Raw genomic sequence first — 72,089 nt, 5'->3', positions numbered from 1 at the left:
TTATTTATTTATTTATTATACTTTGGTTTGGTTTGCTCTTGTGGTACTAAAAGTTGGAAGCCAGGCTGCATTCATGCTTAGTCATTGCAGTACCACTGAGCTACAGCCAAATCCCTTTGTCTTATATATTTTTAAAAAATATTTTATTTTTACTTACTTATTTAACAGAGAAAGAGAGAGGGTGAGAGAATGGGCGTGCCAGGGCCTCCAGCCACTGCAGACAAACTCCAGGCATGTGTGCCCCCTTGTGCATCAGGCTAACATGGGTCCTGGGGAATTGAACCTGGGTCCTTTGGCTTTGCAGGCAAATGCCTTAACTATGAAGCCATCCCTCCAGCCCTTTCTTATATTTGTTTTAATGATTCCAAGGGGGGTTAATGCAGTTCATAAGCAGTTGGCTTTATGGTTGTCAGTTACAAACTGTCTTAGCTCATTCATGTTTTTCAGTCAATGTATATAGTGATATTTCCATTGTTGATCTATTGTGACACCTGTTCTTTTTTTTTTTTTTTTTTAATTTAAATATCCAGGCATCCAGCCTAGTGCCTCATCACATGCAATGCAAGCTCTCTGCTACTGAGCTACACTCCTGGCCCTATTATGGGAACTCCTCATACACCATATAGTACTTGTTTTTCTTTCTATTTTAACATTCTTTAAGAATGTTATATTTGCTGTTGGATAATTTTCTGTTCCAGTATGTAAAGAAAGGAGATCAGAGCTAGTCACATACAGGTATACATAAAGTCTACATAACATCCTGTCTCAAAACACCACCAACAAAAAATAGGGAAGCCCTCAGAAATGGAGCTTGGTAAGAAGATTAGCGTTGTGTGCTTCTTCAAGGCTAGTTTTTCCAGGTCATGCCTCCTTCTTGTTCTTAGAAGGCCAAAATGATATCCCTCAAGTAATATATCCAGTATTATTCCCTCTCTCCATAACAATAAAATTAAAAAGACAATAAAATTAAAAAGACATCCAAAGACATTTGTATAGCTGCATCTCAAATATGTGGGATCACTTGTGCTTGCCTTTAGTCCATGATTCAGAATCCTTGGTATTATCCTAATATAGATATCCCATAATTCTGCCACATAGATAGGCTATTCTCCTAAGAGTGATAACAGAGAGTTGTAGCCATGCATGTGTGTTTCATGGTGTTACTTAGTGACATTCATTTAATCATTTTCTGAATGCCTGCAAGTGCAGTGGCTTAGAATACAGCAAATCTCTTCATCAGGAAGCTTGTAGTCTCAGGCCAGGTGGGAGAGCCTATATCTACAATCCTAGCACTTGGGATGTGGAAAAGATGGAGGCACATTGATCAGAAATCCTTGGCTACATAACAGGTTCAAGGTCAGCCTGGCTACATGAAACTCCTGTTTTAAACAAAGACAAAAAACTGAAACACAGAAACAACAAAGATGAAGCTTGTTATATCACAATACTGTGTTAAGTTGGGTATGATGGTACATGCCATTAGTTCTAGCACTGGGGAGGCTCAGGTAAGAGGGTTGACATGAATTCAAGGCCAGCCTGGGCTGCAGAGTGAGCTCCAGGTCAACCTGAGGATCCTCCTACCTCAGCCTCCCCAGTGCTGGGACTAAAGGCATATGCCTACTATACCTGTTATTCTAGATTCTGATTCCTGACTTAAATCAAAGTGACTATCATCTTTGCAAAAAAAAATGGGATATAAACACATGGAAAACTTTTCAAATGTTTTTTGAAAATATTATAAGCTCAGGTTAAAATTTGCATAAGTCTAAATTTGTCTGGAGACAAAGGATTCTTTGAGCAAAAGAGGGTAGAATCTTCTATTCTACTTCCCATTATGCTTTTCATGTTTGTTGATTTATTTATTTTTGTTCATCTATTTATTTATTTGAGAGCAACAGACACAGAGAGAAAGAGGCAGATAGAGAGAGAGAGAGAGAGACAGAGAATGGGCACGCCAGGGCCTCCAGGCACTGCAAACGAACTACAGACACATGCAGCCCCTTGTGCATCTGGCTAACATGGGTCCTGGGGAATCGAGCCTTGAACCCAGGTCCTTAGGCTTCACAAGCAAGCGCTTAACCACTAAGCCATCTCTCCAGCCCTGTTGATTTATTTTTTTTTAAATTTACTTCAGAGACAGAGAATGGCATCCTGCCACTGCAAATGAACTCTAGACCATGTTCCACTTTGTGTATTTGGCTTCACATGAGTACTGGGGAATCAAACTAAGGCCATCAGGCTTTGCAAGCACTTTGCAACCACTGAGCCATCTCTCCAGCCTGATTTGTTGTTGTTTCAAGGCAGTGTCTCCCTAGCCCAGTCTGACCTGGACTTCAGTCTGTAATCCCAGGCTGGCCTCAAACTCAGCGATCCTCCTCCTTCTGTCTCCCAAGTGCTGGGGTTAAAGGCCATTTCTGCTATCCCATTTGATTTTTTTTGGTATGGCCATAAAAATAAACAGAGTCATAACACTACAGACTGCATTGGATATCATCTAGGGCTAAAAACCCTCTCTGCTTCCTTGGGCTTTTTTTCTTAAATGGCTCTTTCCGTTTAACGATGTCCCTATCATTTCCCTTTGATTCACGCATTTTAATATGTCCTTCCTGTTTTTCTGTTTATTGTCTTTCTCCAGGGGAAGAAAGTAGATGGCTCTGTAAATGCCTATGCCATAAACGTGTCACAGAAGAGGAAATATAGGTATGCTCAACCCCAGCCCCATGATTATGGTTGAACTCAGATCAGCTTTCATACATGGAAAAAAATTTGATTACACAAAAGTCATATATATTTAGGACAGGAAATGTAGCAGGTTTTTTGTTTGTTTGTTTTGGTTTTCAAGGTAGGCTAACCTGGAATTCATTATGTAGTCTCAGGTGGCCTTAAACTCACGGCAGTCCTCCTACCTCTGCCTCCTGAGTGCTGGGATTAAAGGCGTGTGCCACCATGTCCAACTAGCAGTTTTATGTAATGCCCATGTGCTGTGTATCTCAAACAGGGCTTAAATTTGCTATTCTCCTGATTCAGCTTCTGCAGTGCTGAGATTACACGCACATACCACCATACCCATCTTAGATCTACTTTGCCTTCATTTATTTATTTATTTATTGAGGGATTGCATAGAAAGAGAATAGGCATGCCAGGGCCTCTAGCTGCTGCAAACGAACTCCAGATACATGTGCCACCTGTTTATTTAGGTTCTGGGGTATTAAACCTGAGTTTTTAAACTTCACAGGCAAACGCCTTATCTGCTAATCCATCTCTCCAGCTCCACTTTGCCATTTTAAAGTTGGTTTCAGTTTTAACTCCTTTTTTAAAAAACAATTTATTTATTAGAGAGAGTAGATGCACCAGGGCTTCCAGCTAGTGCAGAGAGAGAGTGAGTGTGTGAGTGTGTGTGTGTGTGTGTGTGTATTTTTTTTCAAGGTAGGGTCTCACTCTAGCTCAGGCTGACCTGGAATTCACTATGTAGTCTCAGGTTTTAGGGTGGCCTCGAACTCATGGCGATCCTCCTACCTCTGCCTCCTGGGTGCCAACTTGGTCTCTTATTTAAAAACATCCACAAAAATATATACTTTGAGCCAGGCATGGTGGCGCACACCTTTAATCCCGGCACTCGAAAACCAAAAATAAATAAATAAGAGACCAGGTTTGGGCTGGAAAGATGCCTTAGTAGTTAAGGTGTTTGCCTGCAAAGCCTAAGGACCCAGGTTTGATACCCCAGTACCCATGTAAGCCAGATGCACAAGGAGTGCCCCGTCTTTCTCTCTCTCTCAAATAAAAAATAAATTTAAAAGAGAGAGAGACAGAGAGATCACAGGATAGAGAGATGACTTAGCTGTTAAGGCACTTGCTAGCAAAGCCTAAGGACCTATGTTCAATTCCCCAGAATCCCAACCAGATGTAAGTAGTGGAGTATGCATCTGGAGTTTGTTTGTGGTGGCTGGAGGCCCTGGTGTCCCCATTCTATTTCTCTCTGTCTATCTCTTTCTAAATGAATAAAAAATAAATAATGATCAGGTTTTTTAAAAAATAATCTCTTCTTCTTATCACAGACAGTACATGAATCGAAAGGGTGGATTCAACAGACCTTTGGATTTTATTGCGTGAGAAGTGAAATGTTTAAAAAATGGTTTTCCTTCATCTGGATCAGAGAACACATTTTACATTTTGTATTTAATATGCATCAAAAGCAGGATCTCAGTTCTTTCTTCTTATAAAGTAAGAAAACTGTATTTATGCCATGCACTTACCTTTCTCTGTAGAAGGTAGGCAAAGTACCACAGTTTTATAAATCAGTGTCACTGACTCCATGCTGTTTGTCCTCATTCCTGTGGAAGCTGTGGTGCATTCTTTGATACTTGGTAAGAGATTTTTTTTTAAACATGTGAAAGTAATTTGAATGTCTTTCACCAATAAAAAACATTTATACACACTTTCGGTTGATAAATATTTTTATTATTAAAGTATCTCTGTAGACATTTCACTTTTTCTTACATAGATTTAGATGTCTTTGGGTGGTTTTGTTTTGTTTTGTGACATTTTAGCCCTGGCTGGCCTGGAACTCTATATAAACCAGGCTGATCTTGAGCTTGGTAGCAATTCTCCCACTGTAGCCTCCCTAGTGCTGGAATTACAGGTGTGTGTCACTACACCCAGCTAAGATCTAGGTATCTTGATTTTTGGTAGTTTAGAAATTGGAAGAATGAATGTATATTTTAATGATGAGGGGGTAAGCTTGCATCCTCAGTAGCTAATGGCTAATTTGGAAGAGAGGACTGAATTTGAAAGATTGCCTAAAAATAGAGGAGCTCCGATTTTGTCAGTTCTGAGTATTGGTGCATAATTTTTTATACTTATAAAACTGTTTTTCTTTCAGTTCATCTCTTCTGAAACTAATCACAAATCAATCCCAAGTTACGGAGCACTCAATCCCATCTGCTACTTAAGTGCGAATTTGCCCCAGAAACAAATCTTCTTGTAGGAGTATTGTGATATTTTTAGAGATGTGTAATTTCAAGATTACTGTCATTAATTTTGTATGTGCATGAAGCTCAAAAAAATTGGAAGAAAAGAAAAAGTATAGCTTTGTGGAGTTTTTGTTTTGTTTTTGTTTGTTTTGGGGGGCGGGTAGGGTCTTGCTGTAGCCCAAGTTTGGTATGCCCAATGCCTGGGGTTTCAATCCCCAGCACTGAGAAGAAAAACAAACATGCTCTTTTCCCCCTTTTCTCTCTCATCTCCCCTTTTCCTCTCTTTTTCCCTTTCTCCTTTTTCTCTATTGCCCTCTCTTTGCTTTCTCTCTGCTCTTTCTGCTTCTCTCTCTTCCTTTCCCTCTCCCTCTCTCTGCTTTTTCATCCTATCCCCCCTCTCTCTTTGCTTTTTCTCTTTTCTTCTCCCTCCCCCACCTCCTGTGTCTGTCTGTCTCTTTCAGAATTTGATTGAGAAACATTTAGTCTCAGAAGTAGAAATGTGAATGAGATTATAAGATTGAACTTTGAGAACTAGACTAAGGAAGGGATAAAGAGGGGAGGGTACTGTGCCCTGTAAAAAGTAGTTGGGTCCCTAAAGGAACTCTTTATATTTTGCCCAGAAAAAGACCAAAAGTTGAGGGTGCTAAGGATAAAGGTGCTGACACCCACAGAGAGAGCACTGGGTAGGAAGATTTCTTCTACGGTGCTGGGATGCAGGTGGCTTAGAGGGTAGGCTGGACTATATCTGGTTTGCACAGTCTTGAGTCTGTGGTTTGCCATGATGCCCTCAGATGAGACTGTCATAGAGCATAGAAAGATGGTGGCTCAGCTTCCCAGATATGATGTAAAAATTGTGGTGCAAAAGAGGCCACCAGCGACAAGGGCAAGGCACTTCCTCAGTGGCTGAGTCATAGACAGCTTCTGGTCTCCATTGCTCAATGGGCTGTGCCGAGATTAGGGCCTTGCTGGAGAGCAAAACAAGCATGACTAAAGCAATGACAGGGACTTGGAGTATCCACAAAAAGTTACAATCTCCCTGGTGTCATCTTTTTCTTTGCTTTTTTTGTTGTTGTTGTTTGTTTGTTTTGTTTTTCTAGGAAAGGTCTTACTCTAGTCCAGGCTGACCTGGAATTCACTATGTATTCTCAGGCTGGCCTCAAACTCAGTGATTCTCCTACCTCTGCCTCCTAAGAGCTGGAATTAAAGGCATGTGCCACCACCCCCTGCTATGGTGTTTTTTTTTGTTTTTTTTTTTTGCGAGGGGGGAGCTGGTTTGATTTGTTTCATTTGTGAGGGAGAGAAATAGAAACAAGCAGGCCAGGCAGAGAGATAGAATGGGTGTGCCAGGGCCTCCTGTCATTGCAAATGAACCCCAGATATATGCACCACTTCTTGTGCTTGGCTTTAAGTGGGTACGGAGATCAAACACAGGCAATCAGGCTTTGCAAGTAAGTGCCTTGAACCACTGAGCCTTTTCTCCAGCCCAAGCTTTGGATTTTTATCTTTTGTTTTGTTTTGTTTTGTTTTGTTTTTCGAGGTAGGGTCTCACTCTAGCTCAGGCTGACCTGGAATTCATGATGTAGTCTCAGGGTGGGCTTGAACTCACGGCAATCCTCCTGCCTCTGCCTCCCCAAGTGCTGGGATTAAAAGCGTGTGCCACCATGCTTGGCTTTGGATTTTTTTGGGGGGGGTTAGAGGTAGGGTCTCACTAGCTCAGGCTGACCTGGAATTCACTATGTAGCCTCAGGATGGCCTTGAACTCATGGCAATCCTCCTACCTCTACCTCCACAGTGCTGGGATTAAAGGCATGTGCCACCACGCCTGGCTTGGCTTTGAATTTTTTTTATTTATTTATTTTTTTTTTTGGTTTTTCGAGGTAGGGTCTCACTCTGGTCCAGGCTGACCTGGAAGTAACTCTGTAGTCTCAGGGTGGCCTTGAACTCACGGTGATCCTCCTACCTCTGCCTCCCGAGTGCTGGGATTAAAGGCGTGCGCCACCACGCCCGGCTTTTGGCTTTGAATTTTTATCTTCTGCATTTTCCCCAAATACCATTTATTGTGTTTCCCTAATAATAAAAGCAATGTGTTTATTATTAAAGAATAGATACTTGGGGGCTGGAGAGATGGCATAGCGGTTAAGCGCTTGCCTGTGAAGCTTAAGGACCCTGGTTTGAGGCTCGGTTCCCCAGGTCCCACGTTAGCCAGATGCACAAGGGGGCGCATGCGTCCGGAGTTCGTTTGCAGAGGCTGGAAGCCCTGGCGTGCCCATTCTCTCTCTCTCTCTCTATCTGTCTTTCTCTCTGTGTCTGTCGTTCTCAAATAAATAAATAAAAAATTAAAAAAAAAAAAAGAATAGATACTTGGGCGAGACCAGGACAGTAGAAGAAAAAATTCATCTCTAATCTACTCTTAGAAATAATATTAACTTTTCAGGCATCTGTGGGTGTGTGTTTCTTGTTCTTATCCATGAAATCAGAGTGCATATACAGGTCTCAGTAACCCTTTTTCTCTTATGTACTGTGGACTTAAAAATTTTTTTTTAATTTTTATTTATTTGTGAGCAGAGAGAGAAGAGAGGCAGAGAAAATAAGCATGTCATGGCCTCTAACCACTGCAAACAAACTCCAGATGCATGTGCAACTTTGTGCATCTGGTTTTACATGGGTACTAATGATTTTTTAAGTTGCCTATTTGATGTGTAAAATAATGGTCTTTTTATTTTTTTCTTTTTTTAATATATCTTTTTTATTTTTTTATTTATTTTTATTTATCTGAGAGCGACAGAGAGAGAAAGAGGCAGAGAGAAAGAGAATGGGTGCGCCAGGGCTTCCAGCCACTGCAAATGAACTCCAGACGCGTGTGCCCCCTTGTGCATCTGGCTAACGTGGGTCTGGGGAATTGAGCCTTGAACCAGGGTCCTTAGGCTTCACAGGCAAATGCTTAACCACTAAGCCATCTCTCCATCCCTGTTTTTTATTTTTTGTGTGATCTAGGGAAGATAAATATTTTTAGATGTATGAGTCATGTGTAATTCTGTTGTGAAATGATTACAAATCTTGCATCTATTGTCTCTTGACAGATTTCCTTTTCTCAGTTGAAGTAATGTGTGTGTGCGCGTGCACACGTGCACGCGCGCACACACACACAAGAGGTCAGAGGACAACTTTTATCAATCCTTACCTTCCACCTTTTTTTTGTTTGTTTTTGGAGGTAGGGTCTCTAGCTCAGGCTGAACTGGAGTTCACTATGTAGTCACAGGGTGGCCTCGAACTCACAACAATCCTCCTCCCTCTGTCTCCCAAGAGCTGGAATTAAAGGCATGCACCACCATGCCCAGCTTTTACCTTCCACCTTTTTTTGAGGCAGGTGCTGTCTTACTTGTAGCTGCATTCTCCTGGGTAGCTTATCATGAGCTTCATATTTACCTGTCTCTGCTTCCCTTTTCTAAGTAGGAGCCGTGGGATTACATACTACTTACTGGCTTTATGTGAGTTCTGGGAATCTGAACTCAGGCTTGCACAGCAAGCACTTTACCACTGAGCCATCTTCCCAGCTGAAAAGCTCTCTTTGTTGAAGATAGGAATTGAAACCTATTCTGTTTCATATTTTGCTGGCATTTCTGGCTCTGTGGCTAGATTTTGTTTTATTACTTTGAGTATCTAGTACAATACATGCACAATTCAGATGCTGCAAAGGGTATCATCTGATCTAAGATAGTGATAGGTTGTGTATCCATTCATAGGTGTTACATACCTATGCAAACATCTTTATATATATCCTTTTTTTTTCTTTTTCTTTTTTAATTAAAGAGAAAGAGGCAGATAGAGAATGGGCAAGCCAGGGCCTTCAACCTGTGCAAAGAAACTCCAGATGCATGTGCTACCCTGTGCATTTGGCTTACATGGGTTCTGGGGAATCGAGCCTGGATCCTTAGGCTTCGCAAACATGTGCCTTAACCACTAAGCCATCTCTCCAGCCCCATATATGTCTTACTATTCAAGTGGAAGTTGCATACTGTTCTCACTTAGCTTTTGTTCACTTACATCTCTGAAATATTTATTACTACATGTAAAACTGCCTCCTTTATTGTGTGGTAGACCATAATTTAATCTGCTACTAATGGATAAATTGTACCTTAAACAGTTCTATAATAATTACTTTGTATGTAATATACATGTACAGGTAGAGTCTTGGTCTAGCCCAGGCTGTAGTCTCAGGTTGGCCTTGAACCCACAGCATTCCTCCTACCTCAGCTTCCTGAGTACTAAGATTAAAGGCGTACACCATCACACGAGGCTAAATATTTTTATTTATCTGCAGGCAGAGAGAGAAGAGAGACAGGCAAAGAGAATGGATATGCCTGGGCCTCCAGTCAGTGCAAACAAACTCCAGATGCATGTACCATTTTGTGCATCTGCTTTTACATGGATACTGGGGAATCAAACCTGCGTGGTTAGGCTTTATAGGCAAGTCCCTTAACTGCTAAGCCAGGCCCAAGATGTCTTTTTAAGTTAGCATTCACAGTAATGAGTTTCATTATGACATTTTTCATACATATATGTTGTTATACTTTGTTTTTTTTTAATATTTTTTGCTCATATTTATTTATTTATGTGAGAGTGGCAAAGAGAGAGAAAGAATGGGTACGGCAGGCTTCCAGCCACTGCAAACGAACTCCAGATGCGTGCGCCCCCTTGGGCATCTGGCTAACGTGGGTCCTGGGGAATCAAGCCTCTAACCGAGGTCCTTAGACTTCACAGGAAAGTACTTAACCACTAAGCCGTCTCTCCAGCCCTATACTTTGTTTTTATTCATGCCCTTTCATCTTCCCTTCTCCCATCTTGCTGGTTCCCTCCCCCCTCATGTAATCTCTCCTACTTACATGTAACATGTATTCCATTACCCTTTCTCCCCCCCATTAAGATTTCTTCTTCCTCTCTTTTCATGGTCCCCTGTCTACTTTCATGAATCCCTCCCCCATATACTCATATGTAAACACATGTATAGAAATTTAAATCTACACTCCACAGATGAGAGAAAGCATATTACATGTGTCTTTCTTAGTCTGGTTTATTTCACTTAACATAATTTTCCCATTGGCTAGATTTTTAAATCCTTACTGCATCTGAAATTTGACCATTTATTGTAGTTCTTTATCAGGTTTCCTGGCAAGTTAAGTTCCATATGAAGAAAATACTATTAGTAAAACTGCACTGCACTCTAGCACCTTGGTCTGCATAATGAATCCTTGTTAGCTGTCTACAGAAGTACTATCATGTTTCCCAGAGGAACAGGCTCAGCTTTAAACCACAAAGGCAGAAACTCCTATGTACAATGCTTTAGTACTTGAATGTGCTATGATAGTTACAGAAATTGAAATACCCATTACACAGTTGTTGTCACCACTGGCATTTGGGTTATTTATTTTAATTTTTTTGAGGTAGGGTCTTGGTCTAGTCCAGGCTAACCTGAAATTCACTCAGTAGTCTCAGGGTGGCCTTGAGCTCACGGCGATCCTCCTACATCTGCCTCCAGAGTGCTAGGATTAAAGGTGTGTGCCACTACACCCTTATTTTAACTTTTTGCCTCCACTACCGAGATAGCATGTGCCTGTAACTTATTGATGATGGAACTGTTTCTGACATATTTATACATACCTCAGGAAAGCAGACCTAGTTTAAATAGGAAAGCAAAGAGCTGGGGAGATGGTTCAGTGGATTAAGTGCTTGATATCAAAGCATTGAGTACCTGAGTTCACATCCCCAAAACCCATGTCCAAGCAGATAGATTGCAAGACACTGACAGGCACCTTATCTTTTCATTTTCTTTTCCTATCTTATGGAATGTTCTTTCATCTCCTAGATTTGCATGGGTGTGTTGTTTACATTGTTCAAGTTTGTGCTCAAACTAATCATTCTTTTTTCGAGGTAAGGTCTCACTCTAGCTCAGGCTCACCTGGATTTCACTGTACACTCTCAGGGTGGCCTTGAACTCATGGTGATCCTCCTACCTGTGCCTACCGAGTGCTGGGGTTCAAGGCATGTGCCACCACACCTGGCTCACTTTTTTTTTTAACTTTTTTATTGACAACTTCCATCATTATAGACAATAAATCATAGTTCCCGCCCCCTGCCACTTTTCCCTTCATGAATCCACTCTCCATCATATCCCTTCCCCCTTTCAATTAGTCTTTTATTTTAATATCATCTTTTCCTCCTATTATGAGGGCCTTGTGTAGGTAGTATTAGGTACTGTAAGGTTATGGATATTAAGGTCAATTTCTGTCTAAATGATTGCATTGTAAGCAATCCTACCCTTCCTTCCTTTGGCTCTTACATTCTTTCAGACTAATCATGCGTTGTTGTTGTTTTTTTTTTTTAATTTTTATTCATTTGACAGAGAAAGAGGGAGAGAGAGAGAGAGAGAGAATGAATGGGCATGCCAGGGCTTCCAGCCACTGCAAACGAACTTCAGACGCGTGAGCCCCCTTGTACATCTGGCTAACGTGGGTTCTGGGGAATCGAACTTAGGTCCTTTGGCTTTGCAGACAAATGCCTTAACTGCCCAGACTAATCATTCTTGACCCAACCTTACCAAAGAGCAAATTCCTCACTCCATCCTTTTAATCCTGTCTCACTGTAACATTAACAACTCGGGGGGAAAAGACCACACACTGTAAAACTTAGCATATTCACAGTTATGTGTGTCATATCTAATTCTAGAGTCTTCATCATCACCCCCCAAAAAAACCCTTACCCATTAATAATCATTCCTTATCCCTCACCCCTGTGCCGCAGATCACTAGTGGATTTTCTTTGTCTAGATATGTGCATATGTACCTGTTCTGGACATTTTATATAAATGGAATTAGTTAATATTTGTCTTTTTGTGTCTGGATCCTTTCACTTCGTAAAATGTTTTCAGATTGTAGCATCTATCAGTGTACCATTCCTTTGTATGGCCAAATACTATGCCATTCTATAGAATATAGCATGTTGGGGTTTATTTAGTTTAATTTTATTTTTTAGTTATCATACAGAAGTTGAGGTGGCATTCAGGCATTTTTAAATACAATTTTTTTAAATTTTTTGTTTATTTTATTTATTTGAGAGCGACAGACAGAGAGAAAGGCAGATAGAGAGAGAGAAAGAGAGAATGGGCATGCCAGGGCCTCCAGCCACTGCAAACGAACTCCAGATGCATGCGCCCCCTTGTGCATCTGACTAATGTGGGTCCTGGAGAATTGAGCCTCGAACTGGGGTCCTTAGGCTTCACAGGCAAGCACTTAAACCGCTATGCCATCTCTCCAGTCCTATAAATACAATTTGTTTTAATTGATTCTTCTCTCCACAACCCCTTTCCCCTCTGTATCTTTCCCCCTATGTTTACAAGTCACATTGTTAGAAATATCCAACTTTCTTTTTTTTTTTTCAAGGTAGGGTCTCACTCTGGTCCAGGCTGACTTGGAATTAACTGTCATCTCAGGGTGGCCTTGAACTCATGGCAATCCTCCTACCTCTGCCTCCCAAGTGCTGGGATTAAAGGCATGCGCCACCACACCCGGCTAGAAATATCCAACTTTTTTAATAAGGAGATGGAGACTCTGAGCAACAAAAATGAGACAGTTTACTTTCAATCTTGCAAAGTCATGCACAGCCCAGAAAAAAAATGATGGCATGCCATCTAAGCACAGACAGCAGCTTTTGTGGTCCCTAAACATAGGTCCTTCTTCTCTCTTGCCCATTGGCTGGGTGCTTGGAGAGGTATAGTTTTCCCAGTGTCCTGATGTAACCCCGCCTTGAGTTTCTTTAGTTTTGTTCTTTAGCTGACCTTGGTTCCTAGAAAATGTTTTTGTTTATATCTTGATTCTTTGTTGTCTGTAGACCAGGCATGTACTGTGTTGCTTTTCAGTGTGTCAGTTAATATCCACTCTGGACAAAGGAATCTAAATGTCTGGCTCTCGGGTGCCTCTTGTTACAACCTGTAAACTCAAGTATTGTGTGAGGTATATATATGGCCATCATATTTATTTTTTTCCAAGTTTGGGTCTCAACTCTATCTGAGACTGACCTGGAACTTACTCTGTAGTCCCAGGTTTACCTTGAACTCACAGCAGTATTCCTACCTCTACCTCCCAAGTGCTGGGATTAAAGGCATGTGCCACCACACCCAGCTTCTTTTTTATTAATTTGTTTTTTCATTGCCGTCTCTGAAGGAGTTTACTCAGTACCCAGTTTCTTATTTGAGAGAGAGTATGGGTGTGCCAGGGCCTCTTGCCACTACAAACAAACTCAATATGCATGCATGTATATATTCCAAACATGTTTATAACAAGAAGCAAAACCAGGAGAATATTTATTTTTTATTTATTTGTTTATTTTTGGTTTTTTTGAGGTAAGTTCTCACTCTAGCCCAGGCTGACCTGGAATTCACTATGTAGTCTCAGGGTGGCCTCGAACTCACAGTGATCCTCCTACCTCGAGTGCTAGGATTAAAGGTATATGCCACCATGCCTGGCTCTATTTCATATTCTTAAGCCTTGCACTCCATTCCTTGAGAAGGAACTTGGGGACCACTGGATTCTGCTTGTTGCTCAAACTTGTACAAAGTATTGTATATTAAGACAGATTTGCCCACCCTGCCTTTGTCCAAGAAAAGTAGGAAGGTTATGTTTTGCAGGTAGCACATATTGTGGTACCATTAAAAGCTCATATTTCTGTAAAAGCAAAAAATAGTGGGAGGAGATGCTTTAAAATGGTTGCTTCTATGTACAATTCTCTAACTGTCCATCCTGTCCATCTCCCACCCAGCCCATTCTGAGCTGGAGGAGGAGGCAGAACTATCCCCCCCTCCCTCCAGGAAGTCAGCAAGCACCTGAGCCCAGGACCATGGAGGCAAAAGACTAGGGAGATTCAAGTCTGGCAGTGCCTTTGAAGTAGCCTCTCCCTCCCTCCTTTTTTTTTTATTATTATTTTTTTTATTTTTATTTTTTGCTGCTGCTGTTGTTTTTTTGAGGTAGGTCTCACTCTAGCCCAGGCTGACCTGGAATTCACTAAGTAGTCTCAGGGTGGCCTCAAACTCATGGCAATCCTCCTACGTCTGCCTCCCAAGGGCTGGGATTAAAGGCGTGCATCATAGGCCCCTTAAAAAAAATTTTTTTTTGAATTGATATTCACAAATAGAGTGAGAGAAGGCGGTGAGAGAGAGAGAGAGAGAGAGAGAGAGAGAGAGAATAGGTATACCAGGGCCTCCTGCCACTGCAAAAAATCTCCATATGCATGAGGCACTTTTTGGGGAGTTGAACCCCAGCCATTGGGCTTTGTAAGCAAGTACCCTTAACTGCTTAGCCATTTCCCAGGCCTAGTTACCTTGATGCATGCTTGACAGTGTCAGTGTTTCATCTCATGTCTATGCTGTCAGGCACAGCTCTTTATTTAAAATCCTGCTCATAAGGTTGAGGTTTGAGCATTGTACAATTCTGGTATAGAAGGGTGAAGCTGTGTTCACTGGGGATGGGGATTTGGAAGAAAGCAGTCAAAGCTTGTGTTTTGTTCTCTACTGGCAGGGAAGCTGCCAGTAGATGGCACCAAATAGTCTGAAGTTCTTGCCATACTAACTCCAGCTTCGTGGTGCCGGCTAATGAATCATTTCTTCCTCCACCAGGGACAGAAAATGCTCCATTCTTCAGACTTATTCTCTAGTATTTATAGAACTTAGTAGTTTGCTTGGAGCTTCAGTTAGATTTTTTTTTTTTTTTTTTTTGGTGTTTGTCTGACTCAGGATTTAAACTTTCATCCTCTCTAGTTTTTTAAAATACTATTTCATTTGTGTGTGTGTGTGTGTGTATTACATATGGGTGCACCAGAGTCTCTTGCTGCTTCATTCATGTCTGGCTTTATGTGGTTATCTAGGGAATTGAACCCCAAGCTGGCAGCCTTTCAAACAAGTACCTTTAACTGCTGATCTCACCATCCTCCCTTTTAAAAAAGAAATGTGTGGTTTTTCAATTTGGTGATTCTAGGGGAAGGGTTATATTGAAATAGGGCTGGGTTTACAGGTTAAAATGAAGAGTTCCAAGTAAGAGAGAAGACTAAAGGAATATATGAAACAACAACAACAACAATAAAAACAAAACTCAAAGAGGTGGGCGTGGTGGCGCATGCCTTTAATCCCAGCACTTGAGAAGCAGAGGTAGGAGGATTGCCATGAGTTCGAGGCCACCCTGAGACTACATAGTGAATTCCAGGTCAGCCTGAGCTACAGTGAGACCCTACCTTGAAAAAACAAACAAACAAAAAAACAAGCTTCTATAAGATATTGCAGTCAAAGTAGTTTCAGTAATATCAGATTGAAAACTTTAATAGAAACATGCATTTAATCAATTTTATGATTTATTTTGCAAGTAGCATGCAATTAAAAATACTCTGAAACTTCTCTCTTCATTCTTGTTTCTATCTTTGTTATGTGCCTCCATGAAACACTACCTTCAGTTTCAGTGTGTGTTTGGTGTTTTCTTAGGGAAATAACTTTTATATCCTTGCACATGCAGTCTGCTCCTTGGCTATCCTCAAAGTCAATTGTTGGTCTTTTACCTAGAGATTAAGTGTGTTTTGTGGTTCCAATCGTGAGATCCATTTACCTGTAGTGTTTTTAGTACAACTACCATCCATAGGATTGGCAGCCTGGGTAATAGGTAAGACAGACCCAGGTTCTGGCTGCAGCTAAAGGGAACGAGTCATTTAGCCTCTCTAGGTATGTTTATTCATGTGCAAAATGTGCACTTCCTGGGGTACTCCTGATGATTAAAAACAATGAGTAGGTAAATTACCCTGAACATAAAAGCCACTACGACACATTGGCAATACCGTTAAGTTTTATTTAAAAGATATGTACTCACTTCAGTTTGGGGAACCGTCTACCTACTAGTAGCTTTACTCTTTTTTTTTTTTTTTTTTTTTTTTGTTTTTCGAGGTAGGGTCTCGCTGTGGTCCAGGCTGACCTGGAATTAACTCTGTAGTCAGCTTTACTCTTTTCTAAATCGGGGGTGTACACTTAGGGGCCTTTACAGAACTTTCGTTTCAAAAATCTCACTCGCTTTGGGGGAAAATCCTTTACATTTTTGGCTCTGCAAAGCTTTCGTGCCTGTACCACCGACAGCGTTTGCAGCCTAGCGATTTGAAAGGTTGTTGGGAATCTTTTCATATAGGATTGAAAGAACCTAAAAGACACATAGACAAAGAATCATGGGGTTCAGCTTTATTCTGTGGGTAGGGGAAGTTCTGGCCTTTTAATCTGGGGGATCGCGGTGGGAGAGCGCCTCTAAGCAGTTCCTTGTGCACCCAGCCCTTCCCTGCTGTCAGGCTTCTTCGGCTCCCGCCCCGCAGCCAAGTCCCTCCTGGAGAACGCGCGACCAGACGACGCTGGGTGTCCGTCTTCCGTCCGAGCGACGCCCGGCGGCTCCCTCCCCGAGTTTCCCGGGAGACAGGTTGGACAACAGGTCCACAGCAAGGACAGGGGCTCGGCCCCGGCCACCGCGGTACGCTCCCCCTTGGGGCGGAGTTGCTGGGTCCGGAGGCGGTGACGTCAGCGTAGCCGGGAGGTCCCCGATGGGTCCTCCAATAGAGCGCAGGCCAGGTGGTTTCCCTCTCCACTTCTGTCGCCCAGTGCAGAAAGCTCCGGAAGGGGGTCGGGCTGTCGGTACAGAACCAATAAAAGACAGGTAGGAGCACGAGGCGGAGTTTCAAGTCCTGCCACCAATAGGATGCAGGGGGTGGGGTCCTGGCCTTGTCAAGCACGGCCAGCGGGGGGAGGGGCGGCCTTTGGGGGTGGGGCTGTGGCGTGCTTCCCCAATCGCGTACGGCCGGAGGTGGGGCATCCCTTGGGGGACCCAATGAGAGGCCCCGCTGACACGGGCCTGTCAAGAGAAGAGGCCAGGGGCGGGCGGTGGTGAGTCGGGGATAAACACTCGCGGCGGCTGCGGCTAGGCGCGGGGCTCTGTCACGGCGTCGGCCGGCCGCTGGCTGCCTGCCCCTCTCGGTGACTGTGGTGGCCCGTGGCTCTCTCCCCGGCTCCGCAGTACGCCCGTGGGCGGCGAGGGTTCGTCCCACCGCTCGGTCGGGTGCAGAATGGCGGCGGCAGTTCGGATGAACATCCAGATGCTGCTGGAGGCGGCCGACTACCTGGAACGGCGGGAGAGAGGTACACGGGGCTGGATCCAGGGGTTGGGGTCCCGGGGACCTGTCCCCGGGAGGGCGGATGGCCGCTTGGGGGTTAGAGGCTCCAAGAGCTCGGCCGCGAGCGCCCAACCCCCAGGCTTCCACGCGCCCGGAGTGGGGCCGCCGCCCCAAAAGCCGGAGCGGAACAGTCCCACCTGCTGGTGTCCCCAACTGCTGGCTCGCCCCGCATGGTCACCGAACCCTCATGGTGCGCTGGACCCTGCCACCGGGCAGACCCTGGCAACCTGAGCCATTTGCTGTCTGTCTCAACAATGAGCAGCTGGAATCTTCTTACACCTGCTCCGAACTGAGGACATGCCACAATTAAAAAGCAGGCATTGTTCTCAGAATTCTACCTTACTCTGTTTAGCCATTTTACAAGTCTTTTAAAGGTAAATAAATATGTGGAAAAGGAGACACTGACGGGGAGAGAGTATCAGATGTTCTGGACCTATGCATTAACTAGATTCTCCGGTTTTCTAGAAGCTGAACATGGGTATGCCTCCATGTTACCATATAGTAACAAGGACAGAGATTCCTTAAAACGGAGAAACAAATCCAAGAAGAACAACAGCAGTAGCAGGTAACTAGATCTTCTTCTCTTGGGGACCGTGCTGTAGCTAACACAAATAGCAGAATGCAAGTTGCTTGCTGTGGTCATAACCCTACCAAAATGCATGAGTGGTGATTGTGATTCAGTAAAGCACACTTGGTCTTATGCCATTGCAATTAGGAGCGAGCTCTTCTGTTTAAGTAGAGGGGCTAAAAAGAAAAATAGGAATTGCATTTTATTACGAACTTTAAAAAACATTTTATTTTTCATTTATTTGAGAGAGAAAAAAATGGGCAGGTGGAGGGGGGAGAATGGGCACACTAGGGCCTCTATCCACTGTAAATGAATTCCAGATGCATGTGCCCCTTGTGCATCTGGCTTACGTGGGTCTTTGGGAATCGAACTTGGGTGCTTTGGCTCTGCAGGCAAGTGCCTTAACCACTAAGCCATCTCTCCAGCCCTGTTAAGACCTTTTTTAAATTTAAGTTCTCTCTTCATCCTTTCTGAACAAAAATCTGTGGAAATTTCAAGTGGGATTAGCAATAGCAACAATAATTTGCCTTCTTGAGAAACAGCAGTTTCAGCACAAGTTTTCTGTAATTCAAAATGCTGGACATTATTGTTGTGTTTTTACTTTTTTTTAAAAACCTTTTTATTTATTTGGAAGCAGAGAGGCAGAGAGAATGGGTGCATCAGGGCTTCCTGCAAATGAATTCCAGCCTTATACACCATTTTGTGCTTCTGGCTTTATGTGGATACTGGGGAATAGAACCTGGCCTAGCAGACTTTGCAAGCAAGCACCTTTAGCTGCTGAGCCATCTCCCCAACCAGCCATGTTTTACTTCTTATAGTGAAGATTTTATGAACAAAAAATCCAACCCGGTGTAGGTGTTACAGCTGTTTGTAATGGCAAAGATGAATAATCGAGTTTTGTTAAAACCACCTTCTGGTGATAACATTAGAATGTTAATGTGTTTCAACTTCATGGTAGCTTTACAGTTCTCAAAAGCTGTGAATGCTTTTTCAGTGGTCAATGAAATTACATCTTATGGCTCAAAGTATGGGTCTTTCTCCATAAAAATGTCTCATCACTGTCATTGCCTCTTTCCCCCCTCTTTGCCTTTAAAATGGTCATTCTGTTTTATTAAACCCATTCAGTTATATTTCATGTCAGTAAGTTAAGATCATTGACATTTTCATCATTGATTTCAAATCATGATCCCTCCCTATTATGAATTGCTCCCTACTACTACTATGTGGGAAGCCTCTGTGGGCTAATACAGAACACTAACCCCAGGAAGTTCCCTCTTACACCCAAAACTCATGCATCCTTCTTGCCTGACTTCTGTCCTTAGTTAACCCATTGGTCCTTGGTGTTGATGGACTCACAGGATGTGAGGAGCATCCTCTGTCATGCTCCTGGGATGGGCCAGGTGATTGATTCCCTTCCTGGTCCCCTTGTCTCCATAACCTGAAGATTGATAGTCAATAGTTCTGCACATGAGTATTAAGGCCCTTTAAGAAGAATGTTAACAGTGACTTGTTATATTGTATATTGTACTACATTATCAAAACAAGGGGCATTGCATTTTGTTACATTATTACATTTTGCATTAAAAGTATTGTTACTGATTTATTTTATAGCAGACAGAAAGTATGGGCATGCAAGAACCTCTTGCCACTGCAAACAAGCTTCAGATGCATATACCACTTTTTTGCCTCTGGCTTACATGTGCAGCTTTGGAGGCTTTGCAAGCATGTACTTTTAACCACTGGGCCATCTCCCCAGCCTACTTTTTCACATTTTTTGCTTAAACTCCTAGGCCTTTCTGTTTATTTTTTTTCTAGAAAAGAATGTTCATGTTTACCTTTATTATTGTCCACCCCTGAGTTGAGAAGAACTATCCATGTTACTAGTCAAGATTTATCACTTTATTTTCTTCTAAATTTTATAAGAACGTATGGGCAGGGGTTGTTGGATAGTGGGGCACAGGAAAGTGGACATTGCTCAAGAAAAGGGGTTTGGTCTGAGATGACTAGGGAAGAAGAATAATGATAGCTTGAAATTTCAAACCCGGAAATGGAATCTTTTCCTTTCCCTGTAGTAACCAACATTATTCTTGAAAAGTGGCCACAATTTCCGATTTTGGGGAAAATTGTGTCACTTGCATTAAAAGGTTTGGTTTGCTTTTCAGCTTTAAAGACAGGCCTATGGCAGCTGTCCATATACTTGACTAAAAGTTAATTGGTGTTATTCTCTCTCAGAGTTCATTGTTAAACCTGTGGATGGAGAGGAGGAAGCACCAGAAATAAGAGCAGACATTTTTTTTTATCTCCATTAGCACTTCCTTCAAAGCCTGCTTGGTGTGTCCTCACCTGACCAGTGAGCAGTCTCCATAGATCCTTGGTTAGAAACAGCCTTGTATTCAAGGCCATGTGATCAGGATTTTGAACTGACATAAGGGCTTGGGATGGGATACTGCTGGTTTATATGAGTCCTGGATAATAACTTATTCCTGTTCATTTAGGTTAGAATATTATGTTTTTTTACTTGTAGAGTCTGAGGGAGTAATTCTCTTTGAACAATAAAAAAGATCAGGCCCATCCTCTTGATCTCTCTCTCAAATAAATAAAAAGTAAAATAAATATTTTTTTAAAAAAGAAAAGGAAATGAAAAATAGCTGGAGAGTTAAGCAGTTAAGGTACTTGCCTCTGAAGCTAAAGGACCCAGGTTTTATTTCCCAGGACACATGTAAGCCAGATGCACAAGGTGGTGCATGCGTCTGGAGTTCTTTTGCAGCAGCTAAAGGCCCTGGTATGCCCATTCTCTCTCTTTCTCTGCCTCTCTCTCTCAAATACATAAGAATGTATGTTCTTGCCGGGCGTGGTGGCGCACGCCTTTAATCCCAGCACTCGGGAGGCAGAGGTAGGAGGATCGCCGAGAGTTCAAGGCCATCCTGAGACTACATAGTGAATTCCAGGTCAGCCTGAGTCAGAGTGAGACCCTACCTCGAAAAACCAAAAAAAAAATAATAATAATAATAGTAATTAGAATTGAAACCAGGAGCTTTGTGTTTTAGGTTTTTTAAAATATTTATTTATTTGTGAGAGAAATAGAGATAGAAGAGATATTAATGGGGGGGGGGAGTGGGTACACCAGGGCCTATAACCACTACAAATGAACTCTTAAGCATCTGGCTTTATGTGGGTACCAGGGAATCAAACCCAAGTCATCAGGCTTTGCAGGCAAGTGCCTTAACCTCTAAGCTAACTCTCCAGCCAGTGTTTTAGGTTTTTTTTTAATGTTGCATTTATTTACTTATTAGAGAGAGGGGCAGGGAGAGAATGGTCACACCAGGGCCTCTAGCCACTGCAGATGCACTCCAGACGCATGTACCATCATGTGCATCTAGTTTACCTGGGTTCTGGGGAATCAAACCTGGATCCTTAGGCTTCTCAGGCAAGCACCTTAACCACTAAGCCATCTTTCCAGCCATGTGCTTTATATTTTGTTATTTTTTCTGTTTCATTTTGTTTTGTTTTTTTGTTTTTTTTCAAGGCAGGGCCTCACTCTAGCCTATGCTGACCTCAAAATCATAACAATCCCTCTATTACTACCTCCTGAGTGCTGGGATTAAAGGTGTGCATCACCACACCTGGTATATTGTTGGTTTTTAAGAGACATGATCTTGGGGCTGGGAGTGTAACTCAGTATTAAAGTGCTTGCACTAGGTTCAATCCCCAGGACTTCCAAAGAAATAAAAAAAGAAACAAGGTCTTGTTATGTTGCTCAGGCTGGTTCTAAACGCATGGGCTTAAACATTCCTTCTATCTCAGTGCTTAGAAGTAGCTGGCACTACATATACATGCTACTATGCCAGGTTTAAACAAGCATGTCCAACCTGCAGCCCATGGGCCATACTGTGTCCCAGGAAAGTTAGCTATGAGTATAGCCCAACACATTTGCAGATGACAATGTCGTGTCATATTGTCCAAAAGTTGGGCACTTCAGTTAGAACTTTTTGTGTGTGTATGTGTCTTGTTACATGAGTAAGGCAGGCTCTTGCATTCATGTGAAAGAGGAAGTCCATGACTTAGCCATCATGTCCCTTTATAAATGGTTTTATAGCTGACCTGACATGAGAAGCCTTTTTAAACCAAAGGATTTTACCCTCTTTCCTGATGTACTACAGTGCGACTTAGTTATTTTTTTTATTAGGGTATAAGTATTAAATGATGAGGTTAACCTTATCAGTGACTCCAGAATGATAAAATCTTCAGTGATCACATGGAGAATGGTTTTGACGCAGGCACCTATGTATACGTACATGATTACCCATAGCTGGAGGTTGCAGATAGTCTGAGCTCAGCACTTCTGAAAGGCCTACTTCTTCTTTTTTAATTTTTTTATTAACAACTTCCATGATTATAAAACACCCCATAGTGATACCCTCCCAACCCCCACTTACCCCTTTGAAACTCCATTCTCCTTCATATGCCCTCCCCATTTCAATCAGTCCCTCTTTTACTTTTGATGTCTTGATCTTTTCCTCCTCTTATGATGGACTTATGCAGGTAGTATCAGGCACTGTGAGGCCATGAATATCCAGGCCATTTTGTGTCTGGAGGGAACATGTCGTATGGAGTCCTGCCCTTCCTTTGGCTCTTACATTCTTTCCACTACCTCTTCCACATTAGACCCTGTGCCTTGGAAGGTGTGAAACAGATATTGCAGTACTGAGCACTGCGGTCATTTCTTTCCATCACCATGATACCTTCTGAGTCGTCCCAAGGTCACTGCCATCTGAAAAGAGAAGATTCTCAACCAAAAGTGAGAGTAGCATTAATATAAGGATGTGAACATTAACAGAAGTGCTTACTGGGCAGTTTGATAAGCATACTATATACATTTGGCCAGACAACAGCAGACGTTACACCCCTAGGGCTCATGACTACCCCTGTTTTAAGTTTACAGTATCAGGGATGTATTCACTTCCCATGGAGTGGGCCTCCAGTCCAATTAGAGGGCAGTTGGTTTCCCCCATAACAGATGTGCCACTATTGCACCCGTTGGCTCATTTGGCCTGGCTGGCCAATTACAAGGCTTGCAGTGTCCACTGATGAGTATCTTCACTGGTGATTTCTCTTTCTCCCATTGAACTGCATGCAGAATGGCTTTTTCCAGCTTTCTGTCAGCTGGTCTACATGGAGGAGGTTATCAGCTCAGTTCCAGCAGGATTTCTCAGTGGCTTTGCAGCTCAAGTATGTGGAGTCTTCAGCAATAGGGTCTTACCATCTATTCCTGTTGGGAAACCAAGGGCTTAGGCAATGGCCTATAATGTTTGGGGGCATCAGGGATCTCCCTGGCCAACAACACACTGGAAGATATCCTATCCCTGGCACTGAAAATTTTCTAGCAACAATCTATGGCTCATGAGTGTTCCATTGTCCAAAAAAGTAGGATTATATATGTTTTATTTATATCTGCTTAGATTTTGATTAGCTGTCCCTCTACCTTTCCTTTACTCAATCTCTTCCCCAGACCTCATTTTGGGCCTTTTCACCCCCATTAATCTATTCTTCTGCTTACATATATACAATACCATCCTATTAAGTACCCACTCCCTTTCTTTCTCCTCCATTTCTAACTCTTTTCTAGATTACTGGCCTCTGCTACTGAGTTTTTTCCTTCTCACACAGAAGCTCACTCATCTGTAGGTAGGATCCACATATGAGAGAACATGTGATGCTTGGCTTTCTGGGCCTGGGTTACCTCACTTAGTATAATCCTTTCCAGATCCATTCCTTTTACTGCAAATTTCATAACTTCATTTTTCTTTACCGCTGAGTAGAACTCCATTGTATAAATGTGCCACATCTTCCTTATCCATTCATCAGTTGAGGGACATCTAGGCTGATTCCATTTCCCAGCTATTGTGAATTGAGCAGCAATAAACATAGTAGAGCATGTACTTCTAAGGAAATAAGATGAGTCCTTAGGATATATGCCTAGGAGTGCCATAGCAGGGTCATATGGTAGATCAATTTTTAGCTGTCTTAGGAACCTCCACACTGATTTCCACAATGGCTGGACCAGATTGCATTCCCACCAACAGTGTAGAAGGGTTCCTCTTTTTCCACATCCTCGCCAGCATTTATGGTCATTTGTTTTCATGATGGTAGCCAATCTGATAGGAGTGAGATGGAATCTCAGCGTAGTTTTAATCTACATTTCCCTGATGACTAGGGGTGTAGAACAGTTTTTTAGATGCTTATACACCATTTCTATTTCTTCTTTTGAGAACTCTCCATTTAGTTCCATAGCCCATTTTTAATTGGCTTGTTTGATTTCTTCTTATTTAATTTTTTTACGTTCTTTGTATATCCTAGATATTAATCCTCTATCAGATGTATAGCTGGCAAAGACTTTTTCCCATTCTGTCGGTTGCCTGTTTGCTTTATTCACAGTGTCCTTTGCTGTACAAACTCTGTAATTTCATGAGGTCCCAGCAGTCAATCTGTGGCTTTATTGCCTGAGCAATTGGGGTTGTATTCAGAAAGTCTTTGCCAAGACCAATATGTTGAAGGGTTTCCCCTACTTTTCCCTCTAGCAGTTTCAGAGTTTCAGGTCTGATGTTAAGGTCTTTAATCCATTTGGACTTAATTCTTGTGCATGGAGAGAGAGAAGAATCTATTTTCATCCTTCTACAGATACATATCCAGTTTTCCCAACACCATTTGCTGAAGAGGCTGTCTTTTTTCCAATGAGTATTTTTGGCATTTTTATCGAATATCAGGTGGTTGTAGCTACCTGGACTTGAATCTGGGTCCTCTACTCTGTTTGATTGATCTACATATCTGCTTTTGTGCCAGTATCATACTGTTTTTGTTACTATGGCTCTGTAGTATAGGTTAAAATCAGGTATGGTGATACCTCCCACCTTATTTTTGTTGCTCAGTATTATTTTAGATATTCAAGTTTTTTTGTGATTCCAAATGAATTTTTGGATTGTCTTTTCTATCTCCTTGAAGAATGCCATTGGAATTTTGATGGAGATTACATTAAATGTGTACATTGCTTTTGGTAAGATTGCTATTTTTCACAATATTGATTCTTCCGATCCGGGAACCAAGGGATGTTTTTCCACTTCCTAGTGTCTTCTGCAATTTCTCACTTGAGTGTTTTATAGTTTTCATTGTAGAGATCCTTTACTTCCTTAGTTAGGTTTATTCCACGGTACTTTATTTTCTTTGATGCAATTGTGAATGGGAGTGATTCTCTGATTTCATTCTTTGTGTGTTTGTTGTTAGCATATAGGAAGGCTACTGATTTCTGTATATTTATTTTGTATCCTGCTATGTGGCTGTAGGTGTTTATCAGCTCTAACAGTTTGCTGGTAGAGTCTTTAGGGTCCTTTATATGTAGAATCATGTTATCTACAAATAATGATAACTTGATCTTTTCCTTTCCAATTTGTACCCCTTTATGTGTGTCTCTTGCCTTATTGCTATGGCTAAGACTTCCAGTACAATATTAAATAAAAGTGGGGACAGTGAACACCCTTGTCTTGTTCCTGATTTTAGTGGAAAAGCTTCCAGTTTTTCCCTATTTAGTAATATGTGGGCTGTGCTTGTCATAAATGACCTTTATTATATTGAGATATGCTCCTTCTAATCCCAGTCTCTGTAGGACTTTTATCATGAAGGGATGTTGGGTTTTGTCAAATGCTTTTTCTATGTCTAATGAGATGATCATATGATTTTTGTCCTTCAATCCATTTATATAATGTATTACATTTATTGATTTGTGTATGATGAACCATCCATGCATCTCTGGTATAAAGCCTACTTCGTAGGTCTACTTCCTAATAATGACTAACTCACTTTCAGCAAGCCAAATGCATTGAAGTTAAGCCTAGCTGTTAGAATTCCCCTTTAAAGTATTCAGTACTTTAAGTAATGAAGGAAAATCTGTTGTTTCTAAAGCTCCATTCAAAATTGGGACAGACTTATGCTTCCTGTAAAATTTGTGGAAAATATCTTGCAGATTCAGTGTTTATTTGTTTTAATTTTATTTATTTTTGTTTTTTCAAGGTAGGCTATTGCTCTAGTCCAACCTGACCTGGAATTCACTATGTAGTCCCAGGGTTGCCTTGAATTCACAGTGACCCTTCTGCATCTACCTCCTGAGTGCTAGCATTAAAAAAGATGTGGTCCACCGCACTGGTCAGGTTTTATATAAATATAAATCTATCAATCTGTCTATTGCTCTTCAAAGCATACATATATTATTAGTAAGAGCACCCTGTGTGCTTTTATGTATAGTCTTTTCATCATGTTCACCTTTTCTTGCACCTCCTGCAGTTGATCCTCTTCTGTATTAAGTAGGGAAGTCTTAACCAGTTCTAGTAATAAACTTTCACCCACTTAAAAAAATTCTGTCAGAAGCTGGGCAGGCATGGTTGCACATGTGTTTATTCCCAGCCCTCAAGATTCTGAGGTAGGAGGATCGCTTTGAGCTTGGGGCCACCCTGGAACTACAGAGTGAGTTCCAGGTCAGCCTGGGCTAGAGTGAGACCCTACCTGGAAAAAAAAAAAATTCTGTCACACTTTAACTTAATATTCTCAGTCAAAAGTGAAATGCCGGGCTGGAGAGATGGTTCAGTGGTTAAGGCACTTGCCTGGAAATCCTAACAACCTGGGTTTGCTTCCCTAGTACCCATGTGAAGCCAGATGCACAAAGTGGCACATGCATCTGGAGTTTGTTTGCAGTGGCTGGAAGCCCTGGTGTATGCCAGTTCTCTCTTGTGCCTCTGCCTGCCTGCCTCCCTCCCTCCCTCTCTCTCTCTCCCCCTCCTTGCAAATAAATAAATAAAAACAAGGTGGTGCTGGGCATGGTGGCACACACCTTATAAAGAAATGAGATGCCCTATGTATGAAGCCAAAGATATGTAGTACAGGCCAGATTCTTGTTAACTATGGCATCCTGCTGGGCACTGGAGGAGGTAAACCTTCAGAAAATATGGCTGAAGAAGACAAATGGATAGTCTAATGAGTCAACTGAAAACTTTGAAGTCAACTAGTTTTGAGATCGTAGAAAACAAATATTCTAAAACTTAAAGCACCATCATCATTTCCTCATGAATAAAAACTGATCTCCTTGGCTTGGCGGTTAAGCGCTTGCCTGTGAAGCTTAAGGACCCCGGTTCGAGGCTCGCTTCCCCAGGTCCCACGTTAGCCAGATGCACAAGGGGGGCGCACGCGTCTGGAGTTCGTTTGCAGAGGCTGGAAGCCCTGGTGCGCCCATTCTCTCTCTCTTCCTCTGTCTTTCTCTCTGTGTCTGTCGCTCTCAAATAAATAAATTAATTAATTAAAAAAAAAAAACTGATCTCCTGAGAGCCTTGCAGAAGAGAAGTTTTAGTACTGCACTAGAAATTTCCCATTTGGAGGCAACACTGTGCCTGCTTGCACTCCATCATATCTGTTGTGTATGTGAACTTGGCGGTGGTGCTGATAGCACCTTGGGTGACTGAGCATTCTTGAGACAGTGTACCTCTGGACTACTGTGAGAGTTTACTTCTTGTACTCAGTAAGATACTGTGATATGGCCTGAGCCATGAAGGAAACTCTGAGCTGGTTAGGTTTTTGAGAATTTCCTTTAGATGGTCAGGATTCATAGTTCATTATAAGGCTGTGAGATTCCTCAAGTCCATAACTGGTTAAGAAGAGGTTGAGTGAGGGAGACACTGAAGAGATCACATTGACTTAAAGGAAACCTGTCCATAAACCCTCAAATCAGACCTGATCTTCAAAGTCTGCTATAATCACACTGATAGGATTTCACATCCACCACACCTTTCAGGTTCTCTAGTCAGCTTTACAATTCCTACTTCATTGATTCACTCTTCTTCAGTAGATTATTGACAATTATTTTTATTCCACTTTCACAGAGGGGTTAAGCAAAGACAGGATAGGTTAAAAACGTATTTCATCCACAGTATCAGTAGCAAAACTGGACTTTAGTTTTCATCCTGATTTCTTTAATAGGGCCATTGTCTTCATGATGAGCTGAGTTTGGAAACCCCATTCTAAAGTTACATGGCAACTTTTTAGTAGTGACATCTTTCAGGAGATTGTGAATGAGATAGTTAATTCAAAGAGCTGAATAATTAGAGGAAGAGTTGTTGTACCATTAAAAATGGATCCTGGGGCTGGAGAGATGGCTTAGCGGTTAAGCGCTTGCCTGTGAAGCCTAAGAACCCCGGTTCGAGGCTCGGCTCCCCAGGTCCCATGTTAGCCAGATGCACAAGGGGGCGCACGCATCTGGAGTTCATTTGCAGAGGCTGGAAGCCCTGGCGCGCCCATTCTCTCTCTCTCCCTCTATCTGTCTTTCTCTCTGTGTCTGTCGCTCTCAAATAAATAAATAAGAAATTTAAAAAAAATTGGATCCTGGAGTCAAACAACAAAATGTTTATGCATTCTACCCCTAGCAAATGTGGATGGTAACCATAGGGTTACCCTTAACCTGAAGAAAGCTTTGTGGTGCTACATAACCCAGATCACATTGCATTGTATGACTGTTTTCCCTCCTGTAGACCTTTTTATTCCTTTCTTTAAAAGAATCTTATTCCTCTTCCTAGGTCACTGCTCCCTGAACTCTATTTTATATGTTTATATTTATCTGACTTTCCAAGTGGACTCATTTCTTTCATAGAACCCACTTTCTTTCTTTCCTTTTCTCTGACTTCTCTCCTACCAAGTTTGGAGACAAAGAAGGTAGTGTAATTGTGAATTGTGTATTAAAGTAGCTCTTTAAGACAAGAATAATATTATTTTTTGTTCCTCTTTCAGATCAACTCACAATGAGATGGAAAAGAATAGGTGAGTTGGGGATCTTGGAGGTAGGGCGTGGGAACTTTTAATATATTTACTGTTTGTTAAGTGTTTTTTTTTTTTTTGTTTTGTTGTTGTTGTTGTTTGTTTTTTGAGGTAGGGTCTGCTCTAGGCTCAGGCTGACCTGGAATTCACTATGTAGCCTCAGGCTTGTCTCAAACTCACAGCTATCCTTCTACTTCAGCCTCTTGAGTGCTGGGATCAAAGGCATGCGTTACCACGCCTGCTTAATTAAGTTTTAAGCTAGTTTTTTTTTCCACTCTTGTCCTATTTACTCAGGCCTTCCAACTTCCAACCCATGTATCACTTAGGTAAACGAACAGCTTGCTGATTCTAAGGCCACAGCACACCCCCCCCCCCCCCCCGCCTCGTACCACCATCCCGCTTCTGAGGCATGCCTTCATGTCTTTTCCACAGGCCAAATTGTTAAGTCTTAGGCAATGTTTCCACAGTGTTTTCAGAGTACATGCTACTGTGTCTGCTCTGCAGTGCTATCTTAAATGACGTATACATACAGACACATTTGTATGTGTGTGCACTGGCAGGCATACCTGCAATGCACTTGTAGATAAAGAATCTCATAATTCAGGAAAATATGATATGGCAAAAATTGGAGATGGTGGCCAACTGGAGAAGGCATGCCACCTGGGGTCCATTGTGCTCCAAGCCTGAGCTGTCTTTGGTCTGAATTGTTTCTTGCTGCTTATTTGAATCTTTAGTTTCCAAATCAAGTTGTCCTTCTCAGTGACATAGCCTAAAGGCCTCTCAACTCTGATCCCAACCTGCAAAGCTTTTATTTTAATGCATCCTTTTTTTTTGGTTTTTCAAGGTAGGGTTTCACTCTAACCCAGGCTGACCTAGAATTCACTATGTAGTCTCAGGGTGGCCTTGAACTCATGGCAGTCCTCCTCCCTCTGCCTCCTGAGTGCTGGGATTAAAGGCATGTGCCACCACACCTGGTGTATTCTAAAATATTTATTTATTATTTTAGAGGGAGATGGAGAGTGGGAATGAACTGGGTGCTCCAGGGCCTTCTGCCGCTGCAAATGAACTCCAAACACATGCTACATTGTGTATCTCCCTTTACTTGGGTACTGGGAAATTGAATCTGGGACATCAAGCTTTGGAGCAAGCACCTGTAACCACTGAGCAATCTCTCCAGCTCTAGTTTATTGCATTTTTTTTTTTTTTTTTGAGGTAGGGTCTTACTCTAGCATAGACTGACTTGGAACTTACTCTGTAGTTCCAGGCTAGCCTCACAGTCATCAGTGATCCTTGTACCTCTGCCTCTCAAGTGTGGGGATTAAGGCATGTGCCACCATGCCTGGCTTAATGCAAGTTTTAAAATAAAAAATATTTAATGTTTTAAATATATTATACTTATATACTTGTTTTAGGGAGTAGAGAACAGATATTTATTTCTGTTGAGTCTATAAAAATTCCTATTATAGAATATTATTTATTTGCAAGCAGAAAGAGAAAGAGGGAGGGAGAGAGAAAGAGAGAAAAGGAAAATTGGCACACCAGGGCTTCTTGCCACTGTAAATTCCAGATGCATGCACCACTTTGTGCATCTGGCTTTACATGGGTACTAGGGAATTGAACCTGGTTGTCTGGCTTTGTTTATAAGCAAGTGCCTTTAACCATTAAGCCATCTCTCCAGCCCCTTGAAAATTTTTTTTAAAAAGTATGAGCAAATAATGTAATTAAGTCCTATATATCCATCATTCAGCTTTCATAGTGATCAACATTTTGCCAGTCTTCTATAATCAAAAGTACTCTTCTCCATGGAATACTTTAAAACAAATTTTCTATCTCTGGTAAAGACTTTAAAAAGAAAACATAACTACTTGCCTTTACTAGTCCAAAAACACAATTAGTGGTAATTCTGTGTGGATCTTTAAAACAAGCTAACAGTGTCCAACCCTTATCCTTAGCAATTCTGACTTAATTGGTTTGGGTTGAGACTCTGCTGTAGTATTTTTCAGAAGCTCCCCAGGTGACTGTAATGCATAGCCAGGCTGAGGACTGGGAATACCCTCCTTCTGGTCCCTAAATACCCATCAGTCTGAAATGTGGGCCACTCACCCAAATTAATGGCACAGTGAATGTGTACCCATTTCCTGCAAGCCCTCTTTAAAAAGAGGCTGACAGGATAAGGAGATGGCTCAGTGGATTAAAGTGCTTGCTGTGCATCTCATGAGTACCTGAGTTCAGATCCTGAGACCCCATGTAAAATCTGGGAGCTGTGGCATGCTTCTGTAATCCCATAGCCCCTAATGGAAAAAGGGAGATGGAGACAGGAGAATTTCCCAGAAACTCAAGAATAAAGTGGTGAACAAGCAACCTTATCTCAAACAAGGTAGAAAGCAAGAACTGACACTCAAAACTATTCTCTGACCTCCACTATGCACTGTGGTGGACAGACCCTTACCAGGCAGGTGCAAGGTAGAAGGAGTGTGCACACGTAGCTTTGTTCCTTTATGGAACTCGGATGTATGAGACTGTGTTGGGTGCGGGGGCATTCGTGAGGATGTGCGAGTGTGTGTGTGTGTGTATGGCTGTGTGATGTTGTGCCTTTCTCTCCCCACACCTCTTTCCTTCTGATTATCCTGTGATGTGACTGACCATGTTTTAAGTCAGAGTGCCTTTGTGTGTTATGGATATATGTATCATGAGTAGAAACCAGAAGTATCTTCTTCAGGTGGCCAGCCATGACTTCCCTTTAGATTTTCTCTTTTATATCTGCCCTTCAGCAAACTGTAAAGCAGTGTTTCACAGATTTTTTACTGAAAACCTTCCAGTTCTTCTCTCAAGCTTTTTTTTTTTTAATCTTTTTTAAGGTTGGTTTATTTTGTTTATTTATTAGAGATGGAGGGAGGGAGGGAGAGCGCATGAGAGAGAGAAAGAGAATGGGCACTGCAGGGTCTCTAGCCCCTGCAAACTAACTTCAAATGCATGCACCACCATGTGCATCTGGCTTATGTGGGACCTGGAGAATAGAACCTGGGACCTTAGGCTTCATAGGCATGCGCCTTAACTGCTAAGCCATCTCTCCAGCCCTTAGTACTTGTTTATGTTGTTAAAATTTTATCCCTTCAGGCTGTGGGTATAGCTCCATAGTAAAGTGTTTCACTAATGTACACCAGATTCAATCCCTAGCACTGCAAAGGAAAAAGAAATTTAATCCCTCAAGCAAAGGCTGTTAGGCTTACAGTTTTATGCCTTGTCCCTTCACAAGAATGACACACAATGTCAGTGTTTCATTTATTTTAGAAGTCATAAATGTTTCTTTTCTGTTTGTTGCAGCCCAGGAGGTTTTCTTTCCTTATTTGAGATGAAGTTTCACTGATACAGTCCAATATTGTTGGCCTCTAACTTGCTATGTAACCTAGGTTAACCTTGAACTTGGAGTTCTGCCTCAGCCTCCCAAGTGTTGGGATTACAGTTGTAGACAACCACACCCAGGTCTGACAAATTTTTAATCAATCTATCAATTCCTCATTCCCCAAATTCTTTTTAGGATTTTAGAAGTTGAAATTGCATAATTCCAATACAAATTAACATTTGGATTAGAGAAATGACTTAGCAGTTAATAGCACTCCTGTTGCAAGCATGATGGTCTGAGGAGGCCTGAGAGACTGCTCAAGTTTGATTCCCCAGGACCCACATAAATAGGTGGGCATGGCCACATGCATCTGTCACCCCAGTTCCGTAGGGAGCAGCAACCCAAGAATAAAACAGGGAATAACACAGCAATCTCCAGTATTAGTAGGAGACTCCAGACAAAAGTGATGGGGCAGGACACCTGAACTTCTGCTGTGGCCACCACAAGCAAGCACACCCCACCACAGGCTAGTCCATGGGTTACCACATGTTCACATACACATGCATACACACACCACACCATATAACACACACATAACCAAAAAAAAAAAACTTTCAAAAGTATATGCTGATATGTTAGATCTTTCCATTTAGAACCTGGTTATGTGTCTTAATTTATTCAGAGCTCTTTTTTCTCTCTAGGCAAAGTTTGAGTTATGTTGTATCTCCTTATAAGTCTTGTACATTCTTGCAAAAAGTACTCTTGGGCTTATGTTGTTTTAGATTGTGCTTCCCCTTGTCATTAGCTATATTTTTAGCATACAGGAAATCTTTTCATCTATTGTTGATATGTGCCACTTACTAATGATAATTTAACTACATCTTTCTTTTTTCTGGGAATTATTCTAGTTTAAATGCCTTTCAGTAGTCCTGCAGTTATTAGAGATGGATAACTACATGTAAGCTACAGCGAATAGGTCAGAAGTCCATACTAGAATGGGCTCTAATTCCAAATAAGGGTCTGGCCTCTTCTTTAATACCAGACACCCAGTTTTTTGGAATGGTTACGTATGCCGGCTTTGCTGAAATTAGGTGGCTGCCTGGAGAGATTCCTCTGCGTGCTTTTGCGCAGGCTGTGTTGTGATGTGTTGCATCACTCTTACCATTTCAGAATAACTTTGACCACATTCATATTGCATTCTAGGATGTTGTAACAAAGCCATAGTTGTTGCCACTGGGGTAGGGGCACACACAGCCTGGTTACTACAAGGATCAGTGTGGAAGTCCAGGCTGTGCTGACAGTGTGGAAAAGAATAGGCTACTAGAATCCATCTTGCCTGTGCTGTGCCTTAGAGTGGCTGGCATCTGTTCTTGGAGAAGAGAGCCACACAGTTACTTGATCAACTTCCAACCCTCAACTTGAAGCACTGGGAGAATTCTCTAACCTTTCATCATGGAAATTGTCAAAGGGTGGGTTAGTACTTCTTTTACATTTTATATTAAAAATTAGGAGCTGGAGAGATGACTCAGCAGTTGAGGTGCTTGCCGGCAGAGCCTGAGGAACTGGGTTCAATTCCCTGGTACTCACGTAAAGCCAGATGCACAAAGTGGTACATGTTTGTGGAGTTCCTTTGCAGTGGCTGGAGGCCCTGGCACACCCTTTCTTTATCTCTCTGCTTGCAAATAAAATATGTTTTTATAATTGGGTTCAGCTAGGTGTGGTGGTACACACCTTTAATCCCAGTACTCAGGAAGCAGAGGTACGATCACTGTGAGTTTGAGGCCAGCCTGAGACTACATAGTGAATTCCAGGTCAGCCTGGGCTAGAAAGAAACCCTAATGTGGAAAAAAATGAGGGGAGTCCTCTGAAAAGGAATTATTGAGGTATATACTTTTATATTTTAGTAAAAATTATCTTATCTTCCAACTGGAGTCACTACAATTATTATTTATGCATTATTCATTTGGCATATCCACTTTGTATTTTATACATAGATTTATGGGCACAGCTGTGAAGAATCTTCAACACCCAATTAAGTTAGTAATATATCATTATGACAATTGTATATCTAGAGATTATTTCAGAATAAAGAAGCAAATACTTTACCTCCTTAAAGCATGATTTACTTTGTGCATCTGGCTTTATATAAGCACTGGGGAATTGAACCCTGGTGGTTAGGCTTTGCAGGCAAGCGCTTTAACCACTGAGCCGTCTCTCCAGCCCATGACTCTAGTCCTAATCAAGAATTGGGTGGTGGTGTTCCTTCTCCTCCTCTCCCTCTTCCTCCTCTCCTTCCACCTTTCTCTTCTTTTCCCTCTCCCTCTCCTTTCTCCTCTTTTTCCCCTCCCTCCTCCCTCTTTCCCCCTCCCTCTTTTCTTCCCTCCCCCTTCATTCTCTTCCTTTCATCTTCTTTTATTCTTTTTTTTTTTTTTTAAGGCAGGGTTTCACTCCATCCCAGGCTGGCCTTGAACTCACAGCAATCTTCCTACCCAGCCTCCCCAAATGCTGAAAGTAAAGGTACACATCATCACACCTAGCCTAAGACTTGGTTCTTTTTTAAAAAATTTTTTTTATTTAATTTTTTGCAAGAGAGAGAGTATGGGAAAACCAGGGCAAACTGCCACTGCAGATGAACTCCAGGCATATGTTCCAATTTGTGCATCTGGCTTTATGTGGGTACTATGGAATCGAACCAAGGCTATCAGGCTTTGTGAGCAAGTACCTTTAGATCCACCAAGCCATGTCTCCAGTCTCAAGACTTGATTCTTCTTAATCCACACAGTCCCTTTTCTAACTATATAGCTTATATGTACCCATATGTGAAATTGTTTTTGTTTACCCTTCAGTTAATTCTGTGAGATTTATGATGTTATTTAATTAAGTTTGTGTCCACACCAAGGTAGGAGAAAAAATGATGAAACCTCAGAGTTAAATAAGCTGTTCTTTCTGTTTGGGCTAATAGTCTTAGACACAGTTTTAATAAAAAACTAGTACTAAATAAGGTCAAGCATATCATATTCTTTAGGGCTTTATTCAAAGAAAAGGAACACAAATTACTAAAGATACCACATTCTGCTCTGAAATTAGCATCTGTATATGTATACTTTGCTATTTCTGGATTCCAGTGAGTTAACAAGAAACAGGAAACCTGCTGCCTTCTATTACTTGGAGAGCAAATAAACAGAAGAGGTAGATGAGGTCTACAGTGTAAAGATGAGTGAATGAACAGATCAATGGAAATGATCCATTTGGAAAGGAAGAGAAAAAGCTTGAAGTCTTTGAGGAGACTTACATCAAACAAGATACTTGTTGGGCTGGAGAAATGGCTTAGAGGTTAAGCACTTGCCTGTGAAGCCTAAGGACCCTGGTTCAAGGCTCAATTCCCTAGTACCCACGCAAGCCAGATGCACAAGGTGGTGCATGTATCTGGAGTTTGTTTGCAGAGGCTGGAGGCCCTGGTGTGCCCATTCTCTTGTCTGTCTGTGTGTGTCTCTCTCTCTGTGTCTCTTTGTATGTCACTCTCAAATAAATAAAATAAAATAAATGTAAAAAAAAAATAACAAGATACTTGTTCATGAAGGAAGAGAAGGAGCATGTGTGATAGAGGACAGAGAGCTCATTTAGATCTTTAGGTGAGAGCTAATGTATGTCTTGGTTGTAAGGTAACTCAGATAAGTCATTTTATATAATTTATTTCCATGTTTGATCACTCTAAATTTTAAGGCCTCAAAAGCAGGAAACAGATGTAGGAGGGAGGTGATAGCATGCAGTAATTCTTTGAGAGTCTCTGTGGGATGAAAGAGTAGAAGAATCAAATGTATGCTCAGGATGTCCATCTGTGTACCTGATTACATATCTACCCCTTTTCCTATCAAGTACTCATAATTATTTCCTATTTCTAATTTAGGCTCAACAAGGAAAATATTAAGAAGGTATTGTTTGTAAAAAATATTTTACTTAATTATTTGCAAGCAGAAAGAGATAGAAGAGAAATAGATACAGTGAGTGTGCCAGGGTCTCCAGCCACTGCAAACGGACTCCAGATGCATGCACCAGTTTGTGCATCTTGTTTTATATGGGTATTGGGGAATCAAACATGGGTCCTTTTGCTTTGCTGCCAAGCACCTTAACTGCAAAGCTATCTCTCCAGCCCCTTAATAAGGTATTTCATTTGTGCACTATACCATGACCTTAAAATCCTTTTTTGTCCCACATTATGCCATGAAAGTAATTTTAGTTATACTTTGAGTAAAGAAACATAATTGCTGGTAATGCTTTATGCACATATACATGCATGCATGCACACACATGTATCCATGTGCTCACACCTAATGTGATACCACCTTCAATTTTGACTGTATCTATCTATATCAGGAAGAACCTTGGGGTCACTACTGGATTCTGGAGCTCATGTCTGAAGACAGTATCATCCAGTCTCCTTGATGAATCTGTTCCTCAGTTTATGCATATGCCAACCTAACAGAGCTGCCTTCAGAGTGGTTGGAGGGCAGACCTTAGTCCAGAACCCATTAATGCCCTTGCAGGAAGAGTGTCCAGAGCTGCCTTCAGTGGTAGCAGTTTTTCATTTGAATAATAGCTTTCCATCATGCATGGCTGAGAAGAGTGAAACAAAACTAACAGAAGGTATGATGTGTGAGGATTTTATATTTAAATCTTTGGTCTGTTGGGATTTATTTGGATAGTGACTTTCTCACTTCTGGGCCTGGTCCTGAACACCCACTTCCAAGATTTGCAATGCTAAGTGCCCATTGTCTGGTAAATTCAAAACTATTTTTATCTTTTTTTCTTTTTAAAAAATACTTTTAGGGCTGGAGAAATGGCTTAGCGGTTAAGCGCTTGCCTGTGAAGCCTAAGGACCCCGGTTCGAAGCTCAATTCTCCAGGACCCACGTTAGCCAGATGCACAAGAGGGCGCGTGCATCTGGAGTTCATTTGCAGTGGCTGGAGGCCCTGGCGCGCCCATTCTCTCACACTCTCCCTCTCTCTCTCTCTGCCTTTCTCTCTCTGACTGTCGCTCTCAAGTAAATAAATTTTAAAAATAATTTTATTGGGCTGGAGAGATGGCTTAGCAGTTAAGCGCTTGCCTGTGAAGCCTAAGGACACTGGTTTGAGGCTCAATTCCCCAGGACCCACGTTAGCTAGATACATAAGTGGGTGCATGCATCTGGAGTTCGATTGCAGTGGCTGGAGGCCCTGGTGTGCCCATTCTTTCTATCTGCCTCTTTCTCTCTGTCACTCTCAAACAAATAAAAATGAACAAAATATTTTAAAAAATACTTTTATTTATTTGAGAGACAAAGAGGGGGGAGGGAGAAAGGAAATAGGCACAATGGAGCCTCCCGCTACTACAAGCAAGTTCCAAACACACGTTTCATTTTGTGCACATGGCTTTACATGGGTTCTGGGGAATTGGACCTGGGCCATCAGATCTTGCAAGCTAGCACATTTAGCATTGAGCCATTTCTGCAGCTCCTTAGCTCTTTTTCTGAGGCTCTTTATTGTGCTCACTTGTTTTGTCTGTCCCTTTCTGTACAAATACTAACCAGTTTTTAATTATTGAAACTTTATATTACAATTGAATATTTGGTAGAGCACTTTCCTCCTCATTTTTCTTCTTTGCAAAAATTTTGGCACTTGCCAGGTGTGATGGTGCATGCCTTTAATCCCAGTGTTTGGGAGGCAGAGGTCTAAAAGGATCACTATGAGTTTGAGGCCAACCTGAGACTACATAGTGAATTTCAGGTCAGCCTGGGGCTACAGTGAGACCCTACCTTGGAAAAGAAAGAAAGAAAGAGAGAGAGAGAGAGAGAGAGAGAGAGAGAGAGAGAGAGAGGAACAAAGAAGGACAGAAAGGAAGAAAGGGAGAAAGGAAGAAAAGAAAGAGAGAGAAAAGAAAGGGAGAAAGGAAGAAAGAAAAAAGAGAAAGAGAAAAAGAAAGAAAGGAAGGAAGGATAGATTAAAAGAAGAAAATTTTTGGCATTTTGTTTTCTTGGAATTGTGTTACCTTTTTAGACCAGCTTGAGCACTGGTGCCTTTACTTCTCCTTTGCCCTTCAGTAATGTATTGTAGTTTTCTTCTCAGAATCATCCCAAACTATGGAAGGTTTGCTCCTAACTCTGTTGTCCTTCCTTTCTGCTATGTGATACAGTATCATACTACACCATATGATGTCCCATGCCATATGACACATCCTCTCTTATCTCTCCTTTCCTCTGGCTTTGCAGTAGAGGTATAGGAGAGAAGCCCACACACTTGGGAACTGACGTCTGAACCTTGGGGAAGTGAAGCATGTCTCCTTCCTCACCTAAAGTCCTCTTCACCTTGGCTCCCACGTGATGCCCTGGCCTCAGATGGAGACCCTTTTGCACTCACAAGTTTTGTAAACTGTGTGGTGTTTGTTTGTTTGCTGTTTTCAAGGCAGGCTTTTCACACCTGGCTTCTTTGTTGATTATTTTTATTTATTTATTATTATTATTATTGTTATTATTTTTTGAGGTAGGGTCTCACTCTGGCCCAGGCTGACCTGGAATTCACTATGTATTCTCAGGGTGGCCTCAAACCCACAGTGATCCTTCTCCCTCTGCCTCCCAAGGGCTGGGATTAAAGGCGTGTGCCACCACATCCAGCATTTTTATTTTCTTAATGAGAGAGAAATGGCATGCCAGGGCCTCTAGCCACTGCAATTGAACTCCAGATGCATGGGCCACCTTGTGCACATACATGACCTTGTGCACATGTTACCTTGTGCATCTGGTTTATGTGGGTTCTGCGGGGTTGAACTTGGGTCCTTAGGCTTCATAGGCAAGCAAGTACCTTAAACGCTAAGCCATCTCTCCAGCCCTCTTTGCTGATTTTTTTAAAGTATAAAACTAGTGCCTTTAGCATAAACAATCCCTATGTTCCCATAGAAAAACCATTAAATATTTCATTGATAGCTGTCTGTGGTGGCACATGCTTTTAATCTCAGCACTGGGGAGAAAGAGGTAAGAGGAACTGTAGAGTAAGTTCCAGGTCAGCCTGGGCTAGAGGGAGACCCTACCGCATTAAAAACAAACACACACAAAAAATATCTCATTGACAAAAGATGCCCATTTCCTTGAGGGTTCGTCCGATAGATCCTATCTGCCTAATGGGGAGCCTCTTAGTTCCCTGTTGGTTAGAGTGTATCTCAGTGCTATGGTCATCTGTTTGCCCACAGCAGTTAGCCGTGTGCAGAGGAACTGGGTGAAAGAGTAACTACAGCCATACACACACTCCATGTCAGATTTAAGGCAGCTGTCCCTTGTCGCAGTTAATACACACTGTGACTTTCAGGTACACATTGTTACCCTCACACTACAGGTGAGGAAACTGAGGCTACACATAGTTAAGTAGCTTGTTCCAGGTTATACATGGAGTAAGTAGCAAAGCCAGGATCCCAGACCTTTACTCTTCTCCACCGTACAGTTACTGGGCTATGTGGTGCCTGGCAGACGCAGAATGTAAGAAGTAATAAAATAAAGCATGGAAAACTTGTGTTTACTGCAGAGGGTCTGTGGTTTATATTTGAGTGAATTACTTAGGCATAGGGTACTGCTAAATCGGCATTGATTGTAATTCAGGTGAAAGTGTTGCTTCAGTATGCACCCACAGACTCAAGCATACATGCTAATTAAAGTGAGTTTCTAGAGAGCTAGTGGTTAGTAGTCACAATTCATAAGCGAAGTACAAATCATATGGCTCAGGAAGGAGTCAGTTTTTCTGTTTTTTTTTTTTTTTTTTTTTCTCAAGGTAGGGTCTTGCTATAGCCCAGGCTGACTTGGACTTCACTCTGTAGTCTCAGGGTGACCTTGAACTCAAGGCAGTCCTCTCACTTCTGCCTCCTGAGTGCTTGGATTAAAGGTGTGAGTCATCACACTGGCCTTTTAGTTTTTTTGATCTAGTTCTACCAGACTAGGACTAGAGTCTGGATTTTATTTTTAACTTATTTTATTTATTTGAGAGAGGGAGGGAGGGAGAGAATGGGCACACCAGGGCCTTCAGCTGCTGCAAATGAACTCCAGACGCATGTCCCACCTTGTGCATCCAGCTTATGTGGGCCCTGGGGAATTGAACCTGGGTCCTTTGGCTTTGCAGGCAAGTGCTTTAATTGCTAAGCCATTCCTCCAGCCCTAGAATCTGGATTTTTGCAGATACTCAAAGCTAACTTCTGTATCTGGTTGTATTTGTATTAGCCTTCTCTAGTGCCTGTTGCTTGGCAAATATATATGAAGTGTCCCACACACCACATCTGCAAACATATCCCCATGGGAGGGGCTAGGCCAACTAAGGGGAGGGCTCATTGAGAACCCTTGATTCTCTGTGTGTGGGTGTGTCTGTCTGTCTGTCTTTGACCCTGGAACTTTCTGTCCAGCTCTGAGCAGCCTGAGGACTTTCAGGTCCACACAAACAAACAAGCACCTGCCTCTGCTCCCTTCTCACCCCTGTCCAATGTCTATTTTCCCTGGGAGCTAGCAGGGGCTTTGCACCCAGCAGCCCAGTCTGACCCATCTCTTGGATCTCTTCCTTTTATACCTTTGTTGGATAGTCTTCCTTCTGTTGCCAAGAGTGGTCTGGCCCCATCTCCTGTGCTGATAGGAAAGCATTATGCCAAATACTGGCTCTGCTAAGCATGGTGTCACACACCTTTAATCCCAGCACTCAGGAGGCAGAGGTAGGAGGGTTGCTGTGAGTTTGAAGCCATCCTGGAGCACAGCATGCATTCCACTCTCTACAAAGTGGGCTATAATGAGAAAATAAAACAAAACAAAATTTAGGGCTAAAGAGATAGATCAGTGGTTAGAGGTGTTTGCTTGCAAAGCCTGAAAGCCTGGGTTCGATTCCCCAGTCCCATGTAAAGCCAGATACACAAAGTGGCACATGTGTCTGGAGTTTGGTGCAGTGGCAAGAAGCTCTGGTGTCCCCATTCTTTCTTCTTTCTCCCTGCCTCCCTCGCATATAAACTTAAAAAAAAAAAAAAAGTACTGGCCAAGCAAGGTGGCACATGCCTTTAATTCCAGGACTCAGGAAGCAAAGGTTGAGGATTGCTGTGAGTTCGAGGCCAGCCTGGGCTAGAGTGAGACCCTGCCTTGAAACAAAAGAAACCTGAATGAACAAATATTGCTCTCACTTTCATTACCCATAAAGCTTATTTCTATTTTCACACTGGAAGTATTCTCTGTAAACTCACATTGGGGTAGTGAAAAGAGTAAGTTGTTTCTTTTTTTTTTTTTTTTTTTTGGCTGTGCCCTTGTCAACTAGAAATGACGATGCATCAGCAAATGACTTTATTATATTTTTATCAGTAGACAAACTTCCTAATGAGCCAGTACCTCCTGTCTGTATGTGGCCACATCATATGAGGGCTGGTGTGACACAGCTCTGAGTCATGCTGTTTTTGCAGATGACAAACTGCTTTCATAAACGTCTACATAGAATGTTTACTTTAAAACATTATCTCCTAATTTGAAAATTAGTCTACAAACTTTAGAGTGAGAGAGAGGTTAGAGAGAATACATCACGTATAAAATATATATGTGACAAATTATACTTTCTAATAGTTGCTTTTTTACTATCTTTTAATGTACAAGATAATGGGCTTTGTTATGGCATTTTAATATATACATATCATGGTGCTTTGCTCACATCCCCTAGTGTTTATAGTAGCATTTTCTGTTCTGAAGAAAATATTCCATGGAGCATTGCACAAAGCTTCAGCGCCCTGTTCCCCACAACCTGGTAGTACTATTGTAAATCCTTGCGTATAGGTCTTCCATGTGGACAGGTCTTCACAGCAAGTGGGCATTATAAAATGGTAAAGCACTGTGCCTTTTCATCTACCCAGCTCAAAAATCATGGCTGTTGATCTCCTTGAACCTGTCAGTGCTGAGAGGCCCTTGAGCAGTTGTGACAGTTTTTCCATGCTCCAGATGGGGGTGGGTACTCTTGAGTGAGGTCTAAGCAGCATTTCATAGGGATTCCTCAAGAGACTTCCCCAAGTCATAGTGAGGAATGACCTAGTCTGTAGTCTACCTTTCCCCTGTCCCACACCTTTCTGATATGGTACTATTCTTTCAGTCTGCATTCCCACTTTCATTGATACAGTAATATCCTTAAGACAGAAGGGTCAACCAGAGAGATGTTGTGCTGCTGAACCATTCAGCTGGATGGTAGCTACCTGAGCTCTAAGTAGCTCCACCCAGGTAGCTGTGTGTGGAGATGGACACTATCCAAAGCCCCAAGAGCACAAACTGCCACATGTACAATGACCTGGTGATATATAGACTCTGTCATAGAAGCTTAAAGTCTAGTTGGACAAATGACAACTGTCTGCCAGCAAACATTTATTAAGCATGAATATGCAGCAGCAATTAACCTGCTGCCTCAGCTTTTCCAGGAGTTTGCAGAGAAGGGCTAGGTAGCAAATACCAAGGAATGCACACAGTAAACGTCCCAGGATCAGGGAGACAGTGCTTAGAGGATGGAGTGGAGGAAGCCCTGTAAGCTGGAATGGCTTGAGATGTTAAGGAGGCAGCAGGCTCATGCAGAAACTCTGAAACTTGGCTGGTTCACACTCATGGAATCAACTAGGTTCTATAGTAAAGTCCAGGGTTTCATTGAAGTGTAAATTTCTAAAATTATGGGTAGCTTCATCAGCCCTTGCCCTTCTCCTACTCTGTCCCATGTGAGTCATTCACACTTGAGACAGACGTGTTTCCCCCAGCTGTTTAGCATGTCTGTTAGCATAGTAGTGTCCATGGCATACCTTCCCACCTGTTTTTTTTTAATGTATTTGTTGTTTAAATGTATTTGAAGCCAGGTGTGGTGGCGCACACCTTTAATCCCAGCACTCGCACTTGGGAGGCAGAGGTAGAAGGATCACCATGAGTTCAAGGCCACCCTGCGAATATAGACTGAATTCCAGGCCAGCCAGGGCTAGAGTGAGACCCTACCTTGAAAAAAACAAAACAAACAAACAAAAAGTTTAAAAAGTAAAATGTATTTTAATTTTTTAAATAGCAGTAGACTTACACAGTTGAAAACCCAGAACATGTAAAAATTTAGTAAAAATATCCCTCCCTTCCTTCCTTATCTGTTTGTGTCATGTCTTCTCTCCATCCAGTGACTACCATTCATTTTTTTTTTAATTTATTTATTTGAGAGCAACAGACACAAAGAGAAAGACAGACAGAGGGAGAGAGAGAGAATGGGCGCGCCAGGGCTTCCAGCCTCTGCAGACGAACTCCAGACGCGTGCGCCCCCTTGTGCATCTGGCTAACGTGGGACCTGGGGAACCGAGCCTCGAACCGGGGTCCTTAGGCTTCACAGGCAAGCGCTTAACCGCTAAGCCATCTCTACAGCCCTACCATTCATTTTTTAAGAACCATCTCAAACTGTGTACGTACAAGAAAAACAGGAATATAGTCTCCTTTTCCTCTCTATTTTTTTCTTTTTGGTTTTTTTGAGATAGGGTCTCACTCTAGCCCAGGCTGACCTGAAATTCACTATGCAACCTCAGGGTAGCCTTGAACTCACAGCAAACCTCCTACCTCTGCCTCCCAAGTTCTGGGATTAAAGGCATGCACCACCATTCCTGGCTCTTTTTTCTTTCTTTCTTTCTTTTTTGTTTGTTTTGTTTTCAAGGTAGGGTCTTGCTGTAGCCCAGGCTGACCTGGAATTTACTGTGCAGTCTCAAATTGGCCTCAAACTCATAGTGATCCTCCTAATTCTGCCTCTTGAGTGCTGGGATTAAAGGCATGTGCCACCATGCCCAGTTTCCATTCATTTTTATCCAGAGGTATTGTGCACAGTTTGATAGCTTGCTTTTTTGTCACTTAACATGTCTGGGAGATCATTGCCCAAAGTCCATAGATCATATTCTCTGTCTTGTTTTTATAACTACACAGTCCTCCCCTATATGGATATACCATGATTTATTTAACCAGTTCCTTATAGAGGGCATGTGGGTTATTTCTACCTGCTATTTGTGAAAAGAGAAAGGGAAGTATGGGACATGTCATTGTTTTCTAATATGGATGTTCTATGAATCACAGTGTAGCCCAGAAACCTGGAGAGAACCTGATAAAGTGTAATGAGAGCAGATTATATTCCCTACCCTGACTTATCTTCGAAACTCTGGATTTTAGGTTAGGTGTAGTGGCACATGCCTTTAATGCCAGCACTCAGGAGGCTCAGGTAGGAGAATTACTATCATTTCAAGGCGAGCCTGAGAGCACATAGTGAATTCCAGGTCTGCATGGGCTACAGCAAGACCCTACCTCAAAAAATAAAAATAAAAAAATAAAAAGTGAAACTCTGGATTTTGCTGTATGTTAGTTCCGAACAGAGATGCCTGGCTTCACATGGTGATGGCACTTACCATCATTGGCCTAGACGGCCCCACACTCTCAGGACCATCCTGAGGATTCTCACTTGCTACTGTTACTCTGTTTCTGCAGACGTGCTCACCTTCGTTTGTGCCTGGAGAAATTGAAGGGGTTGGTGCCCCTGGGGCCTGAGTCAAGCCGACACACCACACTGAGTTTGTTAACCAAAGCCAAGTTGCACATAAAGGTAAGTGTACCTTGGCTTGATGCTTTGTTGCTTCCCACCTGGGAAGGGTTTTTTAGTTGCGAAGAAGGACAAACCAGAGTGTCTCCTCTACCACTTCTATCACTCTACCTCTATCACTTCTCACCATTTCTTCTCACCTGCTCTGGACCAGACCCTTTCTATGTGATCACAAAAACCAAAACCTTAGGACTAGAGCTCCTGTGGCTCAGACAGATGTGTCCAACCATCACCAAGACCTCAGTGATTGAAAACCCAATCTGTCTACCAGCACCCCACCATTGCCAAGTGAGCTATACTCCCTCAGTCTTTGCCACACTCTGCCTCCACCCCCAGTATGGTGCGTTCTGAAAACAAAAGCCTAAGCTAGGGTTCACAGGTCACTGACTCAGGCTCCTTGGCCTTTGCTGCAGTGTCTGGCTATAGGCCTCTTTTGGTCCTTTGCTCTTATTTAAAAAAAAAAAATTATTTATATATTTTAGAGAGAAGGAAGATAGAGAATGGGTGTGCCAGGGCCTCTAGCCACTGCAAATGAACTCCAGACATATGCATTACCTTGTGCATCTGGATTACGTGGGTGGGTACTGAGGAATCAAACCTGGGTCCTTAAGCTTTAAGGCAAACGCCTTAACCACTGAGCCATCTCCTCAGTCCCTGCTGTTACTTTTCTATGTGTTGCTCTCTATACTATACCAGACCTCTCTTCTCCATTTGGTGAACCTCCCTTCGCTTTCAAGGCTCACTAGCTCAAAACCTGAGCAACCTTAGCCAATTTGTGGTTATCTGCTTCCTATGGTGGGTGGTATTGTTATGGGTGTCTCAGCCTCAGTACCTGACACAGTATACCTTGGCAGTGGACTATGTGACTGTTGGGTATCTCATGATTAAACTGTATACTCACAAGATGGGGATCAGGTCTTTGTGCACATCTGTGGCCCAGAATGGACCCTCTGTGTCCAGCTTGTATTTCTGAGAACCACAGCCATATATTAGTTGGACAAACAACACTTTACTGATGTTTAATAGCCTGCATGCACAACAGTTCTGGGAAGAAAAGAGCCTCTGTTGAAAGAAGAGTAGCTAAAATTAAACATCCGTCTTAATTATCTGAAAAATGTGAGAAGCTAAAGGGCAGATTTGTAAAAATAAGTCATCCATGGAAAAGTCTTCTGCTGGACAATTTGGAGTCAGAACTTTAAAAAGAACTTGCTTCCTGCTAACAACAGATGTTAATCGGGATTTAGTATGACACAACCATGCTTATGTGACTGGAATATGTCCTAGCATGAACATAATGTTAAATAGAAGTGTCTTGTAGCTCATGTGGTTTTCTAGATCAGAGAGACATGGTGTTCAGGTCACTACAGACAAAAAAAAAAACAAAAAACCAGATTTTTAGGTGGGGTTGTGTGGTCAAGGATCTAGACAGACTCACTGCATACCTCTGTGACTAGCAACCAACTCACTGTCAGAGAGAAGAATAACCCACCAAATGGCCTCTGAGGACAGCTGGAAGGGCAGTAGTAGGGTCTTTGCCCATTTATAAAATCCTTGAGGGCCCTACAACCACCCCTTTGACTTACAGAAACTTGAAGATTGTGATCTAAAGGCCGTCCACCAAATTGACCAGCTGCAGCGGGAGCAACGACACCTGAAGAGGCAGCTGGAGCGGCTGGGTGTGGAGCGGGTGCGCATGGACAGCGTTGGCTCTGCTGTCTCCTCGGAGCGCTCTGATTCGGACAGGGGTGAGCCCCTACCCGCCAAGGGGATGGAGGCAGAACCAGCAGGAAAGGAGATCAGGAAGGGCCTGGGCCATGGGAAAGCTGAGTGGCAGGATGCTGGTGTTGGTCCTCTCCATGAGCTAGTGTCTGAGAAAGGGCTATGGGGGGCTCTGATAGGGCTGCACACTCTGGGAAGGTGGCCTTCACCCATGTGTGTGTCCCATCCCACAGAGGAGCTCGATGTGGATGTGGAGAGCACAGACTACCTCACAGGGGACTTGGACTGGAGCAGCAGCAGCGTGAGCGACTCTGATGAGCGCAGCAGTACACAGAGCCTTGGCAGTGACGAGGGTTACTCCAGTGCCGGCCTCAAGAGAGTAAAACTACAGGACAGTCGCAAGGAGTGCCTTGGGCTATAGGAGAGGCTCCTGCTGGCACTCGCTGTGGGATCTGACTAGGTAGTGTATTGCCCACGACACCCTTGCACACAAACTTCATGTATCACCTTTACCAAATTCAGCTCTTTCCAATTTTCCAGGAAGTGCATAGGATTGTGGGTTTCTGAGTGCGATCAGTAGCTTCTCTCTCTCTCCATAAAAGTTGACTCTGAGAAACTGTACTACATTCCAGTCAATTCAAAGCACCCACAAATTCTTAGCCCGCATCAGCAATGTTCACATCTCAGCAACGTCCCCCTCTTTACTGCCCTTCTGCAACTGACCATCCCTTTCTTAAGATCTTTGGTTTTCAGTGTTACTTGACTAGGAGAAAAGTCCAAGTATGACTTGTGCATAGGAAACTGAAAGAGACAACAAACTTATGTCAAGATCTGGATCTCAAAACTCCGAAGGAAGCTTTGAAAGCAAATTGAAGAGCACTTACCACAGCCTTGCCTGGCAAGGAAGTTGGGATTACCTTCAGAAAACACCCTTCCATGCAGTCCACAGCCCGGCCCTCCCTACTCTAAAACAGACACCTAACAACCTATCTTTGGGGTTGCCCAACTTGATAGAAGCCTGAGTGCACTTCTGTCTAAAGTTTGTCAATGCTCCTTGTGTCTGGAACCTTTTTCCTACCTCAGAGATAAATGAGATCTCCATTTTCCACATAAAAATGATTATGCTTCTTCCCCCCACCCCAAAATGAACAACATTTGGTCCCATTCTAATCTCTGTTCCTGTCTTAACTTTTCAGCAATAATTGAGCTCCTGTCCTGGCTGAGCTAATAGCCACCACTAGTGAGAGAAATGGGCCCCTCTTCTGCTGGAGGGGCTATTTGGTGTCACCTGAGCCCTAACCAGCTGGATTTATATACCCAGAACCTTCCTTAGAGAGACTTTTGGGTCAGTGATTTCACTTTGGTTATGATCTCCCCCTTAAGTGGTTTTCCACTTTGTAGCAGTTTTATTTAAGCCAAATCAGAGCACATGCATATGTACATAAGACACATGAAATCTATAAATACTATTTATTCATTTTATATAAACTAATGTAATGAAAAATAAATTCTTACGACTTTGTGCTTTTATAGATGTTCTAGAAACTTTGTACATAGGTACCTACAAAGTTGGTTCAATTCTTCTTAATATTTTTGAGGTCTGGATCTTTTCAGCCTTTGTGAATCTTTTTCATTGATTATGAACCATTTATAAAACCTGTGATGCTGAGGCAGAGTGTCACAAAGCAATGGAACATTCCTAAAATACACAGATACACTGCAGCCTAAAGACTCCACTGCTCAGCAGCCTCTCTACAGTCACAGCACTCCACACCCTCACCACTCCTCAGACCCACTGCACATTGTCTTATTCTCCCTCGAAGACTTCTCAATTCAAGATCATCACATCCATGGTTTTCTTTAATAATTTTTTAATGTACTAAAATTTTTATGTTGGAAGTCGTGGATCCCTAAATGACTCCAAGGTAATCTATAATTCAGTTTGCTTCATTCTCGTTTGTTTTTTTTTTTCTCTCTTCCATTTCAACTTTCGTTGAGGAAAGGAAAGGTGACACAGGATTTTCCTTTTTAATTGTTGGCATCCATTCCAATTACCTGCTGAAGATTTGCACTGAAATATAGCTTGTATGCCTTTCACATTCTGAAAGCCCACTTCCTAAGTTTAGCATAGTCACAGAGCCAGCTAAACCTGTATGGTGTGTAAAGAAGATACATCTGCACTTTGAGGTACCTTCCTAATGCCATTTGCTCAACCTCTGAAGCATTATATTTAATTGCTACATCCAAGCGCCTCACAAGCCCACGATGCTGGATGCTACACAGCATTGAAAACTCAAGACTGGCAGAAGCTGATAGGCTTGTACTGGGGGAAGGAAGGGAACAAAATTTGTATACATGTTTATTTCATTTAGAAATAAGGTATCTGAGAGTTGCTATTATTTTCTATGTTTTAATTGTTGTACCTTTGAGTTAAACTGCATTTTTGTCTTTTGGTTGAAATATGAAGTGTCATGTCCCAATATAAAGCAGTAATTACTTGATCTTGGCCCTGTTTGTCTGGTCCTTTTTAACCTGATTGCATGTACATATGGAGCCTGCTAGACCTCTTCTGCTTTTAATGCACTTGTAATAAACTGACCACCACTGCTTTGAAAGTTTGAGGTAAGCCAAAGTCCATGTGCTTATAAGCAGGCTTCTTTCTCTAACCAACCCTGTAACCACCTGCACCCAAGACAGCTGGCTCCTGTCCTTCATTGATCACCAGCATGAGTGCCAAGACATTATCTTTTTGGTTGTTTAGGTTTTCTTAAGCAAACAAAAAAATCTGCCAGACTTGGGACACACCCCTTATTCCAGCACTCAGGAAGCAGAGGTAGGAGAGGATTTCTGAGTTTGAAGCCAGCCTAGGATTACAGAGTCCCATGTCAGTTTGGGCTAGAGTGAGACCCTAACTTAGAACAAACAAACAAAAAAGAAAATCTTTCTCTTAGGGTTGTTAGGAAGAGAGGATGGGCAAAAACATAAGCCCCAGCCTTACTTCGACAATTGTATATAAATATACATGTGTAGAAATACAAGCACACATAGTTTTATTTGAAAGTTTGGGTTTTTTTTTTTTTTTTCTGAAAAAGGTTCTCACTCTAGCCCAAGCTGACCTGGAATTCACTAGGTAGTCTTATGATGGTCTTGAACTCACAGTGATCCACCTACCTCTGCCTCCCAGGTGCTATAAAAGTTCTCTTTAAAAAGCTAAAATTGCCAGGCATGGTGGTGCACCCCTTTAATCCCAGAGGTAGGAGGATTGCTGTGAGTTCAAGGCCAGCATGAGACTACCTAGTGAATTCCAGGTCAGCTTCAGCTAAAGGGAGACCCTCCCTCAAAAACCAAAAATATCTAAACTGCACTCATGTGCACCAACATGATGCAAGTGGGAAAATAAAAACACACCATCAATTTAATTTCATGTCCTGAGAACATGTCTCTTGTCCCATTCCATAAACAGCTGACTTGACTAGAAGCTGAGTACCCAGGGTGTTTTGATTTGGGTTTTCTGCAGACTAATGTTAGTTTATCGATTGATGATGTTGAGCAGAGCCTAGATTGTTATTGTCAACCCAAAACTAGAATAATTCTAGCATCCGCTCAGAGTCAAGCACTGAAGTAGCCACTGAAGTGGTTTTGTTGTTTTGGTCGTAAAAGCAGCATTTTCCCTTTAACTTCTGCTTTGTCCAACTGAAGCCAAGATCCTCCTGGGGTTTCCAGTGTGCCTTTCTCTCCATCTCTGATTTGGTCAAGGGCAAATCCTGAGGTCTGAGAACATGACACTGAAAGGGGATATAATGCTCAAAACAACCTTCTAGCAATATCTTGGGGCTTGATATGATGGGTTTTGTGGACTTTGTTCCTCTTAATGTCTTCCATATCCCTTCAAGAGAGAACTTATTTTTGAAAAGTAGATACAGACGTACATTTGTGGGGTTTTTTTTTTTACCATATTGTATTGGCAAGAGTACCATCATGCTTTTCTGTTTCTCCCTTACTTTCCTTTCTTTGTCTTCTTGCTTTGTTGCCCCTGAGTGTTGGACACCAGGTACTAAAAAGCTCATAGGCAGTTTCATATTAATTGTCTCTCTGATTGAGGCAGAATCTTTGAGTAGCTGGCTACTCCCAACCTAGTCTTTTCTGGGGGAAGATAGCCTGAGACCTTTTAACCAACTGTTTTCCTATGATGAGACAAGTTGTAGGCTTTAGGATGTTTTGGTTCCAAAGATGCTGGGTTATGGTGGGTGCAATCATTGTCACTATTTATAACATGGGTGATACTATATTCTTCTGGAAGAAGAAATAACTGACCTGCACTGTTGGATTCAGCTATTGGATGGCTGAGGAAATTGAGTATGTTTGTCTTCTCTTAAAAGCATAAAAATAAGAATCAGTAATTTCTTTGTTTCTTTTTTTTGGTTTTGTTTTGTTTTGTTTTTCGAGGTAGGGTCTCACTCTGGCTCAGGAAGAATCAGTAATTTCTTATTTTGATTTCTTGTTTTTGCAAGAGGGTGATGGATTGAATGGGCAGTGTTTATTTTAGCTTTCATCAGAAAACCAAGCTTGCCTTTAACTCCCTCCCCCCCACCCCCCACCGAATTGGTGCTCCTGGAATGGTTCTGTGAACCAGGTTTGGTGGATCATCTTCCTAAAGGTAAACAGCCTTCCTTGAGAGCCACAGATGACCAATTGAAAATTCTATTTTTGGATGCTTTTTGAAATAACTACCACACCAATGTAAATCCATGTGAAGTCCATGGATAATGGTGCTTTGTTTTGTTTTGTTTGCTGTAGTTAGCGCATGAGTTTTTAGAAACCATCACATGTTTTGGAGAATCTTTATTGTGTATATTTGTATTCATCCATTAACAAATAAATTATTTCATTCTTAAGGAAATGGTGGTCTTTTGTTTTGCTTCCCAGTTTGCTTTTTTGTTGTTGTTGTTTTGTGAGGTAGGGTTTCACTGTAGCCCAGGCTGACCTGGTACTCACTCTGTAGTCCCGGGCTGGTCTTAAATTCACAGCAGTCCTACCTCTGCCTCCCAAATGCTGTGATTAAACATATGTGCCAAAAAAAATTTCATGGCATACTCACTTTGGGATTCTGAGTAACGAGGATTTTGCTTATGTGGCCATTCAGTTGATCACACTTTCCTCTTTCCTCTTCTTTCTCCTGCTCCTTTTCCTTCATTCTCATTTTCTCTCCCTCTTCCTCCTTTCTCTCTCCTTCCCTCTCCTCTCCTCTTTCCTGTCTTCCTCCCTCCCTCCCTTCCTTCCTGTTTTTTGAGACCCCAGACTGACTTCAAGTTTGCTAATAAGCCAAGGATGACCGTGAATTTCTGATTATCCTGCCCCTCTACCTTCCCAGAGCTGAGATTAAAGGCATATAACACTATACCTGGGTCAATGAGTCATTTCTTGATCAGATTTAGTGGCGATGTCACCACCATGGCATCCATATCCCATCCTTCCTGTGTGTTCTCTGGCTGTTGGTTGGTTGGTTATTTATTTATTTATTTATTTATTTATTTATTTGTAATCAGAGAGAGAAAGAGAGAGAGAGAATATGAGTATGGGAGTGCCGGACCACTTTGGGAACCTGGCTTTTCATGGGTACTGAGGAATCAAATCCTAGTCATAAGGCTTTGCAGGCAAATGCCTTAACTGCTGAGCCATCTCTCCAGCCCTCTTGATCAAGTCTTCATTACAAGATATCTCTGATAATACAGGAAGTATGTTGGGGTTACAGGACAGCCGAGACTCCCCATCTTTTTTCCTACATGTGTATATGTGTGTTCATATGTGTATGGGTACATAGATGTGTGTATATGCATGTGGAGGCTAGAGGTGAAGGTCCATTGTCCTCCTCAGTCTCTCTCCATCTTATTCTTTGATACAGGTCTTTCATTGAACCTGGAGCTCACCAAATTGGCTAGAATAGCTAACCAACAAGCCCTAGGAGTCCTTTTGTCTTTGCCTCTCCAGCACTGGGATTACTGGTGTGTGCCACCACACCCAGCATTTTTTACACAGCTGCCAGAAGTTCAGAGTCGGGGCCCTCATGTTTGCATGGCAAACACTCTACCCATAGCCACCAAACCTCCATTTTGGGGTCAGCCCACCCACCATCTGGTATGAAATATGTACCTACAATTCCACATGCTGCAGTTAGTTATGGCCCTGTATAATGCTCCAGCTGGCCCTGAAGAGAGTATCTGGGAAGACAGGAGCGTTATTAGGAAAGAGACCCTCTGGGGCCACAGCCAGGACTCAGGAAAGAACCAGCTTTATGGGGCTGGACGTGGTTGGGAGGCTGAACATTTATGGAGCACATAGGAAAGATCTCACAATTGGCATAGTTCTGAAGGGGGAGAAACCTTTGGACAATTTACGTTCATTCACTTAACAAAATTGATGCTAAGGGCTGGGCTCTGTCACACTGCTGAAGACACATCATTGAGAAAGACAGCCAGGTTCCTGTTCTCACAAGCTGCACATTCACATCCTTCTCTTGGCACAGTTATGTATGTGTCCTGCTATGCCCTTATTCCTTCAGGACAGCACTTGTTCAGGGTCAAGAGGAGAAAAATTATGTTTTCTTCATTCTTGACTGGTAATCAACCAACCTCACTCCTGCCCCTGCTCTCCCACCCTTTCTTTTCGTGCTTGTATGCATGTGTGTGTACCCATGGGGGGGGTGCACTTGTGTGCATATGTGGAAGCCAGAAGACAACTCAGGTGTCATTCCTCTCAGGCACTGCTCATCTTTTGAAATCAGGTCTCATCAATTAGGCTAGTCTGACTAGCCATTGAGCACCAGAAGATCAGCCTGTTTTCACCTTTATAGGTGCAGGCCACCACATCCAGTATTCTTTTTTAAAAAAACTTTTGTATAGACAACTTCCATAACTATAAACAATGTACCATGATCATAACCCCTTCTCATCACCCCTTTTACCTTTCCTAAATCACCTTCCACTGAATCACTTCTTTTATCTTCTGTTTTGATGTCATCTTTTTCCCCCTCCTATTATATATGTATTATGTAGGTAGCATCAGCCACTGTGAGGTCATGAATGTCATGGCCACTTTGTGTCTGTAAGACAGTATTGTAAGCACTCCTCCCCTTCCTTTGTCACTTACATTCTTTCTGTCACCTCTTCTGCAGTAGTCCCTGAGCCTTGGAAGGTGTGACAGATACGTCTCATTTAGTTCTGAACACCCCTCTTTCATTTTTAGGAGTTTTGAGTCACCTCAGTGGTCACCACCCTCTGAAAAGACTCGAATCTACCACATCCAGCATTCTTTTTTTTTGAGGTAGGATCTCTCTCTAGTTCAGGCTGACCTGGAATTCATTATGTAGTCTCCTCAGGCTGGCCTCAAACTAACAATGATACTCCTACCTCTGTCTCCCAAGTGCTAGGATTAAAGGCATCTACTACCATGCCCAGCACATGCCTAACACATCTAGCATCCTTAATGTGGGTTCAGATCTTCAGGCTTGTAAGTGTCTCCCTGTGTGTGTGTGTGTGTGTGTGTGTGTGTGTGTGTCTTTCTCTCCTCCCCCTCCCCATTTCTCGTGTTTTTTTTTTTCTTGCAATTCAGGGGGCTGGAACAGAGGCTTCATGCCTGCTAGGCAAGTACTCTACCAGTGAGCTGTACTTCAAGCCCCTAATTGAGCTTTTCTTCTTTAATGAGATAGCACCTTGCTATATGGCTCAGACTTGCCTAGAACTCGTGTTCCTCAGCCTCATGAGCTGCTAGGATTCTAGGCTTACAAGTATACTCCACCAGGCTTGGCTTGACTGTTACTACTACTTTTTGTTTTGTTTTTGTTTTTCAAGGTAGTGTCTCGCTCTAACCCAGGCTAACCTGTAATTCACTATGTAGTCTCAGGGTGGCCTCCAACTCATGGCAATTCTGCCTCCCCAGTGCTGGGATTAAAGATGTGTGCCACCACAGCCAGTTTGAGAGTTTTATAATACCATAGAACTTAACTGTAATAGCATGTAGCCTTCAGATCTTTTTTAAAAAATATTTTATTCATTTTTAATTTATTTGAGAGTGACAGAGAGAGAGATAGAGAAAGAGGCAGAGAGAGAGAGAAAATGGGCACCCCAGGGCTTCCAGCTACTGCAAATGAACCCTTGTGCATCTGGCTAATGTGGGTCCTGGGGAATTGAGCCTTGAACCGGGGTCCTTAGGCTTCACAGGCAAGTGCTTAACCCCTAAGCCATCTCTCCAGCCCAGCATTCAGATTTTAAGAAAAAGAAGCTAGGAATTTTGGTGCACACTGTTAATCCCATCACTGAGGAGGCAGGGGTTGGAGGATCACTGTGAGTTCAAAGCCAGTCTGGAACTACATAGTGATTTCCAGGTCAGCCTGGATTAGAGTGAGACCCTACCTCAGAAAAACCAAAAAGAAAAAAAGAGAAAAACACTCTAGTTTTGGAAAGGTGGCTTGATTCACATGCTTCTCTTACACATGAGATATGCCCTCCAAGGGTGCATAATTCTCAGGTCATCTCTGATTAGGTTCCAAAATGAACCTAATAAGCACACCACCTGTGAAGCCAAGTTCCACCAAAGCACCAGGAGCCCTGGCCTACTGTGGCTTTGAGGTAGCGATAACTAACTGTAAGCCAGCTTTCAGCCACTGCCCTGGCTGGTTTGTGCATGGCAACCCCATGACTGCTGCTCCTTGTGGGTCTCTCACACTCCATCAGCCTGTACTACCTCCATGCTTGCCTGCCACGGGTCCTCACATCTGATCCTGGGAGACGGGAGCTGCCACTCCCTCCTTACCAAGGACGCTGAGGGAAAGAGAGGCAAGACATCTGTCCATGTGCGTAGAGAGGGTGACAAAAGCCACTGGATGTTCAGCAATCCCACTTCAGCCCTACCCTCCTTCGCTGGATCACAGGATCACCAATTTCCTGTATGTGACATCTTTTCTTTGCAGGGCTTGGAATAAGCTGTTGCAGAAGACGGAGGAACTCCCAAGACAGCTAGGGGTGACTCCTCACAAGCTTGACTTTCCTCTTGTAAAGATACTGTGGGGTGTCGGTGGCCCCCACCTGCTGTGCTTCGGGTGTGTGGGGAGGAAGAAGCTGCTGTATGAGAGGTTTGGGTTGTGGACCCTGTGACACCACACTTTTACTATCTATTTTACAAAATGCCAACATTCAGTGAGGAAATATGCCTAGAAGGAAAAATTACATACGTTAGTGGGGGAGGCGGTGTTATTCAAATTTGTCATTCCAACTGTGCTATTTAGATGGTAAATAGAGGGCAGGAAGTGGTTAACTGAAAGAGGGAGCAGAAAAAAAATGTGACTCAGGACAGAATGTAGACACTGTCCATGGGGTAAGGGGGCAATATCCTGGTGGTACCTCACCCCGTGCAGTTTTGAAACTCAAGACAAACCCTACCAGAGTGGCTCAGAGGAGCACTAGAAGGCAGGCAGCACAGCTCAGAGGTAGGGAAGAGGCAAAAACACTGAAATGCCCTCCCCAGGCAGCATCTCATCAGAAGAGGGCAGAGGGCTGCCATAGTAGCCTCACTTAATAGAGACTGAGGTAGCAATGCCTCTCAACAGTGGCTAGAACTCTGGAGAGACCTCAGTGAAGGCTCCCCACCTCAGCTGTGAACACTGAGCAACTGCAGAGGTTCTGATAATAAAACTTTGCAAGAAGCTCTGGTCAAGAGCCGACTGGCCCAGGGTGTGGAACAGCAGGGACAGACAGGGGCATTGGTGGAAATAGCCAGAACAGGATCTGGTGAGCAAGAGAAAGGTGTGCTCTTTTCCTTATGTAGGTCTGTTAACATTGGACAAGATAATTCAGAATCCAATGCAGGAATGCCATTACTTCCTCCCAGGGAACAGTGAATCATGGAGCAAGTCATTTTTCTCTTCTCTGGTTGCCAGGAGTCTCAGAGCCAAATTCATACCATGTCTTTAATAATTATGTGAGTCCCATCATTTGGATATTTACATCCAAATTTTCCTAAGATCTTTTCTCTGATCTTGAGTTTTTGAATCTTTTTTGTTTTTGTTCTTCGAGGTAGAGTCTCGCTGTAGCCCAGGTTGACATGGAATTCACTATGTAGTCCTATCATGGCCTCAAACTCACAGTGATCCACCTACCTCTGCCTCCTGAGTGCTGGGATTAAAAGTGTGCACCATCATGTGCCCAGCAGATCTTGATTTTTAATTAAGCTTTCCCATATTTTAAGTAACCCCGCCCCCTTTTTAAATCTTTTTATGATTTTTTTTCCTCAGTGCTGAGGATGGAATCCAGGGCCTTGCAAGTGCTCTTCCACTGAGCTAAATCCCCAACTCCTAAGCTTGCTTATATTCTAATGTGTGTAATTTGGGAGTTACTTCAGGTCCACCTTTGCAGGGCTCCCCCCCCGCCCCGCCCCCCCCTGCAGGTAGTGCTGAGGAAGGACCAGGCCCGCTGGTTCCTCCCATGTTGAGGAGGAGGAGGGGTGCCGGACGACTCAGAACCTCTCCTAGTCACCGGAGAAAAACCACACTGATTCGGGAGTCTTGTCGAAGTAGGAACTCGCTTTATTGTTACAGGCGGTTGCCTATATAATGTTGAGAACGAAGGTGGTGATCTCAGGAGAGGATGAGGTGTAAGGGCCAATAGCATATCGCGACTCTTGAAATGATTGGTCCCAAGCGCATGCGGAAATTCCAACTCCTACACGGAAGTAGTAGGCCCGAAGCCATTAGGCGTACCTGGCCCGAGGCAGATCACCAAACTTTAGCTAGGCTCAGGAAGTTCCACAAGGCCTCACGCCAGGCCTCTTAAGGCCCCACACACCTTTGTAGAGAACAAGCATTATTGACATTTGGGGTCACTATGTGAAAGAAATAAAGTACTCTGGTCTTTTTTTTTCTGCATGCAGAGGGTTTTGAGGTTGAGTATGTGACTGGGTTGTGTGTGGGGAGGGATATATGCATGGGTATTTATTTATGACAAAAAGAGGCAGAAAGACAGAGAGAATGGGCACACCAGGGCCTCCAGTCACTGAAAACGACCTCCAGATGGGTGTGCCACCTTGTGCATCTGGATTTAGGTAGGTACTGTAGAATCGAACTTGGGTCCTTAGGCTTTGCAAACAAGCACCTTACCCACTGAATTATCTCTCTAGCCCTGCGCATGGGTTTTTGTTATTGTTTTGTTTTTTAGTGCAAAGGAGCTGCCTTAGGGTAGAAGATACTTCTAACTCACAAAGTAAAATTGAGGGGTTCTCTGGATGTTTGGTCAAGTTGGCTGAGTCACTTGTCAGAGTAGGAAGGCACATCACCTGTTTCCCCAGCTGAGGAATATTTCTACAGGGCTAGCCTTGAACATGCCCTGTTGTGAACTTTCACAAAGTCACTGGTGAGTTGAGAGTGGTGCAGGCCTACAGTCTAGCACTTAAGAGATAAAGGGAGGAAGATCAGGAGTTCAAGGCCAGCTTCTGTACACAGTGAGTTTAGGACCAGTCTGTGCTAACATGAGTCTCTGTCTGAAGAAAGTTAAAAAGCAAAAACAAAAACAGGGAGTGAGGGGAGACCTGGAGAGCTTGCTTTGTGAATGTGAGGACCTGAGCTCAGATGCTCAGCATCCACATAAACACTGGGTGAATGTGAGAACCTGCCTGTGATCTCAGCACTGCGGAGGTGGAGACCAAGGACCCGAGGAGCAAGCTAGCTAACTACACCAGCAGAGCTGCTGAGTTCTGGGTTCAAGTTATAGACCTTGTTTCAATAAGTAAAGAGGAGAAAAATTGAGGAAGACATTGGATACTGACCTCTGCTCTCCACACACCCGTGTACACATGTACATTCACACATACATACATACAGAAGTTTTTAAAAATAAATCACCTGTAAATGTCTTACTCTGGTTCAGGCTGACCTGGAATTTACTATGTACTCTCAGGCTGGCCTCAAAGTCACAGTGATCCTCCTGCCTCTGCCTCCCAGTGCTGGGCTTAAAGGCGGCACCACCATGCCCTGCAGATGTTACTGTTTGATTAATGCACCACTGGTGGAGGCAGCATGCCTCTGCAGCTCTGTCCCAGCACACAGGAACACCTGTCACCAACCCAGTGCCGAGCTGAGGCTAGGTGCTCCATCATAACATGGCCCCAAGCTCACATGGCTAAGCACAGTATGAGGCTTTCACTAGAAATTAAAAACTTGCTAGATGTGGTTATGAAGTTCTGCAATCCTACCACTCAGGAAGCTGGGACAAGAAAATTACCTATGAGTTTGATGCCAGCCTGGGGTACATAGTGAGACCCTGTCTCAAAAAATAAACCCCACCAAATTAATGTTTTAGTGTGAAATGTCATGTGTATAATAATGATGGAATATTGCCTATGTTGCTTGTTTTCATCACTCTGCTGTGAGGTTTGAAAAGCAAACCAGTAGAAACCATGTAGATATCCAAAAATAGGGGGAGCAAATGGGGTGTGGTATCCCATGCCTTTTATCCCAGGTAGGAGGGTCACTATCCATTCAAGGCCAATCTGGACTACAGAGTGAGTTCCAGGTCAGCCTAGGTTAGATCCTACCTCAACCCCCTATCAAAAAAGTAGGGGGGAAGATTAAAGGAAGAGCTTAGAAAACAGAAGGTACTTTTGTGAAAAAAGGGAAAAAGACAAGAACAAACAAAGAAAAAAGGAAGGGAGGGAAGGCAGGAGGGAGGAAAGCAGGATGTGGTATGATCCTGGCATCTGGGACACTGAAGCAGGAGGATCATAAGTTAAGTCCATGTTGAGCTCTAGTTCCAGAACAGCCTCAGGTACATAATTGAACTGTCAAAAATAAAATGAAACTGGGCGTGGTGGTGCACATCTTTAACCCCAGCATTTGGGAGACAGAGGTGGGAAGATGGCTGTGAGTTCAAAGCCATCCTGAGACTACATAGTGAATTCCAGCTCAGCCTGGGATAGAGTGAGACCCTACCTCAAAAAACAAACCAAAACCAAAATAAAATAATATGAGGGAGCCATGTGTGGTGGTGTACACCTTCAATCCTAATCGGGAGGCAGAGGTAAGATCACCGTGAGTTTGAGGCCACCTAAGACTACATAGTAAATTCCAGGTCAGCCTGGACTAGAGTGAAACATTACCTCAAAAAGCCAAAAACAAAACAAAGCTTCCAGTTATGCATCCCAAGACTGGGGAAAGAACCACAGGGTTAGTTCAGGGACCCACTGGACCTTTTCAGTCTATCTGGCAAGACTCCATTGATCACCTGACCTCCATAAGCACCTACTTTGACTGGAGAGCCACAGTGTTGTTTGAGATTTCCTGGAATCAATGTCCAGTAGGCCCCGCAATGTCTGGTTATTTCCTTTTCCCCAGTGTACACTTACCCCAGCAAACGGCCATAGGTCCCTCTGAGGAAGGATAGGACTAACTTAATCTTGAAACTTTTGGAGGTTATGGGAGGGTCCTCCTTGAGGGAACTTGCCACTCCTTCAATCAAGGGACTCGGGATCTGTAAACTGGCACAAATCTGGAAACTGGATAAGAGACCTTATTCTCTGTTGCTGTAATTCAAAGTGGCCTTTTGTTCCTTTGCTCTGGACCTTTTCTGCTTATACAGATCAAGCAGGAACTTAGTAGGCTTCTTATCTATTTCTCTTCTGGGAACACTGTGATTAATCAGCTAGTACCATTGTGGGGTCAAAGATGAGTTTACATGGCAAATCCACTCAAGCATTCCAAGTTGAGTGTTTTGAATCCCTTCATCAACATTAAACCAAGAGATATGAGGCAGCTCGAGCTCATTCGCAGTAGGCCATCTTTGGATTCATACTTCAGCCAACCAATCAAATAAACTCTTTTTTATTTATTTATTTATTTTTATTAGCATTTTCCATGATTATAAAAAAAATCCCATGTTAATTCCCCCCCCACACACTTTCCCCTTTGAACAAATAAACTCTTGACACCCCTTCCAACTGCATGAGCTGCAGTGTTAAATCTAAAATCTTTGCTCAATGGTCCCATTTCAGTAAGTCCATCCTGATCCAATCTTATGTTCCTTCCTCATCATCCCACACCCTTGAAATCCATTCCCACACATGTTCCCCATGCTTCTGCCTGTACTGTTAGAAAGCTCCTGAAATTCTTTAGGACTGTACCTCACCTCCTCTTGAGTCATGCTTTCTATCTTACCTTTAGGGTTCTGGTTATAGGCCTGGAGGCAAAGATGGATGGGCAATGAGGAGTCTCAGCACTGCATCATTGCTGGTTCTCAGACAAAGAAGGATTCATTCCCTCAGGCAAGGATGGAGAGGGTAAGATTCAGGGTGTGGGGGTGGGGACACACTGCTGCTAAGGAAAGGGAGGTCACATACTCATGCAAAACACCTTCTTCAGGAATCTGACAGTTCAGTGTCCCCAGATTCTTCAGGGGTCTTCCCACACATTCCCATCCCAAGTCATAGGGTCCCACTCTTTTCCAATCAGTGCCCTTAACTTTAACTTCTGAAAGGCTAGGAGACTGGGATTTGAGCTTGCATTGCAAATTAGCCAATTTTACAGAGATTGTGGTTTTCCACAATTTAAGCCCTGTTCTGGCTAGAGAGGAGACTCTCTTCCAGGACACTCTTAGAAATCTTCAGATTGTGTATGTGAGTCTTGAGCTTAGAATTTTCCTTTCTGGGCTTCTGTTTTTCCCTAATAGTTGTGATGGTTAAGGTGTTGTCAACTTGATCTATTTAATAATCCACAGAAATCCCTTTTGGGTGGGTTTCTGAGGTTGCTTCCAGAAAGGATTAACTGAAGGAGGAAGTCCCTCCCCCAGGGTGAGCCCTTCCCCCACAGCAGGTGGCCCCTCTTACAAGGGAACGTTTTGTAAGGAAGCTCTGGGTGAAAAGAGCCTGCTTCCTTCCACTTGGCTGCTGGAGCTGCTTACTGCCTTCCAGCGTGAACTGAAGACTAGTGCAGACTGAAGACCCATGTGGATTAAAACCTAGTAGCTACTTAGGAAGCCTCCAGGCCTCAGTGCCAGATTGGGACTGAGCAGCTACCAGGTTCCTTGATTCTTGGGCCTGCAACTACTATTGGACTACCATAAACTAATCTAGTAAATTCCCCTTTTAATATAATTGACTCATTCTAGCAGTTCTGTTCCTCTATCAAGAACCCTGCCTAATACCATAGTTTATTCAGAGATGGTAGAAGCAACCAACCAGCATCATCATTCATCTTACTTTTTCACAAATATTCAAAAGTTTTAGATAGAGTCACTTGCTCCTCACAAGACATGACTCAGGATCACCAAATACTTTTGTATCACAGAGTTCTTTAAATAGTTTACACTGTAAGGAAAGTTTAAAGAAAAAAAATCAAAAGGCAAACAATGGACTTGATCTCAACAGATAGAGAGACTGTTTATTGGAGTACAGTGACGAAGGGCTACAGACTTCCCACAGGATGGAGGCTGAGGCACTGAGTTAGGCTGGGGTTCAGGCTTCTAAAGAGGATCCTACAAAAAAGAACTGGACTAAGTGCACATTCAAGAAAAGTAGATAAAGGACTTGTAGCTCTTTTTGTCTTTGCTGAAAATAGGCTTTTTTCAGCAGGAATTGTCTAAGGGAGGATACCCTAGATGGTTTCTGTTCTTTCAAGGCCTTCTGAGTTAAGGGAAGTCCATCAGTCGTAGGAGTTGTCAAGCTAATCTGGGAATGCTAGTATGGGAATGGCTGTCTCTGATGTTTCTCTAAGGCTTTCTAGTCTTTTTCTGGTTTTCAAGGAGAGTCATTATCCCTTCACATACCATGGATTATCAGCATCCTCCTTATTACCAGCAAAAGTGTTCTCCTTATTACCAGTAGAGCCCTGTAGTTGCACTGAAGTTGGAGAGCCAACTCCAGATAGCACCAAGCCCACTAGAGATATGCATCCTAACAATTCCATTTCTCTAGAGCCACTCCTGGCACCGCAGTCTGTATTAGGATTCTCTAGAAGAACATCGCTAATAGAATAAATTGTATTAAAAGAGACTTTATTTTTTGTTTGTTTGTTAGAAATAGGGTCTCTATTGGATTTGTTTATGGCAGCTCAACAATAGCAGTTGCAGGCCAAGTCAAGGAACCTGGTAGCTGCTCAGTCCATAAGGCTGGAGGGAATCGAGCCTCGAATAGGGTCCTTAGGCTTCACAGGCATCATCTTTTCCTCTTATTTTTGAGGGTCTGTGTAGGTAGTACTAGGCAATGTTAGGTTATAGATATCAAGGCCACTTTGTATCTAGAAGATTCCATTGTAAGCAGTCCTACCCTTCTTTTGACTCTTACATTCTTCCCACCATCTCTTCTGCAATGGATCCTGATCCTAGGAAGATGTGATAGAGCTGTTTCAGTGCTGAACACTCTTCTGTCACTTCTTCTCAGCACTGTGGTGCCTTTTGGGTCATTCCAGTGGTCACTGCCTTCTGAAAAGAGAAACTTCTCTAAATAAAAGTGAGAGTAGCATTAATACATGGGTATGAACAGTAAGAAAAGTGCTTACAGGGCAGTTTGATGAGCATTATATATGCATTTAGTCAAACAAGAGCAAGTGTTACACCCCTAGAGCTCATGACCTCCCCTGCTATAGGCTTTTAACTAGGTTTTCAGTACCAAGTATGTATTCCATCCCATGGAGTGGGCTTTCAGTCCAAATAGTGAGGAGTAGGTTTCCATATGGCTTATTCTTAACATTAATTTTTTAAATATTTTATTTTTATTTATTTATTTGAGAGAGAGAGAGAGATATATAGAAATAGGCAGGTAGAGAGAGAGAGAGATAATGAGCACTCCAGGGCCTCCAGCCACTGCAAACAAATTCCAGATGCATGTGCTCCCTTGTGCATCTGGCTTATTTAGGTCCCTGGGTCCTTTGGGTTTGCAGGCAAGACCTTAACCACTAAGCAATCTCTCCAGCCCTATATTTTAAATTTTGATTAACCCTGTCCCCACAACTTCCTTAATCTATTCCCCTGAACTCACTTAGGCCATTCAACCCCCAGTAATCTGTTTACTTACATATATACCATACCACCTTCTCAAGTCCTCCATTCTTCTTCTTTCCTTATAGTCCCTTTCTAGCTAACTGGCCTCTGCTACTGATTTTTACTCCAACTCACATATAGAATCCATACATGAGAAAGAAGAAGCATTTGGCTTTCTGGGCCTGGGTTACCTCACTTAGTAAAATCTTTTCCAGATTCATCCATTTCCCTGCAAATTTCATTTTTCTTTACACTGAGTAGAACTCCATTATATAAATGTTGCACATCTGCATTATCCACTCATCAACTGAGGGCCATCTAGGCTGTTTCCATTTCCTAGCTATTGTGAATAGAGTGGCAGTTAACATGGATCAACAAGTATCTCTAAGGTGGTGGGAAGAGTCCATAGAATATATGCCTAGGAGTGCTATAGCTAGGTCACATAGTAGATCTATTTTTAGCTGTCTCAGGAACCTCCACACTGATTTCCACAATGGCTGTACCAGATTACATTTCCATCAACAGTGTAGAAGGGTTCCTCTTTCTCCGCATCCTCACCAGCATTTATTGTCATTTGTTTTCTTTTTTTATATTTTTTGTTCATTTTTTATTTATTTATTTGAGAGTGACAGACACAGGGAGAAAGACAGATAGAGGGAGAGAGAGAGAATGGGCGCGTCAGGGCTTCCAGCCACTGCAAATGAACTCCAGACGCATGAGCCCCCTTGTGCATCTGGCTAACGTGGGACCTGGGGAACTGAGCCTCGAACCGGGGTCCTTAGGCTTCACAGGCAAGCGCTTAACCGCTAAGCCATCTCTCCAGCCCTCATTTGTTTTCTTGATGATAGCCATTCTGACAGGAGAGAGATGGAATCTCAGTATAATTTTAATTTGCATTTTCCTGATGTCAAGTATGTAGAAATTTTTTAAAAAGATGTTTATAGACTGTCTGTGTTTCTTCCTTTGAGAACTCTCTATATTAGTTTCATAGTCCATTTTTTAACTGGGTTGCTTGATTTCTTGTTATTTAGTTGTGGTTTTTTTTTTTTTTTTTCCTAATATCCTGGATAGTAATCCTCTGTCAGATGTATAGCTGGCAAATATTTTCTCTCATTCTGTAGGTTGTCTCATGCACTGTTCACAATGTACTTTGCTGTACAAAAGCTTTTTAATTTCATGGTGTCCCAGTAGTTGATTAATGGTTTTATTTCCTGAGCAACTGGGGTTATATTCAGAAAGTCATTGCCTATGTCAATATGTTGAATTGTTTTCCCTGCTTTTTCCTCAAGCACATTCAGAGTTTCAGGTCTCATATTAAGGTCTTTGAGCCATTTGGACTTGATTCTTGTGCATGGAGAGAAATAAGGATCTATTTTCATCTTCTATATATGGATATCCAATTTTCAAATTTGTTAAGGAGGCTTTTTTTTTTTCTCTCCAATGAATTTTTTGGCATTTTTGTCAAAAGATCAGATAGCTATAGCTGCCTGGATTTACATCTGGGTCCTCTATTCTGTTCCATTGATTTACATGTCTGTTTTCATGCCAGTACCATGCTGTTTTTGTTACTGTGGCACTGTATCATAGCTTAAAATCAGGTGTGGTGATACCACCAACCTTATTTTTATTGCTCAAAATTGTTTTGGCCATTCAAAGTTCTTTGAACTTCCAAATGAATTTTAGGATTTTTCTATTTCCATGGAGAATGCCATAAGAATTTTGATGGGGATTGAATTAAATGTGTAGACTGCTTTTGGTAAGATTGACATTTACACAATATTGATTCTTCTTACCTAAGAACATGGGTTATCTTTCCATTTTCTAGTGTCTTCTACAATTTCTACTTTGAGTGTTTCAAAGTTTTCATTGTAGCAATCCTTCACTTCCATGGTTAGGTTTATTCCAAGGTTCTTTCTTTATTTTTGAGGCAATTGTGTATGGGAGTGATTCTTTGATATCTTCCTCAGCACATTTGTAGTTAGTATATAGGAAAGCTACTGATTTCTGTGTGTTAATTTTGTATCCTGCTACATTGCTAAAAGTGTTTATCAGTTCTAACAGCTTGCTGGCAGAGTTTTTAGGGTCCTTTATGTATAGAACAATATCATCTGCAAATAATGATAATTCAATCTCTCTCTTCCTTTCCAATTTGTATCCTTTTTATGTGTTTCTTGCCTTATTGCTTTAGCTAAGACTTCTAGTACTATATTAAAAGTGGGGACAGTTGACACCCTTGTCTTGTTCCTGATTTTAGTGGAAAAGCTTCAAGTTTTCCCTCATTTAGTAATATGTTGGTTGTAGGTTGGTCATAAATAGCCCTTATTGTTTTGAGATATGTTCTTCTATTCCCAGTTTCTTTAGGACTTTTACCATGAAGGGATGTTGAATTTTGTCAAATGTCTTTCCTGAAGTTATTGAGATGATACATGATTTTTGTCCTTCGGTTCATTTATATGGCATGATGTTTTACATTTATCAATTTGAGTATGTTGAACCATCCCTACATTTCTAGAATAAGGCCTACTTTGTCAGGGTGAATGATCTTTTTGATATATTATTATATCCTGTTTGCCAGTATTTGGTTGAAAATTTTACATCTATATTCGTGAGGGAGATTGGCCTGTAATTTTCTTTTTATGTTCTGTCTTTGTCTGGTTTTGGTATCAGAGTCATGCTGGCTTTGTAGAAGAAGTTTGATACTGTTCCTTCCTTTTGTATTCTCTGGAAAAGTTTGAGAAGCATTGCTGGTTGTTCTTCCCTGATGGTCTGGTACAATTCACCTGTGAATCCATCATGGACTGGACTTTTTCTAGTTGGGAGATTTATTTTTATAACTCTTTTGATCTCCATGCTTGTTATATGTCTGTTTAATGATTTTTCTCATCTTGATTTTATTTTCATACATCATATAAATCAAGAAATCATCCATTTCTTACAGTGTTTCAAACTTGGGGGAATATATGTTCTTAAAGTATATCTTATGATTTTCTGAATTTCTGTGGTATCTGTTGTAATGGTGCCTTTTTCATCTTTAATTTTATTGATTTGTATTTCTTCTTTCTTTTGGTCAGATTTGCTAAGGCTTTATCAATCTTGTTTATCCTTTCAAAGAACCAACTCTTTGTTTCATTGAATATTTGTATTGGGTTTTTTTTTTTTTTTTTTTGGTACCTATTTCCTTAATTTCTGCCCTAATCTTTATTATATCTTCCCATCTACTGATTTTTGGTTTGGAGTTTACCTTGTTCTTTTCCAAGGCCTTAAGATGTTTACTTGTATCCTCTCTGATTTCTTTTTTTTTTAATACTTTTATTTTTTGTTTATTTTATATATTTATTTATTTGAGAGCAAAGGACAGACACAGAGAGACAGAGATGGGGGGAGAGAGAGAGAGAGAGAGAGAGAAGGAGAGAGAGAGAGAGAGAAAGAATGAGCATGCCAGGGCCTCCAGCCACTGCAGCCTTGAACAGGGGTCCTTAGGCTTCACAGGCAAGTGCTTAACTGCTAAGCCACTTCTCCAGACCCTAATTTCTTTTTTTTTTTTTAAACCATACATTTTTTATTGTTAAGTCATAAAGAGGTATCAAAAGCAAAAATTAGGGGACTTCCGGTTAAGATGGCGGCGTAGGTACCACGCCAAAGCAGCCTAGGGGGGAAAAAGACCAAAAAAACTCAGCAAAATACACACTTTTACTAAAAAGTGAGGTGTATAGGAAATTGAGGCGGCAGCGGAGAAGTAGAAGAGTTCCAGAGCATCCAGAGCCTGCACAGGTGGGAACAGCGGCTCCGAGGCGGCTCGGCCACCCGCCGCAGCCGCGGAGCGGCAGAAAGCCGCCGGACTCTCGGCTCGAGCCACAGGACAAGCCAGGTGCGGGATTTTCCCCTCACACCGCGCTCTCCACAACTCGGGAAACGTGAGGGGAGAGCGGCAGCGAGCAACGGAGGGAAGAGCAGACCGCGAGGTAGAAGCACACGTGGAACAGCGATACAACCAGAGCAGCCGCGGCTCCCTCCCCTCCCCCACCACCTGAACCCAGCTCCAGCGAACACAGCAGCGGCCTGGGACCCGGCCAGGCCAACTTGGGCTGACAGCAGGACCCAAGCGGGAGCAGAGTTCGGCAGCAACTTCAGCGGCTCCAGCACCGGTACCAGTGGCCCCAGCAGCAGCGGACCCAGGAGCGGCAGCGGCGGAAGATCCCGCAGCAGCGGCTTCGGGGTGAGCAGCGGCGGTGGACACGGCAGCAGCAGCTTCAGCAGCGGTGGTGGCTCCGGGGGTGGCAGCTACAACAGCAGCAGAGGCAGCAGCAGCGGCTCAGTTTGCCCCGTAGGAAAAGCAAGTGCCCAGCTCCAGAAATCAGAACAGCAGCCCGACGACCCAGGCAGCAACTTGACTGAGACCACAATCACCCAAGGTAACTGGGATTGCACCAGGGAAGGGTCTCACTTGGTCACAAGCTGACTTGGATACCTCAACAGACCAGAAATCTAAACCTCTTTGTTGATAGAGGATCTGGTCATTATAATAACTACTCTTGCATACATACTCGGGGCTGTTTTCGATTGAATGTGTACAGTGTTTAGTTAAATTTTAGAATCTACCAGTATTTTATTCCACTCAGCCTGCTTGAATACTCCTATAGCAGGGAAACTCAACCCCTAAGAACATCTTTGTAGATACTCTGAGAGTCTTAAGAGCCACACCTAATACCTTAAGGTCCTACCCTGAAAATATATTACATCAAATCAATTGATACAGCCAAGAATACACAGCTAGCTAGAAAATCCAAGCATTAACTTAATCCAAGATGCAAAAATATATACATTATAACACAAGAAACACTAAAAAGCAAGACGATATAAATCCACCTAAAAGTATTAATGCATCAGAAATGTACTCCAGTGAGAAAGAGTTAGAGGAAATGCCTGAGAAAGAGTTCAAAAGAATAATTATAAATATGTTCAAAGAGGTCAAAGAACACATGAAAACAATCAAAGAAGAAATCAAAGAGGAAATCAAAGAGGAAATCAAAGGAATCAAAGAAGAGGCAGGACACCAATTTAATGAAATAAAGAAGGCAATACAAGACATAAATAGGGAAATAGAAATAATAAAGAAAAACCAGTCAGAATTACTAGCAATGAAGAACACAGTTAATGAAATAAAAAACTCTGTAGAAAATCTCACCAGTAGGATGGATGAGGGAGAGGACAGAATATCTAAGCTAGAAGATCAGGTGGCAGACCTAATGCAGTCCAACAAAGAGAAAGACAAACTTATAGAAAAGTATGAGTGGGAATTTCAAGATATTCGGGACACTATGAAAAGATCCAATATAAGAATTCAGGGCATAGTAGAAGGAGAAGAACTCCACTCCAGAGGCATAGTAGGCATCTTCAACAAAATCATAGAGGAAAATTTTCCCCAAATTGGGAAAGAGGTGCCAATACAGATACAGGAAGCCTTTAGAACCCCAGCCAGACAAAACCCAGAAAGAAACTCTCCTCGCCACATTATACTCAAACTTCCAAACACACAAACCAAAGAAAAAATATTAAAAGCAGTTAGAGAAAAAAATCAAGTTACCTACAAAAGCAAGCCCATCAGGATTACAGCAGATTATTCAACACAAACTTTTAAAGCCAGAAGGGCTTGGAGTGATATATTCCAAGTTCTGAAAGATAACAACTGTCAACCAAGGTTACTTTATCCTGCAAAGTTATCCATCCAAATAGATGGAGAAATAAAGACATTCCATGACAAAAGCAGGTTAAAGGAGTATCTGAAGACAAAACCAGCTCTACAGAAAATACTTGATAGAATCCTCCATGCTGAACAAAAGGAAAAGCACACATATAAGGAACCTAGAAAAAACCAGCTATACTCAAATACCAGTTAACAGAAGAGAGCACAGGTAGAACAAGTAACACACACACACACACACAAATGGCAAACATAAATACACACCTTTCAATAATATCTCTTAATATCAACGGTCTCAATGCCCCAACGAAAAGACATAGATTTGCAGACTGGGTTAAAAAGCAGGATCCTACAATTTGTTGTCTCCAAGAAACTCACCTTTCTACAAAGGATAGACATTATTTTAGGGTGAAAGGTTGGAAGACGGTGTTTCAAGCAAATGGGCCTAGAAAACAAGCAGGGGTTGCTATCCTAATATCAGACAGGGTAGACTTTAGTCCGACGTTAGTCAAAAAAGATAAGGAAGGTCACTTTATATTGATTAAGGGCACACTCCAACAGGAGGACATTACAATCCTAAACATATATGCACCTAACATGGGGGCTCCCAAATTTGTCAAACAAACACTATTAGAACTAAGGTCACAGATAACACCAAACACAGTGGTGGTGGGTGACTTTAACACCCCACTCTCATCAATTGACAGGTCATCCCGGGAAAGAATAAACAGAGAGGCATCTGGACTAAATGAGGTCATAGAAGGAATGCACCTAACAGATATATACAGGACATTTCATCCAAAGGCTGCAGAATATACATTCTTTTCAGCAGCACATGGAACATTCTCTAAAATAGACCATATATTAGGACACAAAGCAAATCTTAACAAATTCAGGAAAATTGAAATAATTCCTTGCATTCTATCTGACCACAATGGAATTAAACTACAAATCAGTAACAAGAAAGGCTATAGAGCATACACAAAATCATGGAAACTAAACAATACACTACTAAATGATGAGTGGGTCAATGAAGAAATCAAAAAGGAAATCAAAAAATTTATAGAGTCAAATGATAATGAGAACACAACATATGAAAATCTCTGGGACACAATGAAGGCAGTTCTAAGAGGTAAATTTATAGCCTTAAGTGCCTATATTAAGAAATTAGAAAGGTCGCAAGTAAACGACCTCATGCTTCGCCTTAAAGCCTTGGAAAAAGAAGAACAAGGCAAACCAAAAAGTAGTAGACGGGAAGAAATAATAAAGATTAGGGCAGAAATTAATGAAATAGAAACAAAAAGAACAATCCAAAGAATTAATGAAACAAAGAGTTGGTTCTTTGAAAGGATAAACAAGATTGATAAACCCTTAGCAAATCTGACCAAAAGAAAGAGAGAAGAGACACAAATTAATAAAATCAGAGATGAACAAGGTAACATCACAACAGATTCCAGAGAAATTCAAAAAATTATAGGGACATACTATAAAAGCATATACTCCACAAAGTATGAAAATCTGAAAGAAATGGATGATTTCCTTGATCTATATGACCTACCTAAATTAAATCAAAATGAGATTAATCACTTAAATAGACCTATAAGAAACATGGAGATCCGAGCAGTTATCAATAATCTCACAACTAAAAAAAGCCCAGGCCCGGATGGATTCACTGCTGAATTTTACCAGACTTTTAAGGAAGAGCTAACACCATTGCTTCTTAAGCTTTTCCAGGAAATAGAAAAAGAAGGAATCCTACCAAACTCCTTCTATGAGGCCAGCATCACCCTGATACCAAAACCAGGCAAAGATAGAACAAAAAAAGAAAATTACAGACCAATCTCCCTCATGAACATAGATGCAAAAATTCTCAACAAAATATTGGCAAACAGAATACAAGAGTATATCAAAAAGATCATTCACCCTGACCAAGTAGGCTTTATCCCATAGATGCAGGGATGGTTCAACATACGCAAATCTATAAATGTCATACATTACATAAATGGGTTGAAGGACAAAAATCACATGATCATCTCATTAGATGCAGAGAAAGCATTTGACAAAATCCAACATCCCTTCATGATAAAAGTCCTACAGAGACTGGGAATAGAAGGAACATATCTCAGTATAATAAAGGCTATTTATGACAAGCCTACAGCCAACATATTACTAAATGGGGAAAAACTGGAAGCTTTTCCACTAAAATCAGGAACAAGACAAGGGTGTCCACTGTCTCCACTTCTATTTAATATAGTTTTGGAAGTCTTAGCCATAGCAATAAGGCAAGAGACACACATAAAAGGGATACAAATTGGAAAGGAAGAAATCAAGTTATCATTATTTGCAGATGACATGATTCTATACATAAAGGACCCTAAAGACTCTACTAGCAAGCTGTTAGAGCTGATCAAAACCTACATCAATGTAGCAGGATACAAAATAAATACACAGAAATCAGTAGCCTTCGTATATGCTAACAACAAACACACAGAGGATGAAATCAGAGAATCACTCCCATTCACAATTGCATCAAAAAAAATAAAATACCTTGGAATAAACCTAACCAAGGAAGTAAAGAATCTATACAATGAGAACTTTAAAACACTCAAGCGAGAAATTGCAGAAGACACTAGAAAGTGGAGAAACATCCCTTGTTCCTGGCTTGGAAGAATCAATATCGTGAAAATGGCAATCTTACCTAAAGCAATCTACACATTTAATGCAATCCCTATCAAAATTCCAAAGGCTTTCTTCATGGAAATAGAAAAAACAATCCAAAAATTCATTTGGAATCACAAAAAACCTCGAATATCTAAAATAAGACTGAGCAACAAAAAAGAGGCTGGTGGTATCACCATACCTGATTTTACCCTATACTACAGAGCCATAGTAACAAAAACAGCATGGTACTGGCACAAAAACAGACATGTAGATCAGTGGAACAGAATAGAGGACCCAGATGTAAGCCCAAGTAGCTATAGCCACCTGATATTCGATAAAAATGCCAAAAATACTCATTGGAGAAGAGACAGCCTCTTCAGCAAATGGTGTTTTGAAAACTGGATAAATATCTGCAGAAGGATGAAAAT

General features: G+C 42.1%; 2 protein-coding genes across 2 annotated transcripts in view; both read left to right on the top strand.

Annotated features, from left to right (window-relative positions):
- Window positions 1-4,435, top strand: part of Snrnp27 (small nuclear ribonucleoprotein U4/U6.U5 subunit 27) — a 17,176-nt gene extending 12,741 nt beyond the window's left edge. Inside the window, exons 5-6 of the mRNA XM_004668322.2 lie at window positions 2,636-2,700; window positions 4,056-4,435. Coding sequence (XP_004668379.1) covers window positions 2,636-2,700; window positions 4,056-4,110 — 120 coding nt within the window. The 3' untranslated portion in view covers window positions 4,111-4,435. The remainder of the gene's footprint in view (window positions 1-2,635; window positions 2,701-4,055) is intronic.
- Window positions 4,436-16,973: 12,538 nt separating this feature from the next.
- Mxd1 (MAX dimerization protein 1) lies at window positions 16,974-49,367 on the top strand. The gene is made up of 6 exons (XM_004668320.3): window positions 16,974-17,169; window positions 17,670-17,769; window positions 28,591-28,620; window positions 44,457-44,571; window positions 46,154-46,313; window positions 46,521-49,367. Exons 1-6 carry the CDS (start codon window positions 17,097-17,099, stop codon window positions 46,706-46,708), a joined length of 666 nt encoding a protein of 221 aa, XP_004668377.1. The 5' UTR covers window positions 16,974-17,096; the 3' UTR covers window positions 46,709-49,367.
- The last annotated feature ends 22,722 nt before the right edge of the window (window positions 49,368-72,089 follow it).

Source organism: Jaculus jaculus, chromosome 6, assembly GCF_020740685.1.
Source record: "Jaculus jaculus isolate mJacJac1 chromosome 6, mJacJac1.mat.Y.cur, whole genome shotgun sequence".
Classification (NCBI taxonomy): Eukaryota; Metazoa; Chordata; class Mammalia; order Rodentia; family Dipodidae; genus Jaculus; species Jaculus jaculus.
This window is presented reverse-complemented; position numbering and strand designations above follow the sequence as displayed.

Excerpts from the sequence above, each read along its gene's own strand:
- Mxd1 (XM_004668320.3), top strand. The coding sequence starts at position 17,097 with ATGGCGGCGGCAGTTCGGATGAACATCCAGATGCTGCTGGAGGCGGCC. Across the intron at positions 17,170-17,669 it reads CCTGGAACGGCGGGAGAGAG|AAGCTGAACATGGGTATGCC; the intron begins GTACACGGGGCT and ends CCGGTTTTCTAG. Across the intron at positions 28,621-44,456 it reads AATGAGATGGAAAAGAATAG|ACGTGCTCACCTTCGTTTGT; the intron begins GTGAGTTGGGGA and ends CTGTTTCTGCAG.